Source organism: Pelophylax lessonae (genome assembly GCF_965119305.1).
Source record: "Pelophylax lessonae genome assembly, chromosome: 9".
NCBI lineage: Eukaryota > Metazoa > Chordata > Amphibia > Anura > Ranidae > Pelophylax > Pelophylax lessonae.
The window spans coordinates 215,333,330-215,395,440 of NC_138776.1; the positions used below are offsets into that span (position 1 = coordinate 215,333,330).

At 40.7% G+C, this 62,111-nt stretch overlaps 1 protein-coding gene across 2 annotated transcripts; it reads right to left on the reverse strand.

Moving 5' to 3' along the window:
• Nucleotides 1-2,463: 2,463 nt before the first annotated feature.
• Nucleotides 2,464-57,336, reverse strand: ADAM8 (ADAM metallopeptidase domain 8). 2 transcript variants are annotated; one of them, XM_082268350.1, is made up of 24 exons: nt 57,238-57,336; nt 51,416-51,492; nt 46,355-46,428; nt 37,983-38,061; nt 32,109-32,301; nt 29,535-29,600; nt 29,383-29,451; nt 28,165-28,334; nt 27,540-27,621; nt 27,206-27,354; nt 26,898-27,075; nt 25,375-25,464; nt 25,046-25,241; nt 24,260-24,362; nt 23,803-23,986; nt 22,661-22,738; nt 20,569-20,653; nt 20,362-20,479; nt 14,269-14,461; nt 12,712-12,774; nt 10,417-10,485; nt 9,517-9,564; nt 7,253-7,336; nt 2,464-3,460 (listed from the first exon to the last, which is right to left on the reverse strand). In XM_082268350.1, exons 1-24 carry the CDS (start codon nt 57,328-57,330, stop codon nt 3,425-3,427), a joined length of 2,577 nt encoding a protein of 858 aa, XP_082124476.1. In that variant the 5' UTR covers nt 57,331-57,336; the 3' UTR covers nt 2,464-3,424. The 2 variants fall into 2 exon arrangements, with proteins under 2 accessions (XP_082124476.1, XP_082124475.1); XM_082268349.1 differs by having other exon boundaries at nt 37,983-38,059; nt 46,350-46,428.
• Between the last annotated feature and the right edge of the window lie 4,775 nt (nt 57,337-62,111).

Here is a 62,111-nt window from a genome sequence, read left to right on the forward strand (position 1 = left end):
TCCTGGTCGCCCCGAAGTAGTACAGGACCCTTTTTCTAAGTCGGAGCGACTTGTGTCGCTCCTATTAGAATGGTTCCTGTACCAGTCAATGGACCGCAACAGTGCGTGAATTGTCAGGCTGACCAAGTCGCCTGACAAGTCATACTAGTGTGAATGGACACTAAATCTATGGAAAGGAGAAATATATTTTAAATATTTAAATAGAAAAGTTATATTTTAGGCTCTAGTGAGGTAAATGTAAAGTGAGGAAAGCGCATTACCCCAGGGTATTGTTACACATAAGCAATTAACTATATGTCTACGTAATCTCATTCTGACGCACACATTTGTTGATAATTTTTATTGTTTAAAACAAAGTAAAAAAAAAATACAGTAACAGTGTTAATCGAAATCAAACTTTCAACTGATCTTTCACAAATAGTTTATATAATAATTTATGTCATAATTATGTCTGCTCAAGAAGACCTTGCAATTTCGTGCCTTGGAATTTAATGCAGGGCTCTTTGCAGAGAAAGGTAAAAAAAAAACATACATAAATGCAGCATATAAGAATTCACATAAAAATAAGGAGCATGTTTTCAGTCCAGCCAGGAAAGGTATCTGTGCATATTAATAAATTATCCTTTGCTAAGCTTGGTCACACAACACCACAGAGAGCGAGATGTCACACGGATTTATGAATAAAGCACCAATGTGTTTGGACTAGGCAGTAACCCAGTCTAAACATGTTCCTAAGTTTGGTTTCTGAACTCTAAACACATTTTTAAGCTATGCGTTCCAGCTCCGCTGGGAGTCATAGGGTTACAATGATAGAATCATGACTCTGAGTCACAAGAAATCCTATGACTTCAGTTTTTCATGGTACTTATGTGTTTCCAATTACATCTCACAGTGGAAATGTAAGACACAGTCTGGCTTTGAGATGAAAAACAATAGTCGTCTTTTTTTTTTTTTTTTTTAATACCATTTTCTTAAGTTAACCTTTTTGGTTCAAAATAATCCAAAAGGCCAGCAAGGATATATGAGATGTAAAATACTATAAGTTTCACTTACATTTAAAAAGAAGTGTGTGTGTTCAAAGGCACCCAGGACAAGGCATTTGTTACTAAAGCAGTTTAAATCTGCATAGAATTTGTACCTATAAGGCCACATGCACACTAGGCGTTTAGCCCGTGTGCAACCAATCCCAAGCATTTTAGTGCATGGGACACAGTTGCAGTGTCCAGCCCGGTTAATTACAACCTGTCAAAGTCTATGATGACGGGACAGGGCTGAATGCTGTACTAAGAGGTACTTACATTTAGGGCCCTATGCGTTCAGCGCAATGTGCCTGCATTGCAGGCATTCCTCACAGGGCATGAACTAAATGTGAGTACCACGAAGTACAGAGTTTAGCCCTGTTTGGCCTTAGCATACTTTAGCCTGCCATAAACTGTTAGGTTTCAGGGAACAAGGCTGGATTTTGCCTGCTGGGATTGGATGCACATAGGCTAATGCTGGCCATACACTAGCCAAAAGATCGTTCCAAAATCTGTCATTTGGTCCGATCATTCGTTTTTCGTCCAGTTAATGGGCACAAATAGAAAATCGTTTTTTAACTTTTCAGAGCCGGAAAATTCGAAGGAACAGTTTTGAAAATCCGCTGACCGAACAATAAATTGAAAGGTAAATGTTTGATAATGTTTAATGTTTTCGGTCGACCTGTTTGCACTAGGAATAACTACATGGACCATTTGGGGATCTCTCTCTGTTTTCCTACATCTTCATCTCCAATGGGGAGTCCTATGGAAACCATGAATCTACTTGACTGTTTACCCTGGTTAGGAAGTTCGTTAGGACTATTATATACACAATTGTACGTTTTTTGGCTTCCCTTTTTTACCTGCTTCCCTGCCCTATTTCCTTTCTTATTCTCCCTTTCTGATCTGAGGCCTAACAATTGTCTCTAATTTCAGGCATTTATATATGTATCTCCTGAGGAAGTGAGCATGGTCTCGCGAAACGCATATAGAAATTTTACCATATAAACATTTACACCTTGGATTGTCAGTTAGATTTTGATTTATGTAACTATGGAGACCCATGCATATATCTATGTACCTATGTTTATTAGAATTATTTCAATTGTATGTACTAAAGTTTTTAAAGTGTAGTAAATTTCGTACAATTTACACCTCGTAGTTAGTGTCTTACAAAGTCCCTTGGCCATTCTTCTTTTTTGTATTCATACATATCGGGACTAAGACACTTTCATGCCCCTCATATGCCAGCTCTCCTTTATATGCACTAGGCATATGTTACAAACTGAACGAAAAACTGATTCATTTATGCCCATTGAACGATTTATCTTTCGAAATTCGGTCATTACATGATGGCACGATCGTCTGCTCTCGCGGCCGATTTTTAGTTTTCGAAAATGAATTTGCCCAATATTTCGGCTAGTGTATGGCCAGCTTTAATGTCAATGTGCATATGGTTTAACTCAGTGCCCAGGAATGAATTGATAACATGCATACGTGTGTACCTAATGTGTAAACAAATGCTTCCTCCAACACAGTGAGGATTGCATTTTATAAATATTAATATAATAATAAAAATACTAGTACAGTACACGTTTTGAAATGTTTGTGAGCAAATTGAGAGAATCAAGCATCGTCTGTGTTCAAAACCCCCTCTCAATATGGAAATGAGTTCATGTTACAGTGAACAATGGTGTAACATTGGAACACTGAGTTTTAGAGTGAATCTTTAAAACAACTGCTTGAAATATAATGATTCGGGTTAATGGAATGTGCGGAGAAAAATACCAGAATTGGTATTTTTGTAAGTCAGATCCCTTTTCTCCTACACAAGAATAAAATCATTTGAAGTGTGCAAGAGGCAGTGCAAGTAAACAGATGCATACTTTTCTCTCTTGTGCCACACGGGAGGTTCTTCTTTAAAACAAGAAATCGTCTCCATTATGTGCACACACTTTAGTGCAAATTGTGCTGGTTAGTAAAGTACAAGTCCCACGATGCATTGAGTGTATTACTTTTCATCCAGCAATTCATCTTTCTTACATAACTCAGGATGCTATTCCCGGTCCTGTCACAAATGTCCAGATGCCAAGAGTATATTCTTCAGGAGTAATGTCCACCATAAGTTTGGAATGACTTGCCTATTTTAAATGGTACACATAGTGCAGATTGCAAAAAGTTCTTTCATAAACTGTTCCACTAATACAGGTCGACTATCAAAGATGTTCACTCTTTCATTTCATTTAACAGGAATCCACATCACAAGTCTTTCTGCTCACAATAAATTAAGAAAGGCACATCTAACACTGTAATGGCAGTGAGGACACCATGATCAGCAATAGGCACCATCACAATTATACAATCCCTCAGTCTTTGGTTAGTCTAGTGTAGGTCTTGACAAAATATCATCTCCGTGGAATAGGAGGTCTTAAGGCAACCTTCTGGAAAAGAAAGAAAAAAAAGGTTCAAAGTCATGGAAATGCTAGTGAGTACATAGTTACATAGTAGGTGAGGTTGAATAAAGACAACAGTCCATCCAGTTCAACCTGTGTGGGTGTGTGTGGCTGTAATCATCTCACATAGCCCTTAATGTCCTGATCCTTGAGATGTAAGTCTAAGAGTCTTTTGAAAGCCACCATACTTCCCGCAGAAACCACCTCTTGTGGTAGAGAATTCCACAATCTTGTAGCCCTAACAGTAAAGAACCCCCCTCGTTGCCTGAGGTTAAAACGCTTCTCCTCTAATCGCATTGTATGCCCTCTTGTCCTCATGCAATCCCTTCGAATGAACAGTTTTTTTTCTAAGCTGAGATCCCCATTAAGAAATTTATAAATTGCTATCATGTCCCCCCTCAGGCGTCTCTTCTCCAGGGAGAATAAATCGAGCGATTGCAGACGCTCTTCATAATTAAGGTCCTCCAATCCCCTAATTAGTTTAGTTGCCCTTCTCTGGACTCTCTCCAGCTCCAACACATCCCTCCTGAGGACTGGCGACCAGAACTGGACAGAATACTCCAGATGCGGTCGGACCAGAGTTTTATAAAGTGGAAGGATTATAGTCTTATCTCTGGAATACATCCCTTTCTTTATGCATGCTAATATTCTACCGGCTTTTGCAGCTGCCGCTTGACATTGCATGCTGTTGCCTAATCTATAATCAACTAAGACTCCCAGATCTTTCTCCAGGTAGGAGAAGTAAATAGTAAATATCTTAAATATCATACATTTACCAGGTCCACCTATGATCTGACTTGTAAGTTTGAATTCAATTGTATTTTTAAAAATGTATTGTTTGAAATGCATAGACCCCTTCACCCACTTGTGTAAAAGTGTCCTAACCTAGAACACCAAGCATATGAGCTGGTATCACTATAAAAACACGTGTGTATCAATATAAAATCCAAAAATATACATATGCAATGTCAATTTAAAAACATATTTAAAGTCCAATAAAGTGCAAAAACTCATATGAAAGTGTCCAGTGCTGTAAATACAAAATTCAAAATATCATATATTAAAGTGTCCTGTGCAAAATAGTGCCCATGCAAGGATAATCTTTATTTCCATGATGTCAATCATCCACTAGTTTTCTTCTCCTTGGAATTGGCTTGGTATTGAGTGGATGATGAAGTGTTAATGGTGAAAGTTCCAAAGAGGGATCTGCTGAGTCTAGATAAGCAGTGGTTTCTTGGCTATATATCTGTATGCATTTTTTGCTGGTCACATTCATTTGCCAGCATTATGAATATCGATCTGGTGAGTGTATTGACATAACTGGTGGTGGAGCACACTCGTGGAGATGAAGCATGGAAAATAGTGGATGATTGACATCATGGAAATAAGAATCGTCTGTGCACAGGCACCATTTGCATGGGAAACTTTATTAATAATATATTTTATTATTATATTTAGAATTTTGTATTTACAGCATTGGACACTGTTGTAGAGATTTTGCACTTTATACATTTTTTGGAATTTACATTACATATGTATATCTTTGGATTTTTTTAATCGATACATATTTTTGTGATAGCGCAGTCCAATTGATTTTTAATTTTTTTTTTTGATCACTGTATCAATAGGATAGCAGCTGCACTATTTACACATTCATAAGATCTGTGGCACAGCTCTAATTTAGCTAATAAAAAGAAGTTTGCCATCCCCATGTTAAATTAATACCAGCAAGGATACTCTTCAGCAGGGAATAGTATAATAATTGATTATTTATAGTAGATCATAAATAGCACATTAAATGCCTGCCACCATTGGTCTATATTGCCTGTTCTGATCACGCATCATCTCATTACTAAGAGCAGCTCTGTGCAAGGTCTAATTTTTTTTCTCTAAAGAACCATAGGGGAAAAAAGGTATATATTATACTTATCTTTCCCCAGACTTTAGTGGTTCAGGCATGATGTCATCCTTCTGCCAATGAGATTTTTACTATTTCCCCAGATCTTACAAGAAGATGCTGCAGCATAGGGCTAGTAGTGTCTTTTCAGTGAGATTTGTAGAACATTTACCAGGTCTTGTTGTTAGGGGTGACATCACCCTTGCCTATGTGCTGCCAGCAGAAGCCAGGGTAACAGGCAATTATACTACCTAACTTCTTCCCCCTACAGATCTGATTTGAAAAATGTTCGGCTGCATTATAGCAAAAGAAGGTCCACTTTAAAAAAAAAACGTAGCTACCGTATTTATTTGAGTATAACGCGCACACATGTATAACGCGCACCCCTAATTTTCGATTAAAAATCGGTATAAAATTTTGTTTTTCACTGGTACAGTGAATTCTCGGCTAGCTGCTCGATTTCCGTGAATTTCAGCATGATCAACAACTTTGAGCTTGAATGAAGCGTCATATGCAGAACGTTTTCTCTTGATACTATGAGTTGCCATCTAACGGGTACCAGTATATCAATTAAAATATGAAGAACACTGAATTACGGTACGCAAAACACTGAATTGTACAAAAGCAATGCTTACCGTAACGTGTGGGCGAGGCGAGGAAATGAAGCGGCGACCATACAGCAGATAATAAGAATTCTCACCCCCAGATCGGGCCGCCCACTGTACGCGTAATGTGAGCGGCTGCAGCCCGAAAAAGGCGCAGTGCGAACTCACAATTCGCCTGCGCCCTCAATGGACCGGCCGCTACTGCCACCCCACCCCAGCCCTCGTTTATAACTCGCACCCAAACTTTGATTTCTTTTTTTGGTAGAAAATTTTGCGCGTTATACTCGAATAAATACGGTACGCACAATTTTTATTCAAAAACGGATTAACGGATCACTTAGCACAAATGCAGTAACAGAAAAGCAAAGCATTTGTACTTAGAATGGATAAAAATTGCAGAAAAAAAGGAGCTAATAAGCAGTTCTTTTAAATGTAAAAAAAAAAAAAAAAGGAAGCAGAGAACAAAAAAAGCATTTAAATAAATAATAGAGTCTCCTTATTGATTAGATTAGGGAATGATCATTACTTTGAAAGTCCTCCCAATCATACCTTTGCAAAGTCAGCTCAAAGCAAGAGCAGATTTTCCCTGAAGACAAACCAATGCATCCCTTCTCCCTGGCCACAAAAAGTATGTTTTCCTGATGTAAACATACGTTAGCACAACAGGACATTTCAGTGGCTGGATGGTCACCTAGGGCCATCCAACATCTAGCGGGCCATCCAAACACTAGGCATCTAGCTAGCTGACTGTAATTATAGGAGGTCAGTGCAGAGACCTTTTTGGAACACAGCCAGTATGTCTTGTGAGGAAGCCTGAACACAGACAGTATCTTATAATTCAACAAAAATAACCATCTATCAGTTTCACTACTTTGTTTGACTTTTCTAAGCCATGTAGACTAAAAGAATTTTCCATGGTCGAATAAACACAATTACATCACATAAAAGTAAAAATAACTCTCATACCAAGTTAACTATGCAAACAGTGATGGGGGCTGTACACTTCTATGGCATACAGAAGTGTCTGGAAAGGAGCTTTAATCTTGTCACGTCTAACAAAAGTAAGAATGTTTAGCATAGATGTGTTACAGAGCCTAGCAGTTTATAAGCTAAAGCAATTAGACATTTATTAGTCTGAATCACCACATGGCTAAAATGCATGGCTCGGAAGCTAAAATTTGTAATCTTTTAAACTGCAGACATTACAAGCATGAAATAATTATTTTAGTGTCATTATTTTTAAGAATGGACATTGTACTGTTGTCACTTAAAACTCACATGCATCGGATGAGGAGTCGTTTTCAAAGCTGATGGTTTCAACGGTGGTAAAGGAGCGGAGGCAGATGGCTTCTGTTTTAGTTCCTAGAAATACAATGGTGACATTTACAACCTATGTATTATTTGTTAAAGAGCCAGCCTTTCCCTCTGATTGTTCCCAAATGATCAAACCTCCTCTTATTTGACCAGATTAAAGCCGGGGCCTAGCGTCGAGAGACCTTTGCCAGTTCACATAAAAAAAAATGGCCGACATCTGGCCCGTGTGTATATCAGTCTGTCCGTTTGGCAGATATATATCAGTCTGCCTGTTTGGCAGGCTTCAGTTGGATATGTATGCTGGAAAACCAGCAGCCGACCGACTCCTGATCAGCGTTCTCAGCCAATGTCAGAGAGCGATGATACGATGATATGAGTGTTCTAGCAGTGGGGGGGCATCCCCGTCAGAACACAATAGCTCAGCGGGGGAGATCGCTATACTAACTTTGCATACTTAGTATAGCAGCTCTGACCGGAGCTGACAGTTTGTTTTTTTTCATTCAACCCACTGGGTTTAACAGAAAAAAAACAAAAGTGTGTACCCGGCTTAACAGTAATTGTCAACAACTGTGGGTGACAAATGTAGATCTTAATTTGCTGACTATCTAGAAAACACAAATTTTATAAACAAACATTTTAATTCACCTGCAAATTATTGATTGATTTGTTTTGACAAAGAAAAAGTCTATATATTCATTATTTAATTTCTATCCATGCTTTGATAAGACTGGGGCCACCAACATGGCATGAAAACCAAGTAAAATGTAACCTAATATATATTGGGACCTAAAAGTAGAACTGAAGGCAATTTTTTTATTTTGCATAGAGCATCGAAGGGTTATAATCCCGGTCAGTTTTTTTTTTTTTTGCAATCTGCATCCCATTGGAGAGATTTCCCTTTACTTCCTATCTCATTGCCACATCAGGAAGTGAGGGAAAATCCCTCCAAAGTTAGAGAAATCTCTGGTAGTCACCAGCGCCACTGGAATTAGTGTCCTTATTGGAAGATTTTTCCCTTCGTTGTGGTTACCACACACTCAAAATTTATTTCACTTTCATCGATAATGGTCACCAGGAAAAATAGAGAGGAATAACCCTAACAGGGACACAGACTGTAATAAAAATCTGACAGGCGTTCTAATCCCCATCCAATCTCAATCTAATACTTAAAAAAATGCTTTTATTTTAGTTGTAATTAAGCATTATGTATTTTATTACCGGACTTATTTTTTGTAATCGGTCTATCGCGAATGTCTATATTTTCTTTTAACCTCCCTGGCATTCTGATTATGTCAGAATTTCTGTGCTAAAGGCGGTACATTGTTTTGCATGGAAATATGTTTTATATATTAGGCCTGTAATTCTTAGGAATAACCCACATAAATCTGTCCAAACAAGAGTCTAGTAGACATCCCGGGTATGATAAAGTTTGAAACACGAAATCATAAATTATAATGTAATAATAATACATTTCATCAAATCCTTCATTGTTTTCGAAGTGGAGAAATTTCATTATGAGGGAGAATCTGTACTCGGGGGCACTGCCTGATCCGTATCGCAGTCAATAGAGCACCAGGTCCGCACATCGCTGAGCTCAGTCGCAGAATCGTCGCTGTTGTCACTTTTTGTACCTAATGACGAATTTTCCCACGAATCGCTATCGCTCAGTTCTTCAAATAATTCTGATACATCGGCGCTTTTTTCCAGTTCGTCCAAAAGCGTTTTTGAGCTAAAAGAACGCTTTTTGACGCCATGGACGTTATCAATTTTCCAGGCAAAAAGTACAGGCAGGGCACTGGAAAAGCCTCTAGGTGAAATGGCATGATACAAAGTTGTAATTCTAACAGATTACACTGTGTCATGTCAATCTCCTGCTGCTTGCATCCCCCCCCCCCCCCCCTGCGCGACGCAGCGCTAACAGTGAAGGGAACCGGAAGAAGGTGACGGCATCAACCGAACACACAGCGGGAGGACAGCTGGAGGAAGGCTGGGGAGGACGGCGGGGGATCACAGGGGAAGGCGAGTATCATTGTGGGGTAATCCCGAGTATGGCTCGGGGTTACCGCTTTTGGTACTGAAAATTAACCCCGAGCCACACTCGGGAATACTGCTAGGGAGGTTAAATCACATAGAACAAAATAGAAAACATGCGTAACAAAACAAAGCTGTGTGGAAAAATAGTGGTATATGAGAACCTCAAAAAATCTTGTAAGGTGTAAGATAATTACCGGTTTAGGTTTAAGCATTGGCAATGGTTTGGTAGGGGGTGTTGGTTTCTAAAAAGAAAAAAAAAAAGCATAACATTTCAAATACCTACTACCAACGGTGCTAATTAGAACGAGAGTAGATGTGCAGAGATATGACAGTTATTGTAAAGCTGGCCATACAGAATTAATTTTTTTTTTGTTCAACCAACGTGTTGAATGAAAAGAAAAATGAGCCAATTCCAGCATTCACAAATTTGAGGTGGATGGGGGAAACTTCCACGCTGTGGTAATGTTTTCTCATAACGGTGACCTTCCCCGCCATCAGCATAAAATGATCAGTGTTGCTGGCATTAGCTAGTGCCAATGATTGTTTGGGAAAAACCTGAGAGGCTGGTTGTACAAAAGTTGATTGACAGATCAACTATGTACAACCAGCCTGCCCATACATGGATCAAAGTTCCCTGCTGGACCAGGCTGGATTTTGATCCATGTATGGCTGCCATAACTCTTCTTACTTGCAGGCATGCTTTAAGAAAGTCATAGACATTATATTGTGGTTTTGCTGCCAACTGCAGAAAGATCACTTATGTTAAATTACAATTCTATTAATATTTTTGAATTGTCGGAACACATATTTGTGTCACTTGAGAAGAGAAGACAGCTAACCAGAGCCACAGTCTGCAAATCTGGGTAGACAACAGTATTTGGCCAAAAAAACCTAACTCCTAAAACCATTTGTTGAATCATAATGATTGTATAGAGTGTCTGCTGCTAACCAAAGACAAGACAAATGTCATCAAACCTATTAAATTCAGATAACAAATATATGATGCCTTGTGGGAATTGTAAGTTAGTATGTGTCTGTACTGGGTTTCATACAACGCATCGTAAAAAGAGAAGCAATATTACAATATCACTAACCGGTGGCTTGGCTGGTGGTAATACAGCTCTGCCAGGAGGTCCAGGTGGGGCTACTGGAGGTTTTGTCACCTGAAAAGGTAATAGAAAATTAATAGATTTGAATGTGTTTTTACAGTGCTTGTTCGTATACATGATCCTAAAGGGCTTGTATTGTTAAAAATGTAAACAAAAAATTGGAGGCAAATTTTGGTAACCACTGCTCATTGCTCAATCTATGCATCGGCAGCTGACTCTAATTATAAACTACTGATGCTCTGGTACATGGTTCCCCAGCATTTGGTCTCCAATTATTCTGACCAATACTTTTGAGGATGTTGGACCAAGGGTACTCCATTGACAGATACTATATGAATGAAATACCCCAAAATTTTACGTTTTTGGACTGGTGTATATATATCAATTGTTCTATATACTCCTGGGAAAAGGTATTCCCAAAAAAAAAAAAAGAAGCTTTTATTAAACCGGAATTCTGTACGAAAACCAATTTTGTCTACCGACTTTTTTCATGGCAGCCAAAACAAATTTTAGCAAAAGCATAGTGTTCGTCAACTTCTACAATCAGCCAAGTGGAACTGAAAATGAATTGGTTTCTCTTCTATGAGAAAATGGTGGTGCTCCTCAAAGACTCCGTCTTTAAATTCAAATGGAGTGACACCATTGATAATTATCTCCAATCTGGTTTGATTGTATGCAAGTGCTTTGAAGATTCCAGTAATCCATGGGCTTACATATTATGCATGGCTAGCCAACTTTAAAACTGAACTCTCTCTAAATATCTTGTTACATAAAAATGCTAAAATTGGCACATTTCTTGCATTTGGCAATGTATAGCCATCTATGGCCATCCTATACAACAAGGCAAAATATGTTAACATGTTAGTTTATATACATATACATGTTAAAAATAACATGTAGTTTACATATATATATATACATACATATACATGCACACTAATTATGTCATTTTCACATAAAATAAATTGCATTTTTATTAAAGCCCAGCTCCACTTTTTATTTTAAATAGAGCAGGGAAGATCTATTAGGATTTTATTGCTCTCTGCTTCCCTGTTAAGGAAATTTCCCCTCACATTCTGTCAGGATAAATAAATGTTAGTAAATGGGATTCAGACAAAAACAAACATTTTCAGTAGAGTTAAGCTGGCCATTGAGTTTTATTGCAAACAGCCACAGTAGGGTAACTCTTTAGAACATTTTAAAATGCTATCAGGGGCTATACAAATTTCATATAAAAGTTCTTATAAATTTTGTTCATTTGTTGTGGCAATTATGTAAATTTTAACATTCCATTTTGGGATAGATGGAAGCGAATTGGATTCCAAATGTTTATCACAGTTACAGTTAAAAAATTTTTTGGGATTATATGAAATGAGAAAACTTTTCCATCGTTGTTCTTCGATTTTCCTCATCCCTACAGTCAAAAGGATTGTTGATTTGAGCAAACTAACCATTAGAAAATCAAACATTTTGAAAACTACTGTTTTAGAACTAAATTATACCAGCGTATGGCTAGATTTAGGAAGGGTGAGAGCGTTTGATAATATCTGCATTGCTGTCTGTGTCTTTCTGCTGGCAACTGTGCCCTTTATATTAAGTATGAGCATCAAAGAGAAGGGAAATGAGAAATAATCTCCCTGACATGGCTAGAGAGAGAAACAAACAGCTCTGAAAATGTTTGTAAGATGTGTTGAATTTTCATCCCTAACATCAGTAAAGGTCGATCCACTGTATGAAGCTCTGGCTCTGGCAATGCTGTCCCCAGGTAACCCCAAATTGGGAGACCTGGGGTTTAAAATACCCAATAAACAAGTCTAATCAATGCCAAATCAATGGTTAACAAGTTAACTTAAATGTTCGATTCACATTGGGGTGATGTTAAACCACCGAAGCATTTCATAATTTGCGTAGACTTGAAATGGGAGGACTCTGTTTAGGTTAATTACTGAAAGATAAAAGATGACCGTTGTGGCTCATAGCATTAAAACTTGACAGAGAGTTTAACTCTACCCCCCCCCCCCCCCATCCTGATTGAAAGCTAATGAGAAAACATTTGGTTAAGAGTTTGGCTTTGACACCTCTTCATTATCATGCTAAAAAACAAAAACAATAAACAAACAGGAGCACAATAGTGAAGGAAGTTCCATTCTTATCTTTGACAGTCTAGTAAAAAGGGATCTGATGGGGAGAGGAAGGCTTTAAGGTATGTAAACACTTGCAGGTAAAAGTATGAGCCACATCATTACCTGGGGCTATGAACAAAGTAAAAAAAAAAGTTACCTGAGGGGATCTGGGGACAGATACAGGTATTCTTGGTTGAGAAGTAGAGATAAACGAAGGGGTCTGTTAATGCAAAAACAAAACATTTGTCAAATCCACAGCCACTGAAAAACAAAACCTCCTTTACATAAACCCAAAGTAAACAATGATATGGGGTTGACACCTTAACTAGACAAGAAACCAAATGGCTGATTGCTTTACCTGCCAGATAATGTGTTTACAAAAAAAATTCCCTCACATTTCCTATTTATTAAACCTGCCTAAACAAATTAATTAACCTTTTTTTCATTTGACTAGAGTCAAGCTGATCATAACACTAGTGGAATTTCATTTGCTAATTTTCATTTTTGGATCATTCAATTTCCTAATGATTTGATGAGATATATTGATGATTGTTTTCATCCATAGGTATGAGAAAATTCAAAGGAACATTTTTCATTGAAAGAACAAAACCCTGAATGTAAATGTGTTTTTTCTTCAGGAAAAATCTGTCATATTTGAATACGCAAGTGCTAGTCTGAAACTCCAATAAATGTAAATAGTCGGGTCTGCATAAAATTTAAAGGACTTTCAAACAAAATTAGTTCTCTCAAAGATGGCAACATCAGATGCTCTAAAGAATTTCCGTACAAACCAAATCCTACTGAATAGGGTAATACCTTCGCCAGGTTATATTTTCTATACCACAATAGGATGTTCAGGAGCGCTAAAGGGGTGGGCTTAATAGAAATAACATCCACTGGAAATCCAGATCAGAATTGTACAATAACTTGAAAAAGCTCCTCACATGATGACGTTGAAGAAGTCCATGTTTATTGAAGGAAGAATTGTTGTGTGTGACGTCTTCAACATCATCATGTGAGGAGTTTTTTCAAGTTATTGTACAATTCTGATCAGGATTTCCAGTGGATGTTATTTCTATTAAGCCCCGTCCCTTTAGAGCTCCTGAACAACCCAATTGTGGTATGGTGTTTGTCTCTCCTCCCCAAGGAGATTTTTTCAGAGCAGCTTGGGATATCCTAGGCCAGTGATGACGAACCTTGGCACCCCAGATGTTTTGGAACTACATTTCCCATGATGCTCAACTACACTGCAGAGTGCAAGAGCACCATGGGAAATGTAGTTCCAAAAAACATCTGGGGTGCCAAGGTTCGCCATCACTGTCCTAGGCCATGTCATCTTTGCCATCAATATTTAGCAGGCGCCAGATCTTGGATTATGAACTAAAGGTTATATTTTCTGTCTGCTAAAGTGCTGAGGTCTTGCAGGCTAGTGAATAAGTTAAAACTAGGTTGACTTCCATTATCTAATCATGTGCAAGAAGTTTTTTTATTTTGCACATCATTTGGTTTCTTTGAAAAATAAAATTTCACCATATTCATCTACCTCTAGATAAATGCAATTTACCAAGTGCAACTTCACTTGCAAAGTAAACAGCCTTTTTGACTTTGCTAAATCAACCCCAAAGTACCTTTTTCCATCAATCTATATATTGTGCAAACATTGCAGCTTTTGTCATCCATTTGGTCTTTTTTACTGGTTTAACCTATACCTCACCTTCTCAGTATCTTCACTGGGAACTATAGTAATAAATGCAGATCGGGAGTCTTGTAAATTAGAGGTGCTGGCGATGAGTTGGGGACGTCCAATCAAGGGACTTGGGGAATCCTTTCTGATGTACGGTTTGTTGCTCATGCTCTCCTGAAACAAAGGGTTTGATAACCCAGAGCCTGACCCGGGTGTGGCCATTCTAGAGGGAAAAAAAACAGGAGCATTATTATCCCTGACTTGAGAAACTCTCAAAAACATCTGCAGAAATTGTATTACTTTCAAATAAATATTCCTAATATGGAGGATGTGCAAACTGGAGCGTTTCCCATCTTTGGGATTCTACTCAAATACAGGCAGCTGAGGAACAACATTAATTGCCAACACATGTCCTCTTGTGCAATGTTCTGCAACTCAGATTATACAAATGGCTGCAAGCAAGAATATTCTGTGGTCTTGAATGTTTATGAACAAACTAAGACTTTTCTATGTTTTTTTTTTTTTTTTTTTCAGTTCTATGCATCTGTCCAAGCAGAACTAGAAGTTCATACCTGTAGGGAATGTTTTATCCAAATTCCATGTGTTTGTTTTGAATATTTTTCCCATATCTTAAAGCTGATCTCCGAGATAAGCAAACATTTTCTAAATACAAGAGGTATGTGCATTCTTACTTGAATCTTGGTGTGCTGTGTGTATTTTTTCCAGTAATCCAGTGTGAAAATTTGCCTCTGTGCAGCAACTTCCTGTAATAAAGACTGGTCACTGCTGCTCTCTCCCCTGGTGCAGGGTGACTGGTCACCGCTGCTCTCTCCCCTGGTGCAGGGTGACTGGTCACTGCTGCTCTCTCCCCTGGTGCAGGGTGACTGGTCACTGCTTCTCTCTCCCCTGGTGCAGGGTGACTGGTCACTGCTGCTCTCTCCCCTGGTGCAGGGTGACTGGTCACTGCTGCTCTCTCCCCTGGTGCAGGGTGACTGGTCACCGCTGCTCTCTCCCCTGGTGCAGGGTGACTGGTCACTGCTGCTCTCTCCCCTGGTGCAGGGTGACTGGTCACTGCTGCTCTCTCCCCTGGTGCAGGGTGACTGGTCACTGCTGCTCTCTCCCCTGGTGCAGGGTGACTGGTCACTGCTGCTCTCTCCCCTGGTGGTGACTGCTCTTTTATCCACCTCTCCCCTGTAGCTTTCTGCAGGCAGCCTGTAGTGGTTGGGGCCTGCTGGGCCCCCCATAGCTCTGCTTTCTGCACAGGCTGTATACAGCACAATGATGATTTCACTGCTGCTTTTACAAGCAATATCTGGATTTATAAAAGCTATGTGGTGCACACATAGTGGATTAATATCTTTGAGGCTTCTGAAGGCTATATTTAACCACTTCAGCCCCGGAAGATTTTACCCCCTTCCTGACCAGGCCCTATTTTGCGATTCGGCACTGCGTTACTTTAACGGACAATTGCGCAGTCGTGCGATGCTGTACCCAAACAAAATTTACGTCCTTTTTTCCCACAAATAGAGCTTTATTTTGGTGGTATTTGATCACCTGTGTGATTTTTTTATTTTATTTTTTGTGCTATAAACAAAAAAATAGCGACAATTTTGAAAAAAAAAAATAATAATAATATTTTTCACATTCTGCTATATGATATTCCCAAATAAAAAACATTTAAAAATAAAAATGTAACATTTTAGGCCAATTTGTTTTCTGCTACATTTATTTGGTAAAAAAAAAAAATCACAATAAGCGTATTTTGATTGGTTTGCGCAAAAGTTATCGCGTTTACTAACTACGGGAAAGATTTATGTCATTTTTATTGTTTTTTTTTTTACTAGTAATGGCGGCGATCTGCGATTTTCTGCGGGACTGCGACATTGCGGCAGGCAGATCGGACCCCTAACTGACATTTTTGACACTTTTGGGGGTACCAGTGACATTACTACAGTAATCAGTGCTACAAATATGCACTGTTACTGTAATAATGACACTGGCAGGGGAGGGGTTAACCCTGTGGGTGATCGAGGGGTTAAATGTGACCCTAGGGGGAGTGATTCTAACTGTGGGGGGGGGCGCGTGGCTTCTGAGATGAACATAGAGACACGTGATCCTATATAAAAGGATCACATGGGCTCTGTGATCATCCCAGGGAGAAGGGCGGTTGGCTGTGTTTACGACAGCCGACCGTCCTACTCTCTCAGCGGGGAACGATCGCGGGTGTCAGGCGGCAATCGGAGCCGACTGACACATGCATCAGTGGGAGCGCGCCAGGGGCGGGAGCGCGCCGGCAGCGGTTCATGCTCGCCCCCGAGAGCGAGCCCTGTACATGTACGGCCATTCGCCCAGGAGCGGCTGCATGCCGCAGTACATCTGTGGTGGGCGCTCCTAAAGGAGTTAAATGAAAACGTTTGTGCTTGGAGTTCAGCTTTAAGGTTCTATGCATTCAATACATTAAATCACACTAATAGTGCTCATTTTGAAAAGTGAAATAAACAGTAAAAGAAGTCCATCATTTGTGAACGTGACTCTTCCAATGCTGACAAGGACATAATGCCACCAGTTCCTCTTTTTGCAGAATTTAACTTTTATTGTGCATTGGAGGGAGAACACAACTGTAGAAAACCACAAATTCCACCGACCATGAAGCAGGAAATGATCCTACACAGCTGTAGGAAGTGGCCAGAGAGGAGAGCGGTTGTGGTCCACTGCAGATAATGATGAAACACCAAACAAATTCATCTCTAATCTCTTACAAAAAATCTGTTCACAGCACTGTAAAACCTTCTTCTGTACTATTAGAACAAGAAATTTTACAAGAACTCCACTCATAAAGCTGCCAAACTTTGTGATAACCTTCCTCTCTAACTGCTCTGCAATAATACTACACTTATTTAAATAACCTGGAATAGCAATTTGACTATTTCATAGTAGTTGCCTCTCAAAAAGCAAGCAGTTAATACATTTCACTGGAATAACAATAGTGAATTACTTCAAACTAAACCTCAGTTCAAACTATGAACATCATGTGAATCGCACAGGAATCACACTACATTCCTGTTCAATTTACATGCAATTCAGTGTGGTGCAATTTTAACCGATTCATTTTGAATGGGCTCAAATTGCACTGCATCGCACCAAAGTCATGCATACACAAATTTTGGAACCAGACTTCAACTGGATCGCATGGTACATTTATACTAGTAATCGGCCAATATCGTTTTTTTTATTGCCGATACCAATATTTTGGTCATCGCATATCGGTATCGGATATCGATATCTGCCGATAATTTTGGACATTTAAAATGTATTTATTTATTTATTTTTACAGGTACACTTGTAGAGGGATCTGTGGGTCTAAAAGACCCCCAAACCCCTCCTCTGCACTTAAAAGCATTCCAAACGCCAAGTTTGGTTGTTTTGAATGCTGTCATTTGTTTGAATTTGGCGCCGAGTACCCGGAAGTGATGTCATGACAACACTTCCGGGTTTTTACATGGAGACCCGATCAGAGCAGAATGCGGCTTTGACTGGGTCTTCGACGGTCGTGCAGGTAGGATCCCGGGGTCTCCTGGTGGGACGGGAGACCCGGGCGAGCGGCGGAAGCCGGCGGGAGGGGGGACGTCCCCTCTCAGTCCTTGTAATGACAGCCGAGCGGCTTCTCAGCTGCATTGGTTGTCATTACAAAACAGCCGACCGTCGGCTATGGACGGCGGAACCGGGGTGATGCCTCTAGCTGCAGGCATCACTCTGGTACAGCACTTTCCCCAAATATCGGCAATATCAGTAACCTCAGGGCCGATTGCGATATATCGGGGAAAGTGCAGATCGGCCCTTGATATATTGGCTTTACCTATAATCAGTCGATCCCTATTTTATACCATGCGATCCAATGCAGGGAGACGCACCGTGTGTGTGACCTGTTTTTGGGGGGTCATTAAGATAGCACTGACACGCACTGCGGATCGCAAGGGCAGTGCAATCTGAATGCAGTGTGGGAAACATGCATGGATTATAGGGTTTCCCAAACTGCATTCGTGTGAACCTAGGCTAAAAAGCCAATACTTTCAAATAATAGTAAAAAAATTATATCCTAATACATAATCAAAGCAAAAATGTGCTAACAGATACAAGTGCTGTCACTGGTAACATCTCATTTTTAAAAATGCTAGTTGCCTCACTGCAATGTCATTAATAATTTCAGAGTCAATGAGCAAGAATAAGTATTCAAGTTCAGACTGCAGTCTGATTTTTGTATGTAAAGGCAACACATTTTTATGTTTTGGATGGTGTGTGAAGGCGTAAAACCCCTATTAAGTTTTTTGTTTTGCTGTCTGTAGCCCATTAGCCTTGAAAAAGCAATAGGAAGTGAGTAAAACATTTCTCCAAAGTGAGGGAGATTCCCCTAATAGACAATTGTCACCAGAACACTTATCCTCTAGGGAAGATTTACCCTCAATTCTTGTTCTAATGACAGCTCAAAATTGTGGATTTCTCATATTTCTTTCTTGATGATATTGGTGCTACTAGATGCAGTCATTGTTGGTTGCAATAATATTATAGCCAACAGTAATATTTAGACACCTCGCATGGCTATTTCAGTAGGAAAGAGGTGATAAAACAATGAAATTGGATGCTGTTAGTACATTATTTATCAGAACTTAATTTTTGTGCCCTAAAACTTAGCCTTTAACTATTGTCCCGTACTGAATTATTCCAGCCCCTGCTCATATTTTTTTTTTTTTTGCTCTGTTGCAGAGATATCAGCACTGCAAGATCTCAACGGCAAAGCATAACGACTCACAGGAAACAAGCATTTTTATAGGCAGCTAACAGGACAGAACAGGTTTTAAGTTTTCTGTTTTAACTTTGTTAGTTGCAGGACCTGGTAGAGGTAACAAACATAACATAACAATAAAGAATAGTTTAGGTTGCAAAAAAAAAAAAAAGACATAACGTGTACCAAAGCCTAGTACACACAATGAGATTATCGGTCGTCCATTTTTTTTTTAGCATGTTACTCCCCATATCAGAAACAAATAGGTAACTAAAGTACGAAAATTAAAATTCAGAAGTATTTTTATTGTACTTTTTGGTGAAAACTGTACTTATTAAACGAAAATCGTGCAATCTGGTATCGTACAAGAAGCATTTTCGCGTTTCGTCACTTCGGAAAATTTCGGAAGAATGATCAGATTATCGTACAATCGCGTTAAAATCAGTATTTTTTGTTTGATATTATGATGTGTGTACGAGGCTTAAGAGCAACCGAAGTAACTTAAGGACTCATACTTCTGGCAATCGTCTAATAGAGTATGATTCTGTATATTGTAATCAATAAATAGTCGTAAAGCAGCAACATAAAAAGGCAGTGTGTCCTTAACTCCACAATCCTACTGTTCTTTTAATAGTTCTTATAGGAACATAAATACGACAGAGCAGCTTAATGTCCTTGATTTGCATTTCAATTGCAATCCACTGCTTATCTTGTATACAACTCTTAGAATACAATTTAAAGAAAATATCAAAAAAACAAAACTGCCAAACAACAAATTATTTATATATAATGGCACTTTTCCACTGCAAGTACCGGCTCGGCTCTACTCGGCCCTGCTTGGCCCTGCTTGACCCTGTTTGCTTTTCCACTGCTGGTACCGCATGGTACGGTGTTGGAACGGCTCGGTACGGTACAGTATGGTTTGCTTTTCCACTAAAGTAGTACTAAAGTTAAGTGGGTGGGATAACAACGGGGTGGGTGGGATTCTCTGACCAATCAGTGGCTAGTAGTGACTGCATGCAAAGGATTGTGGGATATGGTACCGGGTATGGTACCTCTTGGAACCACAATCCAGGTGGTACTGTTTTTGAGAGCCGTACCGTTCGGTTCCATGCAGTGGAAAACGCCGCCGTACCGTACCGAACTGTTCCTACACCATACCATGCGGTACCAGCAGTGGAAAAGCACAAAAGTGAGCCGAACTGTTCGGTTCCATGCAGTGGAAAAGCGCCATAAAAGAGGCCCTCTCCCGCACATTTTGTGGGGACAGCAAAAAGACCCCCATTTGGACATATATTTTACATTTCACCAAGACATAGATCAGATCTTGACAAAGGTCTCACCTTTTCTGTGGAAATTTCCTTTGTCTCTTCCTGTAGTAGAACATTGCTCCAGCAACCATCACAGCAAAAACACAAACTGCGACTAGAATTCCAACAATGAGAAGCCCTCTATTCTGATCTGTAGAAAAAAAAAGAAGTGACAATGTCATAAGGGAAAGCCGCTATTACAGAGACAAGAAAATGTCACAGTGTTTTAGGGATTGCTACCTGCAGGGTTTTCTGTAAATCTGTAGTCACAGTATGGTGGTGCCCAACCAGAGTCACAGTGACATTGTCGCTTATGGTTACAGACCTAAAAAAAAATATAAAAACAAAAACACATTTGAAATATTCAGGTGTAATATTGTGGTGCGGAATTCCATTGAATATTGCAACATGGTACTACATAGCCATCTTACAAGACTGAAAACATTAGCGATCTCACTTTAGAGGCAACTGAAAGGCCTGGACCCTTGAGTACTATGAATGAAGCAAGACTTACTCAGGGAGAGTTCAAAGATCCATGCAAGGACTGCTCAATCAAAATAGATTTAAAAGCTTCAGTTCCTGGTTCATGTACAATGCTCTTATGAACACGCATATGTATTAGCACAAGGGAAAAAACACTCCTTTCAATACTCATGGAATCCATGGATCACAAAGTACCAAATGTCAATCATACACTGATGGGTTCAGCCTACTCATAATAGGGGTAACATACTTATATAGCAATTGGCAAATGAGGATTTACTGTTGTTCTTTACGGTTGTTTTATAACATTTTGTTTTTGATGTTTACATTAGTAGTAGTGGAGGTGGTTTTTCCACAGGGCTCCCGATAGAAATCACGGGGCCCCCGTATAACCTACCTGGCAGGGCCCCCCCTCAAATATATAAAAACATAATTTTCACTAAGAATATACTAAAATTGTTCTTAGAGGACACAAAGATGAAAAAGAAGCTGTGTGAATTAGCCCTTTCTTTTAATTGTTTTTTACATTTTTAAAAAAACAAAAATGTTTAAATGTTTTAGAATTATTTTATTTTACATTTTTTTTAAATATTTTTTTTTTACAATATTTTTTTTTTTTTTTTTTAACGGGACAGGGAAGCCAGCAGCTTCTGCAGGGGGCCCTGTGTCTGTGTCTCTCTTTGCAGCATCTGATAGCCGGCAGGAGAAAAATCGGTTTTCAGTTGCTGCAGAGAGCCGCACAGGGCATCCTGTAATTGCTCCTCTGTCCGACCGCACTGGTTCGTGCCCCCCTGTGTGCCCGGGCCCCCTATAGGAGGACTGGTGGTCCACCCCTATCAGCGGCCCTGTTTGTCCATACCTCCATGGTATATGTCATAAGCTTAAACATATAGTCAAGCTCTACAAGATACAATACTGTGAAAGAATGGACTTTTTTATAGACTGATGGGTATACCAGGCCTGGTATACTGGAATTTTTCTTTCAGATAATTGGCGTTCATTAACATAACATTCCATTCTGATTGTAAGCTGTTGTGTTAACATATCTGTGGAATATTTATATTGTATCTGCCCAAATTCAATAAAAATGTAAAGTTGAAAAAAAAAAAAAAAAGCTTCAGTTCCTAAATTTCCCTTGTGCTTTAGCAAAAATGTTGCCATAGTTGGGACAGTCAAGCCTTTTTGACAGTTTCGCCAGATATTGTTTTTCTTTTCTATGCATTTAAAAGGCAAAAAGATGCAACTAAATAAGTCACATCTAGTTGACCAGTGTTTGGCCTCGTTCACACAGCATGTACATTATCAATGTGTTTCCTGTGCAAGGGTCAGGTTTACCTGCACAGACATAACAAAAAAAGAGGATAGCAAGAGAGCCATACAAAGAAAGCTTCTATTACCTGTAGAGGTGTTCCATGAATCCCATGCAGGCAGTCTCATTGATATCTATAGGGACGCAGTAGCTGCACAGACACAAACGCTGCTCCCAATATGACATTTGTGCAGATGCAGGTGAACAGCCCGAAAACGCAGACAGTGTGCATTCAGGTGCTGAGCAGCCGCACACCCATGAATGTCAAATTGGGAGCAGTGATGGTGTCCACGCAGCCACTGCATCCCAATAGACATCAATGGGACTGCCTGCATAGCGACAGGCAGACACAGGAAGAACAAAGAAAAAGTTTACATATGAATTGTAAAATAAAGTTATTAAAGAAGTAATTAGCAAGAATAATAATAATAAATAGTGAAGAGGAGGGAGATACATTAGAACGGATTAGGGTTACCTAAGGTATACCATAGGGGTTAAATAGAAACATACACAGAAGTTAAAGGGAATATATTTACATACCCCTCTGTTGTTGCACTTTGCAGAGCAGTTCTTGTCTCCATACACAGATAAATCCCGGCATTCCCCTTCAAAACAGACCTACAAAAAAAAAAATACTAACTGTTAGTGAGTTGTTAACTACACTTGAGAAATATCTATGGCACTTTCCTAAATCAATAATAATAATACTATTACATTCAAAGTCGTAAATTTAAATCATAATTGTAAATAAATTACAAATTGAATTTGTGATTGGTTTAAATATTTGAAGGCAGCAGCTTTGATATATATGCAAATGAAGATCTTCATACATACATGTATAGATATACGCATACACGCACACATGTATGTATAAAGAACTAAATTTCCACATATAATATATCAAAGCTGCTTCCTTCAGATAATTAAAATAATCACAAATTCAAATTGTAATCTATTTATCATTATGACTTTAATTGATATCTTTCCTAGATCAGGATGATAGATTAGGCAACTGCATGCAATGTCAAGCGGCAGCTGCCAAAGCCAGCAGAATATTAGCATGCATAAAGAAAGGGATGTATTCCAGAGATAAGACTATAATCCTTCCACTTTATAAAACTCTGGTTCGACCGCATCTGGAGTATTCTGTCCAGTTCTGGTCGCCAGTCCTCAGGAGGGATGTGTTGGAGCTGGAGAGAGTCCAGAGAAGGGCAACTAAACTAATTAGGGGATTGGAGGACCTTAATTATGAAGAGCGTCTGCAATCGCTTGATTTATTCTCCCTGGAGAAGAGACGCCTGAGGGGGGACATGATAGCAATTTATAAATATCTCAATGGGGATCTCAGCTTAGAAAAAAAGCTGTTCAGTCGAAAGGATTGCATGAGGACAAGAGGGCATACAATGCGATTAGAGGAGAAGCGTTTTAACCTCAGGCAACGTGGGGGGTCCTTTACTGTTAGGGCTACAAGATTGTGGAATTCTCTACCACAAGAGGTGGTTTCTGCGGGTAGTATGGTGGCTTTCAAAAGACTCTTAGACGTACATCTCAAGGATCAGAACATTCAGGGCTATGTGAGATTACAGCCACACACACCTACACAGGTTGAACTGGATGGACTATTGTCTTTATTCAACCTCACCTACTATGTACTATGTATGTAGGTACGTTAAACGGCTTACCATTCCCATGCCGCACTTTGTGCCAGTGAGCACCATTCCAGGGTCAGCTGTTACTCCACTTTCCTGATCAGACAGTTCAGCCACTTTGCACTCCTGTCCACCAAATAATTTCATCACATACTTGTTGTTAGTTATAGGAAATTCGGATCCCCTTGCACAGTGTATTCGACCACATTTGACATCCCTGTAACAAGTCAATGGCAACTGTATTATTAATCACTCTTGCTCATCACTTTTGCACATCCATCAAAAACACACACACCTGGACACTCATAGCAAATGATGCTAGTTTTAGTTGCACATTAATTTATATTTTACTACTGCGTGATCCTAAATATTAGAAAAACTGTAAAATATAGTTAGCCGCAATGGCTCATCAGTCACAACCACCATCAAAAAATATGTAGGATCTCTGTTTTTCCTGTATCTTATAAAGGATAATACATTGCATACTTACTTTATTTTACAGCTACTGTATCCCTGCTCAGTCTTTTTGCAATGAAGGTGCTTATTGCCATGGACATTGCTCCTGAAGCAATCGTCAGGTGCAACCTGAGCATCTGGAAGAAAATATTGCTTTGTCAATTAAACATGTTTATTCATGTAAGGTAATACAAACTTTGCAAGTAATGGGCCCAGGAACCGATCTATTAAAATGCTGGAATCTAGTACACAGTAGTAGTCATAGATAGGAAGAATATCCTAGAATTCAGCTGAAGTCTGGATTTATCAGTAAACTTAATACTACAATTTTATCATGCTCCTGGGTCCATCAAGCAATGCTGGTATCATGTACACAGTAGTCATAGATAGGAAGAATATCCTAGAATTCAGCTGAAGTCTGGATTTATCAGCATACCTAATACTACAATTTTATCATGCTCCTGGGTCCATCAAGCAATGCTGGAAGCAAATAGCTAGACCCCCGTGACATGTCACTCTATATAAGATGCATATTGAGTACAAATATGTAATAAAAGATCACACAATGTAATGCAAAACTACATGCTTCCAAAACATCTAGTTAACAAGGTTTTATTTTGTTCATTACAGACTATGGCGCATTTCTTTTTTGCTCATGAGATCTAGGTCTATAGCTATATATTGTCCAAATGTAATGAAATGATATGTAAAGCTTTTTATTACAAATCCAATACAGAAGCCCATATACTATGACGCCTGGATGAAATATGTTCTAGGTATTCTATCAGTACATATGTCTTTGATAAGTCAGTGATCGTACCTGATCCCCAGAGAGTCTTACAGTGCTGACTAAGGGATGGGCATAGTCCATTATAACAGTAGCCATTGCCGGAATAACAAGGAAGCCCATTCTCCTGAAAGGCATCCTCCGGACATTGAGCAGAATTTCCTGTGCAATATTCTGGAAGATCACACTCTCCCTTTCTCTTGCGGCACATTTCCCCAACTGGACGAATCTGACAAAGAGCAGTAGTAATAATCATTTATATGTTCTATCAAATGTCATGGAGACATAAATTGTACAGAAGAAATCATACCAATAATTTAACAATGATCCAACAAAACATTAGATTAGCCTGATAGGTGTACCTTGCATTGCCGACAACACTCTCCTTGTGCACACTCTGCTCCCTCTTTCAGTTTGCATGTTGTGGCATTACAGCATGGGTTAATACATTCCTGAAAATTCAAACGAAACAATAATGCATGAATATAATACTTTTTTTTAGCATGCCGAGGCTGATTTACTAAGGCTCCGTTCACATACAGGTGCATCTCTTAAAATTAGAATATCATAAAGCTAATGTATTTCAGTAATTCAATTCAAAAAGTGAAACTCACATAATTTATATAGATGCGTCACACACAGTGATTTCTTTTTTTTTTTAAGCATTTATTTTTTTTTAATTTTGATGATTATGGTCTACAGCTAGTGACAACTCAAACTTCAGCATCTCAGAAAATTTTGATATTACATAAGACCAATAAAAGAAAAATATTTTTATTATAGAAATGTTGGCTTACTGAAAAGTATGTCCATGTACAATATGGTATGCACTCATTACATGGTCAGGGCTTCTTTTGCATGAATTACTGCATCAATGGGGCATGGCATGGAGGCTTTAAGCCTGTGACACTGCTGAGGTGTTATGGAAGCCCAGGTTGCTTTGATAGTGGCTTTTAGCTCATCTGCATTCTTTGGTTTGGTGTCTCTCTTCTTCCTCTTGAAAATACCCCACAAATTCTCTATGGGGTTTGGGTTTAGGTTAGGCGAGTTTGCTGGCCAATCAAAGGGCAGATGGATGAATTATCAGTTCTTACACAAGATAGCCACAGTAATTTTCAAAGTGACTTCTATGCAAAACAAGGCCTGGAGGCCTGGATAGATGGGTGAGTTTGCTTTTTGAATATTAAAAATGAATTAAAGTGGATCTAAAGGCTCAAGGTTTTTTACCTTAATGCATTCTAGATAAAAAAATCTTCTCTGCTGCAGGATCCAGCCAGCCCCCCCCCCATTCTTACCTGAGCCCGATCCGACCATGTGGGTCTCACCACTGTCACCCTCCCCATTGGGCAGTTTGATAGCAGCGGGAGCCAATGGCTCCCACTCCCGTAAATCAAATCAAGTGACAGGGGAGCAGGGCCAAGTCCCCCTGCCTGTGTCAATTAATGCAGCAGCGGGGCTTGGGAGCAAGTTTGCACAATTTTCCATTTTGGGGCACAAGCAAGAGAGGAGGAGCCAGAAGCACCGGTGGGGGACCCGAGAAGAGAAGGATCGGGGCAGCTTTGTGCAATTCTATTGCACAGAGCAGGTAAGTATAGACAGGTTTGTTATTTAAAAAAAAAAAAAAAAAATGTCTTTACAACCACTTTAAATTGTGTTTTTAACTTGTGGAGACCCTAAAGTGTTGTAGTTAAATATTCTAAAGGTATGTGCTGACAATTTATGCTGTAAAATAAATGTCTAAATGCCTAACGTCTTACATTTTGCTTTTCTATACGAGTCATGCTCATATCACACAATAAAATTCTCATAGTGAATAGTATGTGAATATTGTTGTGAATGTATACATTCAATAGTTGTATTTTCTGGGAATGCACGTAAATGTTACCTCAGGTGTTCCACAATCACATTCCTCCCCACTCTCCACAAATTCATTTCCACACACTGGACCCCCAAACAGCTGGGTGCTATCAGGGACATTGAATAGACAGGTAGGGCTAGCATCCCTTAGGAAAGTTTGCAGGTCTTGCCGGCTGCAGCTGCTGAAAATCTTGGGGTACACTATACTGCATATCAGAAGACATAAAAACAAACATACTCAAGAGTTAATTGCAGACAATATGAAAGTTACATTGCAGGTACAAACACTTGCAATGCAAGGGATATTAAAAAACAGAACTTTATGTTAGTACTCACCCAACACTCTTTGACATGACACAGCCTCCTTTATCCCTGGTAATTGCACAGGTACACTGGGCTACATCTTCATCATGAGACATGCCAAGATTGTGCCCCATTTCATGTGCCATGGTAGAAGCAGCACCAATGGCATTTGGACTGTGGTCCTGGGGATTTAGATTAAGATAGCAATTAATGAAAGGAAGAGTTTGGCGGCCAAGCAAAGTTTTAGATAATTTTATAGAGAAACAGTAATTTTAAGTTTTCAAGCCTAAAAAATTCAGCCGTCTGGTAAGGAGATCCAAAGTTTGTTGATCATCACAAATTAGACAAATTATATAATGGTACTCACTTGGTTAACAGCTCCAGAATCCCCTGTACACATTGCAAGTTTGGTGGCCAGACCTACAGTGCTCCCCTCAAAGTCCACTCCACTGTATACATGAAAAACAACACAGGGAGAAGATGTTAACAAAAGTTATATGCTATTACCATAAAAAAAAAAAAGATTACAGGCGGTCCCCAGGTTACGAAGAAGATAGGGACTGGAGGTTTGTTCTTAAGTTGTATTTGTTTGTAAGTCAGGACAGGTACATTTTCTAAGTGTAGTTCCAGCCCAAAAAATAATTTTTAGGCTTTTTTGGATAGCATACTGAAGGGTTAACACCCCTGTACCATTTATTTTGCTGTCTGTACCCCTGTTCAGAAGATTTCACCACTTTCTGTCCCTATGACAATTGTGAAAAATGTTGGTTGTTGTGGAAACAAGGATTGGTGATAAAGCTTCAGTGGAGACATCGTTTTCCCATAAGAACTCTTCCAGGCGTGAATTTCCCTCCTTAGGTGTAGATTCCCCTCACTTCCTGTTGTCTCCCACCATTTGTACGTAGGAGTCGTTTGCAAGTTGGATGTTTGTAACCCGGGGAACGCCTGTATTCTGGAGTTGGAACACTAATAAGTAACTTTCTAAATCTTACGTGACAAACTGGGCATTATCATGCATTTTCTTTCGAAGAAGGTCACTTTTGCGCCAGCTTAGAAAATTATCCAAGGTCACACCAGCATTAGAGCTCACTACAATTTTGTCTCTCTTGGTCCAAACTTCCATACCAATAAGAGCCACTCGGAAATTTAGGGAGCGGTAAAGCTACAGAAAAAAAAAAAAAAGGAATTATGTGACATGCACAAACACTGGATTAAACGAAAATATCAGTTTATTAAGGATTTAGAACATCAATTTACAAAAACAAGCTCATGACAGGGGGTTCTTTTTTATGAGTGAATCTTGTATATGTAAAATAGGATTAAATTCATTACACAATTTTATCCACCAATGGGTTTGTAATTGAGTTCAGAGCGTTTTGTTCATCAATTGTAGACAGCACATCCCCATCCTAGACCTCGTTATACAACACACTGCAGGAACCTTTTTAGTCCCTGTCTTCCCCCAGCTTCTGAAAAGACAAGAACTCACTGCTCAAGGTGGTGTAATTGCCTGATGACTCACACCGGTGCATGCCCCGGCTCGCCTCCGTGAAAAACTTGATAAAGGAAAAGGAATTGGCAGCACTCCAGGTTGAGTCAAAATCCAGATTTATTGACTGGACATCCGAATATGACAATCGTGACAAGGTAGTCGCGTTTCACTCGAAAAACTCGACGTGAAATGCGTCTACCTTGTCACGATTGTCATATTTGGATGTCCAGTCAATAAATCTGGATTTTGACTCAACCTGGAGTGCTGCCAATTCCTTTTCCTTTTTCCCCCAGCTTCTGATTGAACAATAAATGGGAAAGACTGGAGGCTGACAGATGCTGGTACTTATAGTAGTTCCATGTAAATCGCTTTAATATGTTTTTAAATTAATTTCTACTGTACACAAATACAAAAACCCTAAATGTGTATCTTAAAATGTTGTTTTATAAATTGCATTAATTACACAAATCTTTAGATGCATCTAGCATTTAGATCCATCAAGCCTGAACTAGAATGTTGCAAATCTGTTGCTTCACCATTGTTTTTTTTTTTTTATATAGCGCTAAGGAATCCTTATTACATTTTTCAGGAACAGTTTACCACATACATACATTAGTCATAAAAGAAATCAACAGCTTGTCTGCATATTAGCAGGAAAACCATTATTAGTGATGCTAATACAACTCCCAATAGCATCTTGACATGCTAAAGCTCCCACCTTGTCTACATGATTAACGATCTCCTTCATGCGGTGTTGGACTGTAGGGATATCTTTGTACTTTAAATACTGCAAAGAAACAGAAACAAATACTATGGAAACCAGTGGTGGAAAGCGATATGGTGGTGATGTTGATTTTCTCTTTAACTTACCTCGGCGTTGTCAACTACAAGAAACAGTTCCACATATCTGGTACCAGTTTGTAGTGGAGCAGATCGCTAAAAGAGATTTAAAAGAAATGTTTTAATTCACACAATTTTCTGTGATAAAATATATTGTATTATGGACTGCAATATATAGAATAATTTGTACCCATTGTGGAATTAAATGGTGGTGTCTGGAGCAGGGCTGCTGTTAGAAATCGCGGGGCCCCGTACAGACTACTTGGCGGGGCCCCCCCAAGTAAATATTAAATATATATTTAGCTAAAATTACAACAAAATCACTATTAGCAGACACAAATATAACAGAACTCACATAATTCCTTCTAAATCTAAAAAAAACTATGTTAAATAAAAATGAAGATGAGATGAGAAAAATATACTGACTGGGCAGTTGGAGCTCAGTGATCAGAGAGACAGAGAGAGAGAAACAAAGTTACAAATAAACTCCTGAGCAGTGATAACATTAGAGCCAGTGCTGGGAGGGGGGCTCAAACAGCGAGGGGGATTAGTGAGGGACGACTGTCTGTTTCTCTGCAGATAAAAGCTGATAGCAGGGAGAGGGACAGATCAGATTCAGGTGCTGGAGGAAGATTTCTGTATTTGTTATCCATCACTAATCCCCCTCTCTGTGTGGGCCCCCCCGTGTGTTCGGGCCCCCTACAAGAGGGCTGGTGGTCCCCCCCTATCAGCGGCCCTGGTCTGGAGTTTGGTTCACCCTCTGTTTTCTAAATGTCCTAAGGACTTTGGTGTTGAGAAATCTCCATAATTTCTGACTCTGTTCCAAACACATTGGAGTTTTAAATGTTCTATCCCTCCTGTCTCATTCTTCATATTGTTAAAGTTAAAAATCTAGAATAGAGAGTCCTTAGGCCCCTTTCACACGGGCGGTGCGTCCAACGGACTCAGTTTTGCTTAGCGGGGATCGATCAGCCGACCCCTGATGACAGGTCCTTCTCCGCTCTGTGTGCAGAGATGGTGCTATCAGATCCCCACTGTCCTCTATAGGAGATCGGATGATAATGGACTGCCTGTCTGTTTTCATACGATCCAATCCGATCCTTCAAACGGATGGAAAATAGGGTTTCCATCCATCCGGATTTCACGGACAGGATCGGATAGCAGCGGGTGTCGGCGGACATGTATCCGCTGCCCCATAGGGATGCATGGAGCATCCGATCAGGTCCTCCTGAAAAACTGACAGGCAGACCGGATCGGAAAGCCCGTGTAAAAGGGGCTTTAAGAGCCCATTCACACTGCCGCGACAGTCGCGGTCGGTCGCGGTCCATTGAGTAGTACAGGACCCGTTCTAATAGGAGAGACACAAGTCGCTCCGACTTAGAAAAAGGGTCCTGTACTACTTTGGGGCGACCTCGGAGCGACTTGCATAGACTTCCATTATGTGAAGTCCCTGCAAGTCGCGCCGAAGTCGCGGTGCACAGCGGTGCACGCGACTTCACAGGTCGCCCCCCCCCCCCGAAGTCGTGTCGCCTCAGTGTGAACCGGCTCTTAAGCAGTATTTAACTCCCCCAAAAAATGAAATGTTTTGTAGTTTACCAGTTCTTAGATGTGGTGGCTGAATATGTTACCTTTTGTAGCCTATATTTATTTTAAACTGATGATCTGGTCAGTAAGTCTGTATTTTTCAACTTTAAACAGCCTAAGCTGTCCAGCAAAAGTGGCATTTGGGAGGTTAAGACAAACCATTTACCACTGACAGGGGAGCTTACAATGGTCAACTCTTGTTCTTTTATACAAAGCCTTTGTGCTAGCTGGAGTTCAGCTATAACTCGTTAGTCAAGTCTATCTAAATCTGCTAGTGCATCTAACACTGCCCTCTTTTTAGATTGACAATGCTACTGTCCTCCATCCAGAGTAGAGACACTTAAAGACTGGTAGTGATCATCGGCTGAGGTTAAAAATAAAGGGGGAAAAAAAGCAAGAATCGTCCTGGTGACCCTGGTGGAACCCCCAGGATTCCCTCATTTTGTAGGGATTTCATCTCACTTCCTGTTTTGGCTGTGGGACAGGAAGTGAAGGGAAATCCCCCCTATGGGGCACAGATTAAAAAAAAAACCTACAAGAAAAAAAAAGAGAAGGGCGCACCGACCTTGTGCATTACCACTTAAAATTTTATTAAAATCAAAGAAGGTAGCATACAATATATTCACAAACGTAGCATATGAACAAGCATATAGTAAATGGGCACCGCTCGCTTCCAGGACACTTCTCTACTGCTGGATAGCGTGTTGGCGTCCTCAAAACCTGATGTGGCTTACGCGTTTCGAGGGAGGACCCTCTTCCTCAGAGCCAAAATTGCCACGATGGCGATTTTGGCTCTGGCTCTGAGGAAGAGGGTCCTCCCTCGAAACGCGTAAGCCACAAATGAAAAAACCTGACAGGGGTTATACCCTCCCTTACTCCATCTAAAATGAAAAAAAAAAAATGTTTGCCCTTAGTTATACTTTAAAAGCTGACAGGCAAATCTCCTCAACAGGATGTAAACAGCATTTAAAACCTTGCATAGGTTCTATCAAAGGAACCAATGAAAAGACCTGAACTTACCCATGGCTGGGGCTTCAGCATTGTGGCCACTTTTGGTCCATAATCATACACAGTGCTGGTATTGCTGCCTTGACAGTCTCCTCTCTTCATCCTCAGATGTTCGTGCTTATAAACAGCATGTGCTCCTTGGTCATCATCAGATCCTGGGAGAGGTTCAATCAGGTACATCTGCTCGTCCACCTGCAGAAATCCACTGAAAATATACATGGCAATGAAAATGCTGCAGCTGGAGAGTGTCAGGTATTTACCTACATATTTGTATGTATAACCTAATTACGACATTTAAGGTGGGGGAATTATCACTGACCACCTGCTTACACAAATATATTAAAAAAAGTTCAACTTCAAACCTATCCCTTGTTTGCAGCACGTTCACTTTGAAATTTGTTCCCCCAGGACCATGTAAAATATGACTACATAGTTGGTAAGACACCAGTCCAACCTATGGTGTGTGTGTGTGTGTTTATGTCAATAGTACATTGTATATCCCTGTATGTTGTGATCGTTAAGGTGCCCATCTAATAGTTTTTTAAACTATCGACGCTCCCTGCTGCCACCACTGCTTGTGGAAGAGAATTCCACATCCTTACCGCTCTGACAGTAAAGAGCACTCTACGCAATTTAAGGTTAAACTGCTTCTCTTTCAATTTTAGCAAACTGCTGTGTGTCTTTTTAAATTCCCTTTCACTGAAAAGTTTTTTCCCTATGCTAGTTTCACCAGTACGGTAATTGCAGCATTCGATATTTTTTCAGAATGCAATGGTGCCAATTCTAGTAAACAACAATCATACATTACAAAGTAAATCTGCCACAAGTTGAAAATGGAAAACTGAGAATGTGAAAATAAAAATTAAAATGAGCAGTAGATCCAGTAACACATGCACCTTAAACTTATGTAAATATAGACTTTTACAGGAAAACAACCCACATTTCTGTTGGTGGTTTAATGTGATGGACAGCCCTGGATGCCAACAAGAAGTCTCCAGAAGTGAGAGCGGCAGGATCTAGTTGCTTTCCTTATAACTTTAGAGACATATTTTTGAAAAACGGTGAACGTGACATTCACCAAATATTCACTACAAGTGAATCTTCCTGGTGAATATGTTTTAAATTAAAAGGTAATGATTAACAACTTCTCAATGTTAGCTGAATGTCACATTCACTGCTTTATAAATATGGCCTATAATCTACTGACCATTTTTTTTCTACATGTTCACAGAGCGCTGGCAGCCAAGAATTTCCTTCAATTTTAACAATTATGCCTCATGCGGTTTTCTGAGCAATTTTCAGATTTTACTTTCTTAAAACTCTTATCTGTTGATAGGATAATCTTTCTAGCCTGCCTCATATTACCATTTATTGCTTCCGTTTTTTTAGTGTCAGAAAATTACAGGTTAAGGTTTATTTGACTGGTACAAAAAAAAAAGCTAAATGCACAATTTTAGTGATTAGCCTCTGAACTATATACTGAGAAGTTATTGTAAGCGATGGTCAAAATATTTTTTGCTTTGGGTAAAAATATAGCCTGAGTTTGATCTGCTTTATAAAAGAAAAATTTAAGTATTATAAATGGTAAAATAAATCAGATTTTCAGTAAATTTAATTCTGTAATTATCCTTTGGACTTCTGAATATATGACAGAAAATCCAATTTATATACATTTCTATGTGTGTTAATATGGTTATTTTTCTTAGCTGGACATGTTTTTCTTTTTTTGCTCCATAGCTGGACATTTTTATTTTTTATTCCATAGCTGGACATGGTTTTCTTTTTTGCTCCATTGCTGGACATGTTTTTTTTATTATTATTTTTTTTTATTCCATAGCTGGACATGGTTTTCTTTTTTGCTCCATTGCTGGACATGTTTTTTTTATTATTATTTTTTTTTTCCATAGCTGGACATGTTTTTCTTTTTTGCTCCATTGCTGGACATGTTTTTTTTATTATTATTTTGTTTTTATTCCATAGCTGGACATGTTTTTCTTTCTTTTTTTTTTTTCTTTTTCCTTTTTGCTCCCTCAGCTGGACAAGTTTTTTTTTTTTTTTTTTTATTCCATAGCTGGACATGTTTTTCTTTTTTGCTCCATAGCTGGACATCTTTTTTTTTATTATTTTTTTTATTCTATAGCTGGACATGTTTTTTTTTTTTCCTTTTTTTGCTCCATAGCTGGACGTTTTTTTTTTTTTTTTATTCCATAGCTGGACATGTTTTTCTTTTTTGCTCCATAGCTGGACATGTTTTTTTTTATTTTTTTTTTATTCTATAGCTGGACATGTTTTTATTTTATTTTTTTATTTTTTTATTTTTTTGCTCCCTCAGCTGGACGTTTTTTTTTTTTTTTTTTTTTATTCCATAGTTGGACATGTTTTTCTTTTTTTTGCTCCATAGCTGGACATGCTTTTTTTTATTCCATAGCTGGAAATTTTTTTTTTTTTTTTTTTTATTCCATAGCTGGACATTTTTTTTTTTTTTATTCCATAGCTGGACATGTTTTTCTTTTTCTTTTTTTTTTTTTATTCCATAGCTAAAGGTTTTTTTTTTTTTTTTTATTCCATAGCTGGACATGTTTTTCTTTTTTATTCCATAGCTGGACATTTTTTTCAACTAATTTGACCCTTTCTTTGTCTACTGAAAAAAGCACACGCAAGCTATGCATATCTTACTATGCTTAACTAAATTCCAGTCACACTGATCAATAAAATAAAAGAGCATTTCCTTCCTTCAAATGTACAGACTACGTTCTATATATAGATTGTGATTATCTGTATCTATGGTTTTCTGCGTATCACTACTTATATGTCCTTTCTAAACAACCACTCAACTGTGTAGAAGCAGTAGGGGGGATTGATATCTCAGGGCAGGAAATTAAGAATGAGAAATTACCTCCGTAAAGCACATTTCCTGTATGTTATGAGTTTCCTAATATAGACGTTAATAATCTGAAGACAGGAAGTTCTTTTTTTACTTTACTTGGTAAAATGAATGTTCTTTTGAAACAAAGAAGACACTATCTTGCCTTAACCAAACAATTTATATCTATTTAAGCTGTTGAAAACTGTAAATGCAAATCTAACAAATAAAAAGAAACTATTAAAACTCACGTTTTATTAGCTGTGAGATTTTTTTGCAGTCAAGGCCTAGAAAAACGTTTAAACTGTACTGTATATCCCAAGTATCACAGTTTATGCAAACAAAAGAAAAAAAAAAAAAAGAAAAAAAAAAAAAAAAAACACATAAAAAATAAGGTTTGTAACAAATTTAAATTTAAAACACCCAACATGAGTTATTTTTTATGTCTTTCAGCAAATTATCAATTTCAGCCAAAATACCCGGAATGAAGCAGACCAGGTTATACGGCCAGCCAGTACATTACATATCTGCGTTTACCATCACTTCGATTATCAGCAAATGTTACCATGAAAAAAAGCAGGCCTTTAGGAGTACACATCACTTGATTACATCTCCCATGGAGCAAAGCAGACGCCTTTCATTTTCTGGCACTCCTCTCCCATTATAAGAAACTTTGCTTTAACTACTCAACGACCGCCCGCCGCAGTTTTACTGCGGCAGGCAGCCCCTCCTGCGCAAACCGGCGTAACTGTACTTCGTCGAGCCCCTGCACCTGAGACCTGAGGCGCGCTCCCACCCCCGTTCGTTCCCTGGGGAGCCAGCGTGTGTGACCGGCGGCTCCGATGGCTGCCGGCCACTCGCAATCTCCCGCAGCAGTGAGAGAAGGACAGACGGCTGTGATGTAAACACAGCCGTCTGTCATTCCCCCTGAAGTAATGACAGGGGCTATGTGATCCTGCTATATAGGATCGCATGTCTCTGTGATTATTTCACTAGCCACGCCCCCTGACAGTTAGAATCACGCCCCTAGGGACATACCTAACCCCTTGATCACCAATAAAGTTAACCCCTTCCCTGCCAGTGTCATTTTTACAGTAACCGTGCATATTTATAGCACTGATGACTGTAGTAATGTCACTGGTAACCCCAAAATTGTCAAAAATGGCAGTCAGGGGTCCGATCTGTCCGCCACAATGTCGCAGTCCCGCAAAATAAATCGCAGATCGCCGCCATTACTAGTTAAAAAAAATACAATAAAAATGACATAAATCTTTCCCGTAGTTAGTAAACGCAACCCAATCAAAATACGCTTATTGCGATTTTTTTTTACCAAAAATATGTAGCAGAAAACAAATTGGCCTAAAATGTTAAAAAAAAATTGATTTTTACATTTTTTTTGAGAATTTTTATATATAAAATGTGAAAAATATTGTTATTTTTTCAAAATTGTCGCTCTTTTTTTGTTTATAGCGCAAAAAATAAAAATCGCACAGGTGATCAAATACCACCAAAAGAAAGCTCTGTTTCTGGGGGGAAAAAAAGGACGTCAATTTCATTTGGGTACAGTGTCGCACGACCGCGCAATTGTCAGTTAAAGTAATGCAGTGCCGAATCGCAAAATAGGGCCTGGTCATTGAGCAGCCAAATCCTCCGGGGCTAAAGTGGTTAGGAACGTGGTCCTGAGGTCTCTGGATAGCCGAAGGAATTATTTGGTTTTATGCTTACACACAGCATACTTTTGTGAGCATAATGCATGTTGTGATTTTTGACCATTTCCAATAAACGCTTTATGGTATTGCACTAGGTCGGTGCGCCCTTCTCTTGTTTTTATGTTTTCAATAGTGGAAATCCACTCAGAGGCTCTAACCCGACTTGTTCTATCCAACAAAAAAAAAAAATTCCCTACTGAGAAGCTAAAGAGATCCTGGAAAATATTAAGCAAAGGGGGCTAAAGGCTCCAGCTTCCTGCCAACTTGTTTTACAATTTGTTTTTTTTAGTCCTGACCACAATACGTAAAGAAAATATATACAAGCCCACTATATGTTTCCTTTAAGATTCAATAAACTGTTGGAGGAAATGTCGGATATGAGATGAACCTACGTACATGCAAACAGAAGTTTGGGGGGAAATGGAACAAAGTAAACAGATAAATTCTGCTTGGTTTCCTTTAGTTTCTGTGGCTGATTTCCCTGGGCTGTACATTTAAACACATCTATGCACATAAATGCACCTAAGCAACAGTAAATTAAAGCCGAGCAATCCGTATCTATACAAGAAAACGCATCCTCAGCAGCTGCCACTTTAGAGCACATCTATGGACCACTGGATCTCCCTGGGTGTAACCAGGGGAGACATGAGAAAATAAAGACATCTATGGACCACTGGATCTCCCTGGGTGTAACCAGGGGAGACATGAGAAAATAAAGACATCTATGGACCACTGGATCTCCCTGGGTGTAACCAGGGGAGACATGAGAAAATAAAGACATCTATGGACCACTGGATCTCCCTGGGTGTAACCAGGGGAGACATGAGAAAATAAAGACATCTATGGACCACTGGATCTCCCTGGGTGTAACCAGGGGAGACATGAGAAAATAAAGACATCTATGGCTGATCAAACTGGACAATAGAAAGCTGCTGTTTCATTTGTTTCAATATGGTCTGATGAACACCAAGCCAATTAATGTGCACAAAAAAATGTTAAAGCCAACACCAGGATAGCAAGGCTAGAAAAAAAAAAAAAAACGACCATATGCGTGAGAAATTGTCAGAAACAGCCCATTTTTACACATCATTCTAAACAATTAGTTATAATTGTACTTAACCTTTCAAATCATTTACACATGTGATCTCACAATCCTTCTTTCTGCCTGTGAGAAGACTGTCTACAGACCTAAATATGTAACCCTATCCAGTGGACCTTTAAAAAAAAAAAACACATAGCAGGCAGAAGGAATGGATGACAAGATCACCAATATCCCATGGTATACATTACATATGCCACACAGGCAGACCTTACTTTATTCCTTTACAGAGGTTGATGCTGGCTGATGAGTCATTTTGTCCATCCACATGTCCATGATAAAAGCAGTGCTCCTAAAGGACACAAAATATAATTAAAAAATATATTTAAAAAAAGACACCTTACACTTTATCTTTTGTATCATGACAGAAACGAAAAAAAAAAAAATCTAAGATAACATCGTCATATGTTCCACAGTCTGATATTAGAAAAGAAATTGATTATTTGTTGACGTTATTAGACCTCATTACTGGTATTGAGATTTCAGACCTTGATATATTTCAAGCATTTCTTTCTTTTGATTTTGATGATTATGGCTTAAAGCTAGTGAAAACCCAAAATTCCATGGAACTGCTGAGGTGTTATGGAAGCCCAGGTTTCTTTGATAGTGGCCTTCAGCTCATCTGCATTGTTGGGTCTGGTGTCTCTCATCTTCCTCTTGACAATACCACACAGACTCTCTATGGGGTTATGAGATGCGTGTGTGTGTGTGTATATAATTTATATATTTTAAAAATACACTTGGGCCCTAAATCCAAGTGGTAACACTTCAATGAGTCCAGATTTCCATTATTGATGCTCATATACTCATAATCTTTGGTGACCAAAGCAGCATCTCTTTGCCAATACCACCTCTTACTTATTTTACTGGTCCAAACCTAGCTTAAAATATTATAACAACATGCAAATAGGTTTCTGCTTTTTCTAATGTTAGTGTGAGTAATAACTAGGCAGAAAATGTGCTTTCTTCTTTATGGCCTAAAGCAGGCATGTCCAACCTGCGGCCCGAGGGCCGCGTGCGGCCCAGAACCGCAGGCAATGCGGCCCACTGCCCCCTGACAATTGTTTTTTTTTTGCTGGGGAGGAAGGAAGTCAGGTCGGGGGCATGGTCACAGCAGCTTTCAACTGTAGGCAGAGGCTGCCTCGGAGGGGAGGGGGATGGGAGGCGAGCATGTGCAGTGTTTTTGACTCCTACCACCATGACCACTCCAAATCACTGAAGTGGTCATGGTGGTTAGAGTGTTCATTTATTATCTCTCAGAAGAAGTAAACCTCTGTATACTGATTCCATTTCATTTCATCATCCTCTAGTTATGTTAAATTAGTGCGGGGGGCGCAGCGGCGTGGGAAGGGCGCAGCGGCATTTTATTACTTATATACCTTAACTATAGTATATATTTTATATGCGGCCCGAGAAAATTTCTCTACACTCATTGTGGCCCAGAGAAGCCAAAAGGTTGGACACCCATGGCCAAAAGGGACAGGCCTAGTGTTTCTAACCTGGCCTTGCCCAATGTGTTTCCTAGATATGGGCAATCCAATGCAATTTAAAATATCAGCTAGAAGATGTGACTGAAGAACATGCCATTTTTAAATACAGTGTGTTCTTAAGAGATTCAAACATTCTACCGAGCCATGTGTTACAATGACAGAGCCATGCAGGTCTCACCCAGCCTTCCAGGAGAGACAGATTGCAGAGTAGAAGGAAGGAGAAAACAGCAGACGGATCTTTCTACACATCCTCCTCTCTATAACTTCTGCTCTGCACATGAGTGGGAGGACTTCTTATTGCCTCTAACCAAAAAATGTTCCTTATTATTTTATACTGCACACTCCAGAAGACATATCTGCTCAGCTGTTCTGAGTAATAGCACCCCTTTAAAGTATATATTTACTATTATCTCATTAAAAATGGTACCCTAACAACATTTGAACTGCTTTTACAGTGGTGCTTAAACTCTGTATACATCCATGATAGCCAAAATGATTTACCAATGTTGTTGTTTCTTTGTCCCCAGTGCTGCTGAACCCAATAGCAGCTGCACTGGGTGCTACACAAATTCCTTTGGTATGCGATATTATTACTCATCCAGCCAGGATACAGGCAAACACAAGCAAAAAATACAAACTAAATACAGGCCGTGCTGGCATTATCACTAAAAGCACATGCATGGGCAGGTTCTGAAACTGTAAAGATATGTCCTACTTTTGTAAATAAAATATTTCAGATCACATATTGCCTGCAATGCTACGATATGATCATACTAATGTGCAATATTGTTCTAAGAGAGGGGAGTCTACTTCTGAAATGATAGCTACTTCGTTGTCATGCTGATCCAATGGCTTCAAACTTTCTGTTTCAATCATTTTTAATAATACTTTGAGACGAACAAAAATAAAAAAGGTACTGTGCAGAGCAGTGAACCATCCTCACGTGCTTTGTAAAGACAACAAGAAATGGTACATAAGAGGGGGGAAACAGAACAACGGAATTGGCAATTGGGTAAGGTCTTCTCTAAGGACACAGCTAAGCACTTGGCAACCAACAGAAGTGGACAGGGATAACATATTTTGCACTAAAGAATGGGTAGGAGGCATCCATACGGGCTTCAAAACTTTCTAAGGTGGCCTTTCTCAACCTTTTTAACACAGAAGAACCCTTGAAAAAACGTTCTGGTCTTTGGGATCCCCTGCTAAAAAATGACTATATCCGCAACTTACAATACATTGGTATAATGGTCAGTGGGAAGAATGCTCCTTACACTTGTGGTCATTGGAAATAATTACCACCTTACAGATAGCAAAAAAAATCATTGGTGTCAGGGAGAGATAGAAATTGCTCAAGGAACCCCTGGCAAACTCAACGAATCTAAGGGTTGAAAAAGCCTGGTCCAAGGCGATGCCATGGAAAAGTATGATGATCAGGAGTCCTGACGTTACTCCAACTTTCTAATCTGAATGTTTATTCTGTGTCAATGTATTGAAGCCAGACACTGCCGAGAAAAGGTCAGGAATGGCTTGAATATATAGAAAAAATATATAAATATGAAATTGGTGTGTATAGAATATATTTAATGAGCATGTATTATTACATACATTGAGGCAGCCATGCTAGCCTAGTTGGGAGGTATTAGGGAATCACCATAATGGCTTCCTTTAATTAAATTGGTCACGCTCTGCAGGAGGTACTGCCATGAGCATCATACTGAGGATGCATTTTGTCAGCCATGGGCAATGTACACCCCTGTCAACTACTTTTGCAGCTTAAGAGGGAGTAGTTGGAAAGCAGTAAAAAAATTAAAAAAAATGCAGCTCAGCTTAGTAATATAATTTCCTGTATTTCCCTTTCTGGCATAAACACCCTGTTTACTTGATCTAAGTAGAATAAAGGAGAAAATATGCTTATCAATATGTCCTTTGTTTAGTGTTTGCTTCAACTATCCTTTTTTAGAGGCAGATCTAATGTAATCATATTAAGTTAACAGTAGGCTGGTCCTTTTTTTTAAGCCTGGTACACGCAATTAGTCATTTTTTGAGACAAAAACATTGCATGCAAAATGTTTGCCATTGGCTGAGAGCGCTGATCGGGAGTCAGTCGGATACTGGTTTTTCAGTATGCACGTCCAACAGAAGCCGGCAGAACGGACAGACCGACGTACACACGGGCCGAATGTAGGCCAGTTTTTTGTTTTGAATTGGCCGTTGTCTACCAACATTCGGCCCGTGTGTAAGGGGCTTTACCCTTCAGCCCTGTAGTCACAGAAGTAAGCAGTCTATAGATGGGCCAATAGCACATATGGCTGTTCTCGTAACCTGTTTCAGTATAAGGATCTATACAATGTTGTCAACAGTAAACACATGGATCCAATGATCTATACCACTACACCGCGGAGGGAAAGATTGGGATCAACGCGCTACAAAAAGCTCAAACACTCTCCCTGTGTGATAATACGGACCCCGAGGAGCTCAATATTGTCCTCTAAACACATCCAAAATGAGCCAGTAATTGCAAGTGATGCTTACAAATCTGGAGCATTCTTTACTTTATTGCAGCCTTTATGGGCAGCCGAAGAGTGAACATCTTTTCCATATAAAATGTGTTATGCAATGTCACAGCAGTACTAAATCTGTGTCTGTGTTGCACATATTTGAAAGAAAAAAAAAAAAGATGTGTAACCCAGCAACCATGCTACCTGTGTTACTATAAACATATGGAGATTCTAAGAAACTGCACCAGCCTCAAAGAAAAGCCACAAACCAATGTTAATGCGCTTTACATACATTGTGGAAAACATTAGTGTTCTCAAGCAAGCTAGTATTGGGGGGGGGGGGGAGACAGGGTCAGAAAGAGAGAGAGTGAGAGCGAGAGGGGGGGAGAGGGAGAGAGAGAAAGGGGGAGAGAGAGAAACGGGGGAAGGAGAGAGGGGGAGAGGGAGAGAGAGACAGAGAGAGGGGGGGGGAGAGAGGGAGGGAGAGAAATAAAGAGAGAGAGGGGGAGGGAAGGGGGGAGAGAGACAGAGGGGGGAGGGGGAGAGAGGGAGAGAGAGGGGGAGAGAGACAGAGGGGGAGGGGGAGAGAGGGAGAGAGAGGGGGGAGATAGGGAGAGGGGGAGAGAGAGGGGAGAGAGAAAGGGGAGAGAGAGAGAGAGAGAGAGAGAGAGAGGGGGGAGGGGGGAAGAGATAAAGAGAGAGGGGGGAGAGAGAGAGAAACAGGGGGGGAGAGGGAGAGAGGGGAGGAGAGAGGGAGAGAGAGAGAGAGACAGAGAGAGAGAGAGACAGAGGGGGGAGAGAGAGGGATGGAGAGAAATAAAGAGAGAGAGGGGGGAGAGAGAGACAGAGGGGGGAGGGGGAGAGAGGGAGAGAGGGGGGGGAGAGGGGGGAGAGAGAGAGAGACACACAGAGGGGGGGAGAAAGAGGGCGAGAGAGGGGGTGGAGATAGAGAGAGGGGGAGAGAGAGGGGGGAGATGGAGAGAGGGGGAGAGAGAAAGGGGAGAGAGAAAGGGGAGAGAGAGGGGGAGAGAGGGGGGTAGAGAGAGAGGGGGGGAGAGAGAGGGGGGAGATCGAGAGAGAGAGAGGGGGTAGAGAGAGAGAGGGGAGAGAGAGGGGGTAGAGAGAGAGGGGAGAGAGAGAGAGGGGGGGGTAGAGAGAGAGGGGAGAGAGAGGGGGGAGATAGAGGGGGGGAGAGAGAGAACCAAATGGAACCATTGCACTTGCTGGGAACTGGTTATTTCCAAAAAACTTTAGTGACACTGGTAATGATATAGAAAAGCTTTGAATAACATGCAGTGCTTTTCTGTGACTTTCCATATCTGTGTGTAAAGCTGTACTCCAAGCTGGAAAAAAACAAAACAAAGTACTCTTGCAGTGGTACCTTCTCTGCACTTGTTAAATATTCATTTGTTCTAGGGGTGCCAGAATCCTATGTGTGAAACCCATTGTTTTCTATGTGCCCTAGCGTTGACCTGCGTTTATCCAGAACGCTAGTCACCACACACAGTGTGAATGACCCCCAGGGGTTCAGTGTTCATGGCTGTTCTAGTCAAACACGGTTTTCCATCTCAAGGCACACAATTGCATTCTAATAAAAAGGTAGCATTTGACATGGAAAGGTTGTGTTTGACCTGCTTTGCTTGCTGATCAAACTAACATTAATAGGATATACTACATCCACCGAAATATAGCGCAGCCCAAAGCTGCTGCCTCTAAACCGACATGTATGCTACTCAATGAAAGGTGATGTTACTGAACTCTGTTTGACGTGTTCCAAACGCACAGCAGAAGCAGCAGTCCTAATGCAGAAAAGCAATGAATAGACAGAAAAGCTGAAGGGAAATTCACGCCCAAACCGACTTGAGATGTGCTTAATAACTAAACGTGACTACTTTATGACTAATCAGTGGTTAAGAGGTGCAAAAGCCAGCTGTGGGTTTCACACATAGGATACACTAACTGAATCTAAACATGTCCACCACCAGTCACTCAACAACCAAGGTTTGTCACATCTACATACAATTAGGGATGGAGGCACATCACTTTGTATGCTTCAGATCATATCCTTTCTCTGTCTACACAACATTTCTAAAATACGCCTCTTCCTAACCAATACACCACTAAGCTTCTGATTCACTCCCTGGTCATTTCTCGCCTCGACTACTGCAACTCCCTCCTCATTGGATTACCTTTACATAGGCTATCTCCCTTCAGTCCATCATGAATGTTGCTGAATTGTTCAGAGTCTGCAACCCCTCTCTGCTAATTCCTTCTATTGGCTTCTGCTCATCCAACAAATTCAATTCAAAAAGTCCAGGACTTTTCCTGAGCCTCTCCCATTCTCTGGAACTCCCTACCTTAATCTGTCCGACAATCACCTACTGTTTGCTTTTAGACAAACCTCCTCTTCAGAGAAGCCTATTCTGCCCCTGTCTAACAACTGTACTTTTATTTTCTCCATCAGCTCATCCCCCACAGCTATTACCTTTTGTATCACTTGACCCTCCATTTTAGATTGTAAGCTCTAAAGAGAAGGATCCTCTTATTCCTCCTATAACGAATTGTATTGTAAGTGTACTGTCTGCCCTCATGTTGTAAAGTGCTGCGCAAACTGTTGGCAATATATAAATCCTGTATAATAATAAGAAGAAGAAGACTGATGGAGGCTTATTCCTGTAGCTGGATGTTCATAGGTTTGCTTTACGTCACCTCAATTGATAGTCCATTACATCAGGCCAATTTTTTTTATATAAAATATGCTTTGGCTGAAAAAGGTAATGCGTAAGCAAAATAAAGTCACAAGACTTGCACCAATGGACAGAAATGGGCATTTCTTGCAAATAAAACAGCAGCTTTAAACAAACACAAAAATTCCAATGTGCTTTATATCAGTTTGTGTCGCATACCTTTGAATTACCCAAACCGTTGCATGTTGGAGTTTGTGTCTTCCTTCTGACAAACAAGGCCTCATGCACACGGTTTGCTATTGATGTCTTATTCTCTCACAGGAGTTTAGTAGCAGCAGCAAAAAATAGTAAACAGCTGCTTTTACATGCACATTAATGCGCGTTCCCACGCCTGGCATTATTACATTCTGTTGGCAAGAATTTTGGCAGTCTGCAAATTACTACATATAGAGGTTGACTTCCCCATCTGCTAATGGGACTTGTAGTTCCTTGCAACACTGCTCATCCACACAGCCTACCTGCCAGGGGAATGAGCACACAGCAGATAGGGTCAGAGCAGAGGATGGGCCCTCCACACTTCCAAATGTATGATGAAAGTGGCCAGGGAAAGGAAGTATGGAAGAACAAAGGGGGAATTTAAAAAAAGAGATAGGAAGCAGATTAGACACCAGGGAAGACAAAGTATGGGAGAGGAGGCCTGAGAAAACAATGTAGACCGGGAGAGGGCACAATAATTAGGGCTGTGTTGTAACTCCCCCATATGTAAATCCATAATTTGGGCTTCAGTATGGGGGGGAGCTACAGCATCAAATATCAATGTTTTCTATTGCATAACTATAGCACAGATAAGAATGGGACCAAGTAATAAAAGCACTTGGTCCCCTTGGGGATTTAAAAAACATTTGTTGTTTCAATAATTCTTCTTTAAAGCGGTAGTAAACTGCTGGTTACTTTTTATTTTTTAGGACGTGCAAGGTAAAGGCATAATGTGCTAGTATGTGAAACTTACCTGAAAACAAAGCCCTCCAGCGATGTGATGAAGTAGCTGGAGGCAGCGTCCATTTTCTCCCGGTCTTCCTTCTGGGTCAAAGGACTCCAGCTATGTGACAGGCTAGAGCCGCGATGACGTCATTCCCGCACATGCGCGGGGGAGCCGTCATTCACAGCACAGGTATCTGAAGGAACGGCACGGGTGGCCGTTCCTTCAGAGCGCATGCCCTGATAGTACACGTTTAGGAGATATTTACAGTACCTATAGGTAAGCCTTATTATAGGCTTACTTATAGGTTCAAATTATTCTTCAGGCTTTACTTCATCTTTAACCTACAAATACTATCAAAAATACTTGATATGTATATAGTCATCTTATATATTCAGGCAAGTAAGGAAATTACAAAACATTAAAGTGGTTGTAAACCCTTAAATATATCCAGTGAAGTGGCTGACCTTAGGTCATACACACAGAATAAACCAATTCTCCTACATAAGTTGTACCTATTTATCTGCAGTTTTCTCTTCTTCACAGCCATTCAAAGTGCAGAATAATACAGCTTACCTGAGCTTACACAAAGCAGGAGGCAGGGAGCTAAAGACACACACTGCAGAGCTAAGTAAGAGCTGATTGGGACAAACCCCCCTTCACATAGGAACAGAGGCTGTCAATCACAGGCTGTGTACTGAGCTCCCTCTGTCACCTTTTTTCTCTTGGTGTCAGGAAAACTTTTCAGAAGTGGCTCACAGTGATGGCAGAGGAACTAGGCAGCAGACAGAAGTGACACTTAGTGAGACAAGTACACATTATAGAGGGATATGCTGTGTTCATCTTTCAAGTCTGAGATTTACAACGCCTTTAAAACCCTTTGCATAGCTCTTAACATTAACATATGGTAGATATGAAATGTACCTACCCGCCCATCCTGAGTTTCTGTTACCTCTGTCCCATCATCCAAATAATAGGTTACTGTAAACTTTTTCGCCAGCAATTCTCTACAAAAGACACATTATATATTAAGACAAATGCTTTAAATAAATGATTAATAAGTTAATAAAATAGAATGTTAAGGCAGAGCACAGTTTAAAAAAAAAACAAGATAAAAAAGGTACTGAACCTGATTTACTAAACAGAAATGCACAACAGGCAGTTTTTGACTAGTGGCAGACTAACATGCAAAATGCTCAATTCATACAGCTTACACAGCAGAATAAGGATTCTTATTTTCTAAAAAAGTGAAAGTTGTTTTTAGCTGTAACCAATGATATTTGAATATCATGATCAGATGACATATTTGCAGATTTGAACCTATATGGTAAACTAAAACTGCCATTATTTTAACAAAGTGCAGCTTCAATGAGAAAACGGCTTTTACCGAATAGGCAAGACTTCACTTGACTCCACTCCCCATCCAAACTAAACGGTGCAGATGGAGGAATCTGCACTGCCGGCTATTGTATTCTGACAGCTGGCACCCACAGTTGTCACAATACTCCACCGGTGCCTACATCTGTGCATCGGATAAAGGTAGCAGAAAAGAAAACCATTACTCCTTTTACTGAAAACAACAGTGTAAGGCAGGGATCCTCAAACTACGGCCCTCCAGCTGTTGCGGAACTACACATCCCATGAGGCATTGTAAAACTCTGACATTCACCGACAAGACAAGGCATGTTGGGAATTGTAGTTCCTGAACAAAGGGAGAACCATAGTTTGAAGACACTTGGTGTAAGGGAACCTTTAAAGCGGTAGTATACTGCTTTTTTCCCCTTTTAACTACAGGTAAGCCTGTAATAAGGCTTACCTGTAGGTACAAATAATATCTCCTAAACCTGCACGGTTTAGGAGATATTTGCACTGCATGCAGCCGCTCACAGCTTTCCTTGCCGGGAGATTGACGGAAAATGACGCGGGAGTGACGTCATCGCGGCTCCGGCCACTCATATCGCCGGAAGCCTCCGAACCCAGAAGAGACGCAGAGGGATCATGTCAGCTCCCACAGCGGTGTCCGGGGGTCCGTGTCGGGGCTTCATTCTAATGTAAGTAATTCATAATGAGCTAGTATGCGATGCATACTAGCCCATTATGCCTTTGTCTTTCAGGGTTCAACATGCTGTGCTAAAGGGAAACCATTGGTGGTGCCTGCAGAGACCTGGGATAAGCATATATAAAGCACACCCAAGTTGTAAAGGTCCCCGTAGAGTACTGAGACAGAGTTTGAGTAAACTTATGAGCCAGCACTTTTGGGAGCCTTTAATTGTTTGTAAAGAACTAAAAGGCAATTTTTTTTTCTAGTTTTAGAGAAGAGTGGAGAGAGATTAGATATCTGCCATTGTTTTTAATGCTGTAATCTCCCTTTAGGTCCTGTTCACAGCTGAGCATTTCTCTGAAGTTCTGAAACGCCCAACAAGCAATTACCATTCATTTCAATGGCCTCTGTTCACATATGAGCGTTTTGTCACCTGAAGCAAGACGCCTGAAGCTCAAAAAAGTACATGAGCTTCTTTTTTTGGCAGATTACAAGCGTTTTTGGTCAGATGTCAATACCTGCCTCCAAACATTTAAAAAAATGCCCAAAAAAAACGCTTGAAAACAATACACACTGGTGTGAATGGAGCCTTTGGCTGGCCATACATGTTCCATTTTCTTATACAAATTTCTATACAATTTACCAAAAACCACGTAATAGAAGGTCAAAGCTAACCAACATTTTCACTTGTATCCATTAGGCAGGCCTTTGTACTACATAGTTGAAGGTAACTTTCAAGAAAATTGTATAATGTATGGCCAGCCTAAGGGAGAATCACCCTATATTTGTCATGTTTCCCATTATCAATTAAAGCAAAAGTAAAAGAAAATCTTACATTTTATGTTGCTCCCAGAACAGAAATAGAGGGGAAATCTTCCAATAGGGACACTAGTTCTAGTGAAAACCAAGGATTTCCTTAAAGCGGTAGTATACTCCGCTTGTTAACTTTTACCTATAAGTAGGCTTACCTGTAGGTAAAATTAATATCTCCTAAACCTGCACGGTTTACAAGATATTCACCCTGAATGCAGCCGCTGACACCGGCGGCGCATGCGCTCTGAAGGTCTGCATATCTTGCCGGACCTTCAGAGCTCCTTGCCGGAAAGTGAATTCCCGCGTGCATGCACGGGAGTGAAGCCATCGTGGCTCCGGCCACTCAAAGCGCCGGAGCCACCGAACCCGGAAGAGATGCCGAGGGAAAGCGGCGGTGTCCGGGCGACCATGTGGGGGCTTTGTTCTAAGATAAGTATTTCATATTCTGTCCAGTTCTGGTCGCCAGTCCTCAGGAGGGATGTGTTGGAGCTGGAGAGAGTCCAGAGAAGGGCAACTAAACTAATTAGGGGATTGGAGGACCTTGACTATGAAGAGCGTCTACAATCGCTCGATTTATTCTCCCTGGAGAAGAGACGCCTGAGGGGGGGGACATGATAGCAATTTTTAAATATCTCAATGGGGATCTCAGCTTAGAAAATAAGCTGTTCAGTCGAAGGGATTGCATGAGGACTCGGGGGCACACAATGCGATTAGAGGAGAAGCATTTTAACCTCAGGCAACGTGGGGGGTTCTTTACTGTTAGGGCTACAAGATTGTGGAATTCTCTACCACAAGAGGTGGTTTCTGCGGGAAGTATGGTGGCTTTCAAAAGACTCTTAGACTTACATCTCAAGGATCAGAACATTCAGGGCTATGTGAGATGATTACAGCCACACACACCTACACAGGTTGAACTGGATGGACTATTGTCTTTATTCAACCTCACCTACTATGTAACTATAATGTGCTAGTATGGGATGCATACTTGCACAATATGCCATTGTCCTGCAGGGTTTTTTCTTTTTTTTTTGAGATACAACTGCTTTAATTGGAGGGATTTTCTCTCACTTCCTGTTGTGGCTTTGGGACAGGAAGTAAATGTCTAATGGGACACTGATGGCAAAAAAAAACCTGACAGTGATGATAACCCTCTTCACTTATCCAAAATGAAAAAAAGTTTTAACTTTAATTTAGTTGAAAGTGATATATACAGGGTTAAAATCCTAACCAATCCACAGAAAAGTAAGAAATGTTAATCTTACATTTAGATGGCCAAATAGTAAAAGCCCAGGGGTGGCAGCTGGCGAGAATCAGTAGATTCTTGCTGGCAGTTGCAAACACTGCATGCATACATACACCGTGTGCTAATAGGAGCAGCTGTCAGATCTGGACTCTGTACAAATCTATTGCCAGAGCCACCACTATTTGTATGTAACCACTCATCTGAGCAATTACATGTAAATACAGCCTCCAAACGACCCAGGACACAGGCAGCAAGCATCCAGGGTCGAAGTTTCTGTGGACTAAAGTTCTGTGAATGGCAGAGAGAGTAGAAGCGGTGTGTGGTGCAACTTTTCTCAGTAGCAGTGGTTGCTATTAACCTTTACAGTGCCAAAAGATAGCTGATCAGGAAGGACAGTATCTGAAGGAGGCACAGTAAGAAAGATATTTACCAGAAGCAGCAGCCTAGAATACAGACCATAACATATAACCAATGTGTATGGTGCTGCACCCCCCCCCCCCCCTAAAAATGAATAAAACACTAAAATGCAACCTTGAAGTGGTTGTAAAGCTGAGACAGTTTTAACTTGTGTAGCACTACTCCCTTGGGAGCTGCTGGTTATGGGTTCCCCTGGGTTACCATTAGCAACAACTTGGATGGGAGAAGGGAATGAGTGGGATACTCCAACTATGCACAATTGGCTGCGACGACTTGAAAATGCTGAGTAACGCTAAGTAACACTGAGCAACGCTAGGTAACGCTAGTCATGGCTAGGCCGCTGTTTCACTTAGCCCTTGGTTGTGAAGTAGAATAATTGAGCATCCTGAGGTAAACGGTATCCTGAGGTAATCTGTACTGCTGAACAACTTCAGGACCCTTCCTGGCACCCCCTTTGTTCCTAATCTTCAGGGTCAACTACACGGCACCCCCGTTACTGATACACTTCCTGTGTGAGCTGTCTCCTGGATCCCCTGACCTCCCTGGAGTGATCCCCTCTCCTATGCAGACCCTTAGGCAGATCTCCTGGTACTCGCGATACTGTTTTTCCCAAGATGATTCTGCCAGGAGCTCCACTTGTCAGCACTCTGGATCCTTCTGCAGCTCAGACCTGGTTCACTAGGCCGACCGCCTGAACCACCTTCCTCACACCTGCAGGAGGAGAGACAGCCGTCCACCTCCTCCTAGGACTTTGCTCCCCAAAAAGACACCCTGTCACATGCTCCCTCAGGATTTATTTCCAATCCCAGGATGCATTGCGACAATGCCCACCCACTGAGACAGCCATAAACCCTGGTTAGGTTTCCTCCACTGTCCAACAAGCTCCATCATTGGATACAGTGGGGATACTCCCCTAAACCCAGTAAATCACACCTGGAAACGTGACAGACTAAACTAACTGATCAGGCTCCCCTGATAAGCAGAAGGAGCCACTTGATGCTTTTTCCTAGCACCTACATAGGAGGGTGCTACATCTGAATAAAAAAATAATAAATAATAACAAAAAAATGTCCCAGCTGTTGCATGCCTCCCCCTCCCCCACACATACACAACCACAGACCTCCCGAAATATCTACTGATTCCCATTTTCGATCCAGCAGTCATCCCATCTGCAGCGGTGCACTCCTCTCTCTTTCCTCACAGGACATCGAGCCATTGGCTCCTACTGCTATCAATCAAATGTTGTGAGGAGAGAGTGGGGGCAGGCCGGAGCCATGCTGTTTGAGTCTATGGGGGCACACAGAGAAGGAGGAGAAGCCAAGGAGGCCAGTGGGGACCCCAGAAAAGGAGGTTGGGGGCGCTGTGTGCAATTCCATTGCACTGAACAGGTCCGTATAATATGTTTGTTTTTTAATTATTGACAAACTCTTTCAACAAGAGCACCAGACAACCGCATTACCCAGACCATTGATTTCAATACCTGTTTTTTAGCAGCTTCAGTGTGTAGTTCTTGCCTTCCACGGTTAGTGCGTATTGAGCGTGTTCTGGATACAGTTTCTGTAAACAATAACAATTAAAAACAATTAGACCAATAATCAGTGACTCACTAGAATAATAATAAGCTAATCTTATATTACCATCAAAATAAAATTAGCCTGAACTGCCATGTAATATCAGAAGAGAGGAAGGCTCTGCTATAAAGGGTTAAAGTGGTTTCAAAGCCTGGGGCAGCAAGGGTCCCCAGAAGTGGGGGGTTGGGGCTGCTCTGTGTAATTCCATTGCAAAGAGCAGAGAATAACCTGTATGGAGTGAACCTAGTTCTCTTCGCCCGATATATCGATGACATAATTGTAAACCCGTTTGTTTGTTTTTATTAAACTTTACATTCACTTTAATTATGTGCCAGCAAAGCAAAGTTAAAGGAAGAAGTGAGCCTCTGCAAAGCTCTCTATTATGCAATAAGAGTTGTTAAAGATTCTAACTGTGTCATTTTAAAGTGAATGTTCAGCTAAAAATGTTTCATTGTAGCTTTGGATAGAGTGAGGAAGAGTTGAGGAAGAGAATTCTTACTGCTATCCCAGGCTCTGCTAGAGACATTTCACTTGCTGTTGTCACAGTTTTCACTAGACAGGAAGTGAGGTCAAATCCATAAAAGACAACAATAAAAATCTATTTTATTTCTGTCTGTGTTGCTCTTGGAGATTTTCCCACACTTCCTGACTGGTGGGAACATTATTACTGGGGCCGTAAGTGTGAGAAACTCTACAGCTTTGTTCAGATAAGCTTTAGCTCGTCCAACAATGTGTATAGCAAGCATTAACAAAGCATTTACAGAGCTTTTGGCAAGCTTTGTGGAAGCTTTTTTAGGGCTTGTTTACATTTATGTTGCCTTTTGAAGAGCGATCAGCAGTGGCTCTTCAGAGGGCATGTGACAGGTGGTGAGAAGACGTTATGTCGCTCCTCATCACCTATTTTAACCCTATTAAAAACCCACAATTACAATTTTCTATTACTATTGTAATATAGTAAATATAGCGAGAAACCTGCAGGTAGAAAGTGGTGGCGGCCATCTTGGTACACCCAGCTCAGCGACAAACTGATTATATAGTGAAGTAGACTATTTCACTCGGTCGCGGTGAAATAGTCTATTTCAGTATATAAGATGAGTTTACTGCTAAAATAAATGTAGAATTCAAGACTTGAGCGGGTGTAAGAAGATGTCCGGCGCTGCTTCGTGTTCTGTCACATTAGGAAACCTATTGGAACGCATAGCGGCCATGTTGGAATGCATGGCACATGCGTAGTAAGCGGTTTTCATCCGAACATCACTTCCGGTTGCAGAATCTGATAGGTAGTGCTATTCTGATAGAACACCGGACACAATTGGAGGACAGGGACGGCGTGCGGTTACCATATAACAGGAAGTGATGGGAAACAATGCGTTTCATGGCAGGATCATTATGTATCAATTTATTGAAAGCAGCAGATTTATAAATAGTAAAATGACTTTCAAAATGACATTAACATTATTATTATGTTACAGGAATTTATATAGCGCTAACAGTTTGCGCATCGCTTTACAACGTAGAGGGGTAAATCTACAATACAGAAGGGACAGGAGGGCCCGTGCTCGATGAGCTTACAATCTAAACATTGTATTGTTTATTTGAAATGAAAGTGATTGGTTTACCTAAATCCCTTCTATATCCAGGCGGAGGGGGCAGATATTATTTCCCAGTTACTCATCGTCTTTACTTGAAGCGCCATAACCTTTTAGACCTCATGCACACGGGACGTTTTTACAGCGGCTGTTTTTGGCGTCAAACATTTTTTTATACAGCCAATAAACCCCCCAGCATGGTATACTATGTCTCCATGCACACACAGGCTGTTATCAGCAGTTTTTGGGAGGGGCAGTTTCTGGCTGTGAAAAAAAAAAAACAAAAACCAGTAGGTTTTGAGTGGCGTTTTTCAGCTGTAAAAACGCTCTAACGCCAATAAACGCCAAAAAAAAAAAAATACTGCTAACTGGCGTTTTTTGACGTTTTTGACTCCATTGCTTTTTTAAAGCCTGGGTTCTGTTTCGGGGTGTCATTCATGGAACATAACCTGGGTTCACACTGGTGCATGCTGAACACCGTATGTGATTTGCACCAAAAACTCACCGCATTCCTGTGCACATCACATGTGATGTCTGTGCGATGCGATTTGAGCCATATATTTTGTATGGCTCAAATTGCATCACATTTGCACCAAAATGTTGTAGGACCCTTTTTTTCTCCACACCTAACAGCATTGCATGAGTGTGAACACCCATGCGATGCAATTCTGCCAAGAGCACTGCATTTTCAATCTGTTTTTGGGTATTGTTCATGGTACATGAAGCTCTGTTGTCATTGTGCCGATTTGGCAAGCGATTTGTCATGTCGAATTGCATGTCAAATTGGAGCCCATTGCCTACAACGGCACCAGTTCACACTGAACGCGCGCAATTTCAAACTCGCATGTCAGTGCAACTTCGGGGGCCATTTGTACAGACATCTGTACAGGTTCATGCGCAGATGTCTATTGAAATCGCCCTGAAGTCGCCTAAAGTAGTGCAGAAACTACTTTTAGGAATCAGTGCGGCGCCACAAAGTCAGGGTTGCACCAATTCGGACAGTGACGTTGCCGGCAATAGGCTCCGATTTGGCATGCAAATCGCGTGTCAAATCTGCCCGATGTGAACGGGGGCTTAATGTTCCATGAACGACGCCCCCGAAACAGATTGCAAAATGCAGTTAGCATCCATGTGATGCGATTTTGATGGGGGGAAAAAAGGTCCACATTTGCACCAAAATGTTGTAGGACCCTTTTTTACCTAAATCTTACTGCATGACTGCGATGCAATTCTGGCAAGCATTGCATTGTGGGAAAGTCTGAGTTACTAAAATGGCAGATAGGCGATTTTTTGCTAAAAAACGCTGAAAAACGCCAATGCAAAAAAGCTAAAAAAACGCTGAAAAACTCACTACAAAGCTTCTGACGTTTTTCTAACGTCCAGTGTGCATGTGGCCTTAACCACTTGCCGACTGCCTAACGATGATTTACGTCGGCAGTCAGCCCCTCTCAGGCAAAGTGACGTAGGTTAACGTCGCTAGCCTGTGAGGCTCTAGGGAGCGAGCGCGCGCCGCTGGAGGCGCGCTCCCGCTCGGTCACAGACCCCCCCACGTGCGAGTGACCGGCGGACCCGATGTCCGCCGGTCACTCGCGATCGTCAGTTACAGCGGGAGAAAGGCAGGCGGCTAATGTAAACAAAGCCGCCTGTCATTCTTCCCTGTGTAACAGCACAGATCATACGGTCCTGTTACCGTTGATCTGTGCTGTTACACACACAGCCACATCCAATCACAGTAAGAATCACACCCCTAGGGACACACTTAACCCCTTCCTCTCAAATAAAGTTAACCCCTTCACTGCCAGTGTCTTTTTTACAGTAACAGTGCATATATATAGCACTGATTACTGTAGTAATGTCACTGGTACCCCCAAAAGTGTCAAAAATGTCAGTCAAGGGTCCGATCTGTCCGCCGCAATGTCGCAGTCCCGCAAAAAAAAAAAAAATCGCAGATCGCCGCCATTACTCGTTAAAAAAAAAACACTAAAAATGACAAAAATCTTTCCCTTAGTTAGTAAATGCAATAACTTTTGCACGAACCAATCAAAATATGCTTTTTGCGATTTTTTTTTACCAAACATATGTAGCAGAAAACAAATTGGCCTAAAATGTTAAAAAATTTTGATTTTTAAATTTTTTGGGGGGGGAATTTCATATAAAAAAATGTGAAAAATATTGTTATTTTTGCAAAATTGTCGCTATTTTTTTTGTTTATAGCGCATGATCAAAAAAATCGCACAGGTGATCAAATACCACCAAAATAAAAGCTCTGTTTGTGGGAAAAAAAGGACGTCAAATTCGTTTAGGTACAGCGTCACACGACCGCGCAATTGTCCGTTAAAGTCATGTAGTGCCGAATCGCAAAATAGGCCCTGGTCAGGAAGGGGGTAAAATCTTCCGGGGCTTAAGTGGTACGTTTGTCATCTGTGACACTAAAGAAATGTACACTTTCATAGTGAGTAAGAGGGACATAATGAGCGGACATCTTACATTATGTTCTATCTGGACACCCCTCCTCTACCCTGTGAGTGGAAGTCCCAAGAAAGCCCAAATATCTCAGCGACATGAAAAATAGCTCTGCACTCTCTGCGTTGGGAGGGGGCTGAGATCTCCCGATCAGAGCAGGAACTTTGTCTCCAAGGATGGTTTATGAGTTGAGTTCCTGGATTGCCCAATAAATTCTCCTGTCATTCCTGCACACAGAGTTCACTGACCCACCATTTTTTAGGTTAACCTTTTCAGTACCACGTACATACGTCATGAACACTCGTATGTACATTTAAAGTTACAGATGATGATTGGTATAATATCTGATGAAATGAAAATTCATAGCAGTATTTTTTTCTTAGAAAATAGGTGCAGGACCCCCCCCCCCTTTCTGAGCCACTACTTGCCTCCGCCCCCTACCCACCTCCCAGTACCAATCGTTTTAGAGAATACAGAACCAAGTATTATTTTGTCTTACTAAATCATTTGTATTGAATTTGTTAATGATAACAAGAAAAGCAGTAAAATAGATCCTCTGCAGTCAGCAACAATAGATCCTCCCAGCAATAACAGAAATCCCCACAACACTAGACCCACCAAGCAACAATAGATCCCCCTGGCAATAATAGATGCCCGCAGCAACAATACATCCCACAGCAATAACAGATACGCCCAGCATCACTAGACCCACATCATCAACAATAGATCCTCTCAGCAATAACAAATACCACAGCAACACTAGACCCACCAAGCAACAATAGATCCTTCCAGCATCAACAGATAACCCAAGCAACACTAGACCCACCAAGCAACATTAGACCCCCCCCGGCAATAATAGATACCCCCAGAAACACTAGACCCAACCACAGCAACAATATATCCCCCAGCAATTATAGATACCCCTAGCAACACTAGACCCACCCCATCAGCAATGGATTCCCCCCAAAACAATAGATACCCTCAGCAAAACTAGACCTACCCCAGCAACAATAGATCCCCTCCCCCCAAACCAATAGATACCCTCGGCAAAACTACACCTACCCCAGCAACAATAGAATTCCCCAGCAAAAATAGATCCCTCAGCAACACTAGACCCAACCCCAGCAACAATATATCCCCCAGCAATGACAGATACCCCCAGCAACACAAGAACCACATCATCAACAATAGATCCTCCCAGTAATAACAGATACCCCAGCAACATTAGACCCACCAAGCAACAATAGATCCTCCCAGCATCAACAGATACCCCAGCAACACTAGACCCACCAAGCAACAATAGATCCCCCCAAGCAATAATAGATAACCTCAGCAACACTAGACTCATCCCCAGCAACAATTTATCCCCCAGCAATAATAGATACCCCCAGCAACACTAGGCCCACCCCATCAAAAAAAGATCCCACCCCATTAACAATAGATTCCCCCCAAAACAATAGATACCCTCAGCAAACTAGACCTACCCCAGCAACAATAGACTCACCCCTGCAACAATAGATCTCCCCAGCAACAATAGACCCCCACACAATAAACCCCCCAGCACAACGGACTGGCCGTTACAAAATACCACCCTAGCAACAATAGATCCACCCTGCATCAATAGGCCCCCAGCATCAATAGACCCTCCAGCAGCCCTGAGTTTATGTAGAAATACCTACCGGCATGCCATGCAAATCCCGCTTAGAAAAAACTTGGTGCAGCCTTTGTGGAATCACGGTCTCATACGTCTTCACGTGGGGAAGTTGTACCATTTCCGAACATCCTACAGAGGAAAAAAATTAAACCAAAATTAAAGACAAATCTCGCAATCGATAAAAGAAAAAATAAACAAACAAATAATAATAAATAAAATAAATCTCACAATAAAATAAAAGCGATCAAACTGTTGAAATTTAGGCAAAATCTTGGTTTACAGAGACCTGACCAAAATGGAGACACTTCTTCTGGAATTGTAGACTCTCATGACTGCCTAACCTTATCAACTAAGGCAGATCACAGACAGTGTGCATTGCAGGAAAGAAATGTGCTCAATTCTCCCATCAACAGACAGGGAATCCCTCCTGCCAAGCAATTGTCTTTTCCCAGTGGGGGGGGGGGGGGGGTGAGGGCGGGGGAAAGCTGTCCCTGCTGGGATGGCAAGCGAATCTGGAAGACTGGTTTTACCCAATCTGATCAATCGATCAATTTGGTACATTCAGCCTGTCCATTAATGGTTGGAATTTTGGCTGGTTCCTGCTAAAACGTCCAGGATTTAACCCGTGTATGGCCAGCCTAAGATTGCCCATACATTATGCAATTTTCTTTCCTTCAATCACTGGTTGTACTAAAGAAAATAACTTGATTCCCCCATTAACACAATCAGTGGTGATGGGGAATCCCTCCTACTGCTACTATTGTATTCTGACAGTGGGAGGCAGTGATGCCAACCTACTAGATTGAAATTTACTGACACAGCTACGTTTTTACTGGCATTTCCAAAAGCAAACAAGATCTTGAACTACTTTGAGCCTGGGTTTACACATATGCAATGTTACACCATGTAAGGAAAAGTATCCAGTTCTCTTTGTTTAGTGAAACATTGTGGATGGGACAAAAGCAGAGGAAGAATCAATCTATGGCCTCTATTCTGTTTGAGCATCTACTTTTTTCTGTTTTTTTTTTTATGTATTTGCGCGTATTTTCGCGCATATGAGTTCACGCAATTGCGTGCGCATTTCTGAGGAAGCGTTTTCTTATGTTCTTGTTTTGTGCAATTTGTAAATTGCTATTTCCGCATGTATTTGCACGCATGAGGCATAAATTACTGACCAAAAAATGCAGATTTTTCTATTTTGTTTTTACTGAAGAATGCACGGCGCTTGTTTACGCTCCTGTGTGCACAGGCACATTACAATTAATGGACTGTAATTTAGCTTAGTAAAAAAAAAAAAAAAACGTTGTACTGAGCTTTTTCAATCTGCAGGGTGCAAGACCCCCAAGGCTGGTTGACAACATATGAGTTGACCCCCCCAACCGCCCATCTAAAGCTATACTATACACCTGGAGAGGGCTTTTCACATGCCCCCATAATGATGCGTCACAGCCAGGACAATTTTTAATACATGTCAGGTTGACATTCACGCAGCTGTCTATGTGAATGAGCCCTAAGGCTAAACTTACACTTGTAAAAAAAAAAATCTAATGATGGTACTAATGTGAACCAATGCGCCTATAAACGTTAATGTGCATTTTTGACATATTTAAGACGCATTTGAAAGTGCGTACCCTCCAAAAGAATTCTGGGAGAAGGGGGGGGGGTGTTTTTTTCCCACCTCGCTGAGAATCGATAAATGCATCTCAAACCATACAGTTTAATAGGTGGAGTTCACAAGTTTAAACTCCTCCCAGATTCAACATGTAAGTTCATTTTTGACACAAAGCAACACAAACGCTACATGTTTTTCAAATGTGAACAGTTCTGTCCACGTTATCCAAGGTAGGCTCCTGTGTTAGGCGTTCAGGGGAGCAGCAAAAATGTGCCCGAATGCCCGCTTCCAATGCCAGTGTGAACAGGGCCTAAGAAAGATTTTTGCCAGAGTTCAGCTTGTAAATCTCCCATGTAGACAAGTCAGCAGCAATTAATGCTCTCTTGTCAAATACTTTCTATATACAAAATGTGTCTTCAATTAGTTCTTCTTGTATTACAGTAAAATTAAGTAAGGGAATCCAGCATCCCTCTAGTTTACTTTGGACACTGTAAAAGGAGTGGCGTACTGGAAGGCAACCATATTAAAGGGAAAAGGATGACAAAGGCAAGGTTAGCAGGAAAATGGAAGGAAGACGAGACAAATGGGGGTGGGGGAGAGCTGAAACGACCATAAAAGAGGAAGAGAAGAAAGAGTACAAGGACAGAGAGAAGAATCACATATAGAAGAAAGAGTACAAGGACAGGGAGAAGAATCTCATAGAGAAGAAAGTGTTCGAGGACAGGGAGAAGAATCACATAGAGAAGAAAGAGTACAAGGACAGGGAGAAGAATCACATAGAGAAGAGTACAAGGACAGAGAGAAGAATCACATAGAGAAGAGTACAAGGACAGGGAGAAGAATCACATAGAGAAGAAAGAGTACAAGGACAGGGAGAATAATCACATAGAGAAGAGTACAAGGACAGGGAGAAGAATCACATAGAGAAGAAAGAGTACAAGGACAGGGAGAAGAATCACATAGAGAAGAAAGAGTGCAAGGACAGGGAGAAGAATCACATAGAGAAGAAAGAGTACAAGGACAGGGAGAAGAATCACATAGAGAAGAAAGAGTGCAAGGACAGGGAGAAGAATCACATAGAGAAGAAAGAGTGCAAGGACAGGGAGAAGAATCACATAGAGAAGAGTACAAGGACAGGGAGAAGAATCACATAGAGAAGAAAGAGTACACGGACAGGGAGAAGAATCACATAGAGAAGAAAGAGTACAAGGACAGGGAGCAGAATCACATAGAGAAGAAAGAGTGCAAGGACAGGGAGAAGAATCACATAGAGAAGAAAGAGTACAAGGACAGGGAGAAGAATCACATAGAGAAGAAAGAGTGCAAGGACAGAGAGAAGAATCACATATAGAAGAAAGAGTGCAATGACAGGGAGAAGAATCACATAGAGAAGAAAGAGTGCAAGGACAGGGAGAAGAATCACATAGAGAAGAAAGAGTACAAGGACAGGGAGAAGAATCACATAGAGAAGAAAGAGTGCAACGACAGGGAGAAGAATCACATAGAGAAGAAAGAGTGCAACGACAGGGAGAAGAATCACATAGAGAAGAAAGAGTGCAAGGACAGGGAGAAGAATCACATAGAGAAGAAAGAGTACAAGGACAGGGAGAAGAATCACATAGAGAAGAAAGAGTGTAAGGACAGGGAGAAGGATCACATAGAGAAGAAAGAGTGTAAGGACAGGGAGAAGAATCACATAGAGAAGAATCACATAGAGAGGAAAGAGTTCAAGGACAGGGAGAAGAATCACATAGAGAAGAATCACATAGAGAGGAAAGAGTTCAAGGACAGGGAGAAGAATCACATAGAGAAGAATGGGGACAGGGAGAAGAATCACATAGAGAAGATAAGAAGGAAGCATTCCAATACATTCAGTACATGTGCGCAGAATAATGGACATTTATTAATCCTGTCTGGCCCATGCATCCAGTAATCAGTCTCAAAGCACAGTTCAATCACATATTGCGACTGATTTAAAATATTGTAGTTCTAATATCTGAATCATTTGCTGACACAAACCAATCGCAACTCAAAGTGATTTTGACCACTTCCAACATTTTGCAACTGAAAGACAACAATTTTAATGGCAAAGTAACTTCCTGCGCTTGCAAATCTTATGCTGAAATAGCGCTAAAGTCGCACGAAGCATCAATAATGCCATAGGCCTCATGCACACAGGGCGATAAAATGAGCTGCATAGCTAGTTCTGATGCCAGCTGTAAAAACGCACTTTTAGAAGCGTTTTGTATTGGCGTTAATGCATGTTTTACCAACGTTTAGCAGTGTTATGCTGGCCATACACTATGGACAGTTCTTTCGTTTTTCAGCCAGTTAATGGGCACAAATCGGTAATCGGTTGTGATGTTTTTGAGCCGAACAAAGGGCAAGTTTGGAAAATTTCTGCTGAACGAACGATAAATTGAAAGGTTAATGTGTTTCTCATCCAAACTTTGCACTCAGTATATGTGACAAAACAAGCAAAAAACTGATTCATTTATGTCCATTGAATGATTTATCGATCATTACATGATGGCTCGATCGTTTGCTCTCACGGCCGAGTGTTCATTTTTAGAAAACGAGTTTGAACGATTTTTCGTATAGTGTATGGCCAGCATTAGTGTTTAGCAGCCTTTCTATTTTCCAACCTCAAATCCAACTACTACAGCTTAAAAACGTCTGATGTGGCCTAACGCTATATGCGGTGTTAAGCGGACTTTAGCAGCGTCGGGCGTTTTTATAGCTTAATGCTGCTGCACCAGAATGCGCTGGCCCTGGGTTTTTTACAGCTTAAAAATGCCGGTGCCACTTGCCTGTGCTCCTAAAAGCCTGTGTGTGAATGAGGCCATAGAATAACACGGAGAGGCGTTTTTAAGCTGCAAAAAAATAAATAAATGCCTGCCGCTCCTAAAAGCAGCTGTAAAAACGCCCTGTGTGCCTGAGGCCTTATAGTCCATGTTCATAAATGAATGCCCATCATCAGGAAAAGCAATGAACGCGCACATGGCACGAGGGTAAACACTGATGCAAAGAAGTGTTGGCATTTACAAGACTACGGCCACGTATGTGACACTGGTGGCTCCCCAACCACGGAAAAGCACCATACGCTTCACAAATGCCTAATATAGTCTGTGTGCATGAACACTAATACATCTGTAGCCAAAACAGGGGAGAGATTGGAGGTACAAAGACATCATATACACATAAAACAAAGATAGATATACAGAACATCATGACATTTATCAACCTAAGAGGGAAGCTAGGATTGCCCAATGTTATATAGGAGACAA

Bases quoted from the DNA above. Each gene is read 5' to 3' on its own strand.
- ADAM8 (XM_082268349.1), bottom strand. From the start codon at position 57,330: ATGGTACAACTTCCCCACGTGAAGACGTATGAGACCGTGATTCCACAA. The intron at 51,493-57,237 runs GTAGGTATTTCT...TATTGTTTACAG, and splicing joins GGGATTTGCATGGCATGCCG to AAACTGTATCCAGAACACGC. The intron at 29,452-29,534 runs GTAAGTTAAAGA...GTTTCTTTGCAG, and splicing joins TTGTAGTTGACAACGCCGAG to TATTTAAAGTACAAAGATAT.